The 72,089-nt window shown below is 45.3% G+C and overlaps 1 long non-coding RNA gene and 2 pseudogenes across 1 annotated transcript in view; 2 read left to right on the forward strand and 1 right to left on the reverse strand.

Moving 5' to 3' along the window:
* Positions 1-1,446: 1,446 nt before the first annotated feature.
* LOC129148514 (neugrin-like) lies at positions 1,447-3,225 on the reverse strand (annotated as a pseudogene).
* Positions 3,226-3,619: 394 nt separating this feature from the next.
* Positions 3,620-55,159, forward strand: LOC114229548 (zinc finger protein 577-like; annotated as a pseudogene).
* Positions 55,160-61,704: 6,545 nt separating this feature from the next.
* The window catches only part of LOC129148513 (uncharacterized), a 19,262-nt gene continuing 8,877 nt past the window's right edge, over positions 61,705-72,089 (forward strand). Inside the window, exons 1-2 of the long non-coding RNA XR_008555483.1 lie at positions 61,705-61,963; positions 62,234-62,302. This is a non-coding gene — a long non-coding RNA (uncharacterized LOC129148513). The remainder of the gene's footprint in view (positions 61,964-62,233; positions 62,303-72,089) is intronic.

The raw sequence follows: 72,089 nt of genomic DNA on the forward strand, positions 1-72,089 counted from the left end.
TTATTGATTTCAGTGAGGAAGGATATATATTTAGAGAGAAAGATGAATGATGAGAGAGAATCACTGATAGGCTGCCTTCTGCATGCTCCACAATATGAATCCAGCCCACCACCTGAGCATGTGTCCTGACCAGGAATTGATCAGTGACCTATAGGGTCATAGGTTAACACTCAACCACTGAACCACACTTCCCCGCCTCTCCTAAGATTTTCAGGGATCCCACGCAACCTGCAACCAGGGTAGCAATGAGCAGTGGCAGCTCATCCTGGCCTAACCCCTGAATCTGCGTTCAAGGCCTCATTTACTCTGAATGCCCCGGGAGCTAACAGCAGCCTCACTTTGGCTCATTTATTTCCCACAATGTTTCTAGAGAGTCCAAGGAGCCTGCTGTTTCCTGTTCTATCTCTTTGCTGTTTCCTGTGCTATCTTAAGGCCTACATTTTTTCATTATCCCCAGTTTCAATTAATGTACCCTCAAAATCTTCTGAACTCCTGCAGTGAAATATTTTTTCTTTCTTTCTTTTTTTTTTTGAAATCTTTTCTAACATAAAGTAATGAACTCTAACACTACAGACAAAGGTGAGGTTGACCTGCTCCAGCTGCTTCCTGTTCCTAAACACAGTTATGCCTGGGACATCTTCTACAAAACAGACCAAGGCATGATTTTGCTTAGAGGACCTGGGAGAAAACGTGATGGTCTTCACTCAAATGGGTGTAGTTGAATCAAATCAATTTTAACACTCTTCTTTTTTTATTGATTTTTTTTAGAGAGAGAGGGAGACAGAGAAACATCAATGATGAGAGAGAATCATTGATCAGCTCTCTCCTGCATGCCCCCTACAGGGATGGAGCTCTCCAACCTAGGCATGAGCCCTGACTTGGAATCCAACCAGAGATACCTTGTTTCATGGGTCCATGCCCAACCACTGAGCCATGCCATGTGGGCAAACTATCATTTTATTGTTGACTCTATTACAAATAGACCCAATTTCCCCCATCCTCATCCCCCTTTGCCTCCCTCTCCCCTGCCCCCACCATTTCTAGGCGGACATTATTGTCTATGTCCATGGACTATGCATGTATGTATATACTCTTTTTTTTTTTTGCTGCATTTCACTTTACTTTGCACAAAATGAATACAACCAATTGACTAAGCAGCTCCAGAACTGTTAGTGTTCATTAATCAAGAAGTAACCAATGTCAGAAGGAACACTTTTCAATTCCTCCCACACACATATTGTAAAGACAACAAACTCCTAACATATGTGACACAGGCTGGTTTTGACACATAGAAAGCCTAAGAAAGTAGGGTGAGTACTGAATAGCCACATGGTCAGACCAGGAGCCATGCTCCAGGAGCTAGACTACACCTAGCCTGTTATTCAGGCTGCCCGCATATACATCTCTTCTGTGGAGTTCACTGTCCCTTGTCAGACTGAAATCCAAGCAGCTCCTCCCATTTTCAGGCTCATCATTTCCAAGATGGACAATCCACACACAGAAATCCAGGCAGCTCAAATGTGCTCGCTCAGCTTTGTTTTACATGACACCTCCACCAGCCAGGCTCCAGTTCAAATTCTGTACAGGAAGTTCCCATTGTCATCAAAGAACTCTTGCCTCCTCTGAACACCTTGCTGCTGAAGTTCTGCTCAACCAGTTCTCTTGCCTTCAGTGCTTCCAGCTCCTTTGCACTTGGCAATTCACCGATGTCAGTGCCTCTGGCGCCCTCACCACCACTGGTGGAGTACTTCTGCAGCTCTCTCTGCTGACCTTGGGCTGCAGCAACAGACACAAAGCTTTCCTTCTCCAGGCTCTGGACTCCTTTATTCCTTCCCTTCTGTCTCCTCGGTGTGTTTCTACTCTGAGTATTGGGTTCTGTCACTCTCAAAGCTGTGCTGTGACCGTGGCCTTGGGATGAGGCTTCAGCTCCTGACACAGGGCGGCCTGCAGAAAGCAGCTCCCAGGCATCCCCAGGGCCTGGAAGCTGGTGGAGCGAGTGGGCAGGCCCAGCTTTCTGAAGGACTTTTTGATCCTGCTTCAGTTTCTTCTCCAATGTGGGTACAAACTTGCTTTTTAAAACCCTTCTGGTCACATCGGAGATAACATCCAAGCCTTCAGCCAATCTGGGAACTGAGCAGGACTCTGGAAATTCTTCATGTAAATACCGGATCTGCTCCCTGGCTTCCCTGATCAGAGTCCTGGGCGGGGCCCCTCGCGGCTCCATTTGCCTCTGAATTTTCTGGAACAGGATGACTTTTTTCTATCGTCTTGGGGTGCTGGCGGAGAGAACCAGTGGCAGAAGCTATGCGTGGGAGCAACATGGGTGGTTGAAGCCTCTGGACTAAATCAGGGAGCGCCCAGCCCTCCTCTCTTTGTTCAAGGCCCTGGAAATCTAACACCCACAACAGCAGCCCCTGAGCAAGGTGAGCTGAGCTCTCTAAACGGCGATGACATACGTTCCTTGTGAAGGGACCCTGGTCCCAAAGGAGTGAACACCTGCTCCTGCGCCTCTGATGAGGGAAGAAGCAGGGTACCTGCTTCAGGCCGAGGGCCCGGGAAGGAGCCGGTACCTCTCCACCTCCTGCAGCTCCCGCTCCTCTGGATCCCAGTCGGAATCTGGTCCGGCTCGCGGCCAGTAGGTCCCAGGCCTGCCTCCCCTGTGTCCCGAACCCACTGTGAGTGACCACAGCACAGACTCGCGCCCCGAACAGGAGACTCAGAGCAAGTGCCTAATTGACCCAACTGCTTTCAGCCTGAAACCTATGTATATACTTTAAAAATATTTTTATTGATTTAAGAAAGAGGAAGGAAGGGTGGGAGATAAATGAATCAATGATGAGAGAGAATCACTAATTATCTGCCTGTTACACGTCCCCACCCTCACCCAACTGAGAATTGAACCTAAAACCCATGCATGTTCCCTGACCAGGAATAGAACCAGGACCTCAAGGATCATAGGTCAGTGCTCAACCATTGAGCAACACCAGCCGGGCTATATTATATATTTTTTTAAAAATTTAAATGTATTTTTGATCGTTGATAGTAATACAGATGTCTCCCATTGTCGCCTGTGCATATATTCTTTGGGGGATCTCTCCCAGTTCTCCCCACACCCCTCTCCTGGGAGGTCTGCCCATCTGTTCCAGTTAACCAGGCCTCTGGTCCCATCTTGTCCTTCCCCAGGGCCACTTGCTGAACCACATCACCTTTACTCACCAATGTCATTGGCTGGGATGCTAGCCCTCCCCTTGGCGTTTGAGAAAACTACCTTACCCAGAAAAGAATGCGATCATGTAGGCGGAGCTAAAGGGTACTTTGTGTAGGTACATCCGGTTAGGGCGGGACTTCCGCCTTCCTCTTCCTGGCGGGCATTTTGACCTCTTCAGTTTCTGCCAGGACTCTCAGGCTTCAGCCCACTCGTGGTGAGTAGGAGACCCCAGGAGGCAGCGTCCTTGCTGTGCAGGATGTGTCTGAAGCTTGTTGAGCACCAACAGGCCGGGATTGGGGCCTCCGTGCCTCCCAGACTCCTCTCTGCTTACCGCGTTCTTTCAGCCTGACCCCATTGAACCCCCCAGCCTAGGGGACTGGCGCCTCTTAGTTAGTTACTGCAGCCCAGGAAGCCGCCTCCAGAACAGTGAGTCGCCTCTGAGTGACACAGGGTGTAAAGGGGGGAAGAGGGCCACAGGCTGCAATGCCACTTTGTAAGGACACGGGGTGGGGCTGAGCCTGGAGGCTTAGGAAACCCGGGCCTGTTTGGGATCTAAAGGCAACAGAGAGATGAGGTGTGGATTTTGCACGAGGAGTTTTACTTTCATTCTCAAACGCTGGGAGCATAGATGATTGTGAAAAAAAGAGGGACATTTTCTGAGGTAGGGTTCTAACTTTCCCTAACATTGCTAAGAGGAAGAACAGACTAGAAGACAGAGGACAGTGGTTGTGGACAGGAAGGGGAAGTCCTGTAAATTACAAGGTAACTGGCAAGAGTGAGCACTGAGGACTGAGTCCTGAGATAATACAGGCATCTGGAGGGCACCTGGCCTCTGGGCTGGGCAAGGGTACTCACCAGCCCGAGCCTGGTTGTTGCCAGGCTCTCAACAGACCATTTTATTTCCATGAATTTTTGCAAATACAGAATCGATTAGGTGTATGGGCTTGTGGAGCTTATTTCAGGGTCTCACACACTTGTGGCCTCTGATAGAATGGACTCCTAGGCCTATCCAGCTGCTCTTATAGCTATTGGGCCTGGGCACTTTGAATGAACACTAAACCCAGAATCCTAAGGCCAGGGCTAGGGCTTCTTGAAGTGGACCTTTTTTCTGTCAACCAGTGTAATGAGTGGGAAGTCCTCCAGGACATAGGTTCCAGAATGTGCCAAGGCTTGGAGTGAGGAGTGAGCTGAATCAGGAACCGAGAGGTATGTTTTGGGGGGATATATATATTAGATGTAGAAAGGAAGGGAGAGACAGGGAAACAGTGATGAGCAAAATAGAAGGATCAGTTGCTGCCTGCACAAACCCTACTGTGAGTCCAGCCCACAACCCAGTCATGTGACCTCACTAGTGCATGGACTATGGTCAACCATCTCAGACATCAGCCAGGGATGTAGATCACTTTAATACAGGGAATCATGGTCAGGAAGGTAATGTTAGCAGTAGTTCAGAAGGAACAGTGTGAGCCTGAGTGTTAGCTTTCCTGCTGGGTCCACTGCTGGTGGGAGGTGGGTCACAACACAGCGCAGTGACAGAGTTGTCACGTAGAGTGTCGGGGAGAGATAATGGTTTTGAGGTGACCAAGGCCTTTAAAAGATGAGTGTACCTGAGATTAATTGGAGGCCACAGAGTAATTCAAACAAGATGAGATTGGGTTGGTACATATTTATTTCTCTAAACCCTCACCAGGATATTGTTGTGACTCTCAGTGTGGCCTGAATGGGGGAGTAACAGTCCGTTTTGTGGATTAGCTTAGCGGCTTGAATGGTCATCTGTGAGACTCACAAAGCATGGGCCAGCACAGCTCGACTTGAGTAACATTTAAGTGGAGAGATGTTGGCTGTGACTGGTGAAAGGACATCAAGTGCAGCACCACGGGAGGTGGGCTCTGGGTATGTGAGATCTGACTGTGGTTCTTTATACGTTAAATTTAAGGGAAAAACAGTCATGGACAGAGGTCTACATAGCAGGACTCAAGGCTGCCTCTGTCATTGTGGACTATCAAAGTCTGGGCAGTACTTGATCCTGCTTGAATTTGGCAAGTGTTCTCTTGACCACACATGCTAAATAATAAGTAAGCGGGTGAGGAGATGACTATGGGTGGTGGGACTGTAGCAGTGCAGGTGTGAGAGAATTGTGGTAGAAAGAGTGATGAGCACTTGGAGAGGGAGTGTGACTTCATGGCCAGAGCACCCAGACATTGACATAAGAGTGAAAGAAGGGAAAGTCCATTTCTGGTGGAGTCTGGATGATAAAATAAGGGTACTTTTTGGATAATTGCCTGAAAATGGTGATGTTTTGGTGCTACCTGCCAGGTTCAGGGCTTAGATGACATTTATGTATCCACTTTTCTTTTATTAATGGGGATGACACACTGATGGTTAAGAATGAGATGGTATACATCAGTGTTCCCCAGGCTTGAAAATCTCCATGGGAATGGGTAAGGGAGAAGAGTAGGAGAGAAATGGATTACGGAGATGGTTATCTATAATTTTGGAAAATAAGGAAATTAGGAAACAACCTGTCCTTGCCGTGGCGAATTTGCATTACCTTTGAAGTTGTGCCTCTGGGAATGAAGCTGTGGGAGAGAAGTGTTGTTCAAAGAACTATGTGCAACAGGTAATACAAAGCTATGACCTCAGCACTCTGGGATTGTGGTTGTAAAGGTGAAATTTGACGCAATGTATTTGGTATCTTTGAAGAACAGTTTGAGGGACTACACAGGTATTGCCTGACAAGACCAGTATCAAATAACTCATACTCCCTTTCTGACCAACATCTCTTCCTACTCTATGTTCTTGACACGCACTCTACTGTCAAGAGGAAGTGTGGCGTACATGTGAATCCCAGAGCTCAGTTATCTTCTATCTGCTCAACTGCCTTTATTGTGGGAAGACCAAATAACAGTAGCAATATAAGATGACAGTGACTTTCATGCAATGAAGGCCTGGTGTCTTCTCTAGTGTGTGGTGGAGTGGAGAAAGCAGATTGATGTGGAGGGTGGGAATATGACAGAGTTGGAACCTTAGGAGTGAATCTGACCCTGGGCTGTACTATTCCCATTATGACAGGATATGAACTTTGAGGATGTGGCCATTGCTTTCTCTCAGGAGGCATGGGGGCTCCTTGATGAGTCTCAGAGACTTATCTACTGCAATGTGATGCTATAAGTTGTTGCACTTGTATCTGTAGGTAAGACCTTCACATTCTCCCAATGTCCTGAGATTATGTCCTCTCTGCCTTTATTCCTCTGATGTAGCTTTCGCTCTTCTACAGCCAGATAATGGGCTCTGCTAATTTTCCCCACTGTCATGTCAAATGTGCTGTTGCTGCCATGGGTGAGGTCTGTGGAGAGCCCTGAGTGAAGGACTCCACAAACATTGCCTCAGACAGTGCAGGATGTGTCTAGGAGTCAGGAGTCTTACAGATAGCTTAATGGGTCCCACCTGCTATTCCTCTCCCTGGCAGGGTCACTATGTCCAGATCCATGGCTTCCCTTTCTACCTCCTTCCTGTAGCCAAAGGTTTTTGGTGACTGCCTGTGCCAGGTTATGGTCTTTACTTACATGAACCTTGAAATGTTCTTACAAGATCACACTTCCGTTGTTTGTAATATTATCTTCAATAAATATGATTGCAAGAAAAATTGCTCTAGGCTAGTGTTGGCTGCCCATCTCTGTCGTCTGTCATTAATACTTGGAATATTTCTGTTGTACATATTTGTAGAAAAGAATGTGCAGGGCGTACAGGCAGGATGGACTCAGAAGAGGCCGGCCCTGTTGAGTTGCAACTGTGGGCTAGATATGATATTAGGTTGGTGTTTAGATGATACCAAGCACCTGCTCATTTCCAACAGTGTTTAGGTGCAAGTACCATGGGCAGTAGCACATTTCTACCTTTTCTCTGCCATCCTTGACACTGTGCTAACTTGTCATTTCACTTGTGACTTCCTGGCCGTTGACTACCTTCACCTGTGTGGCCTTTTTGCATCACCTGTTCCTCTGCATAGCTCCATCTTCAGTATTCTCTAACATTGACCTGCACATGTGTTATATGAGATGCACATACAAGCTTAAATAGTTCTTGAACACTAGCCAATAATTTATTGAATACTAGAGGCCCATTCATGAAATTTTTCATGGATAGGGTCCCTAGCCCTGGCTGGTGATCAGGGCCAATCCTATTCCCTGCCTCCCCAACTCCTCCATCCCTCGCCACATGCACACAGCCACTGCATGGTCGTCCCCCCCCGGACCCCCCCTACTTCTTCCTTCGCTCTTTCAGCGCCCTGCTTCTGCTGTTGGTCACCCACCATGTTCCACACTGCCCCCTGGTGGTCAGTGCAGGTCATAATGAGCGATCGCTCTCCTGGTCGAACTCCCGAGGGGACGCTTTGCATATTACCTTTTATATATATACTAGGTGCAATAGGCCCCTGGCTTCACTCCCATCCTGGGAGCCAGCAAGTCCCCGCTCCCTGGGCCACCCCGGAGCCGGCAAGTCCCCTCCCCCCGGCCGCCTGGGAGTAGGCAAGTCCCCACTCCCCGGCCGCCTGGGAGCCGGCAAGTCCCTTCTCCCCGGCCACCCGGGAGCCGGCACGTCCCTGCTCCTGGGCCTCCTGGAGCCGGCAAGTCCTCGCTTCTGTCAGGCACCACTCCAGTAGCTCTCTCCGCCGCCCTCCTTCCCCTAATAGCAGGCTTCACACTGCTCTGCGCGTGAATATGCAAATTAACCTCCATCTTTCTTGGGTTAATTTGCATCCTCTGTTTTGCTGTGGGTATGGTTGAGTGATGGTTAATTTGCATGTTTCTCTTTAATTAGGTAAGATAGATAGATTACTTGGAATGAGACATAACCCTATTTCAGCACAGCTTTCCATGTGACTAGCAGACAAACCATGCTGAACACTGTTCATAGAAGAATGAGCTGCTTCTCTTTCATGTGCTGCTTGCCGTGTGTGTCATATTTTGTTTGAGGTCTTTCTTGTTTTGTGATCTTCAGTAGCCCATACCTTCATGGCAGGATGTGTCTTGTAACCAGTCAACATTCCTGTGGATTCTAATGGTAATAGTCTAAATTGCTTACCAATATTTGTTGTAACTGGGGCAAGGCTGTTCCTCCCAGGATATGAGAACTGACATGCAACAAACTATACTTTTCAAATGTGTACTATTTGGTGAGCTTTGATGTACATATAAAGCTGTGAAGTTGTCACACATGAAACGAACTTATTGGACGCCAATGTACAGGGTGGAGCAAAAGTTGGTTTACAGTAGTGAGTGCCCAAAACACAAAATTCATTATTTTTAAAAAGTATTTTAAACATTACTTTTATTGATTCTTTTAGGAGAATAGGAGGGGGAGAAAGAGAAACATCTATGTGAGAGACATGTGTTAATCTGATACCTCCTGCACACCCTCTACTGGGGTTTGAGGAGGACATGTGTCCTGATCTGATCTAGTGGCCTTTAAGTGTAGGGGATAATGCCCAACTAACTGAGCAACACTATCCAAGGCAGAGTAAATTCTTGTATTATTTTTTAATTGGGTTACTTTCCATACCAACAACTCTAAACCTACTTTTGGCATACCCTATATTTACCTTCTGCCCTGTTACAAACTCTCTCTCTACCTTCCCCTGTCCTACATGCAGGCATTGATTTTTCCCTCCATTAGAACACAGTAGTGCATATTTTTCTTTTTTTAATATTTAATTTATTTTTATTAAAATATTATATGTGTACATATCTTACCATTGCCCCCTCAACCCCACTCCATACGTGCCCTCACCCCTCAGTGTTTTGCATCCATTGGTTATGCTTATATGCATGCATACAAGTCCTTCGGTTGATCTCTTATCTCCCCCAACTCTCCCTAACCTTCCCGCTGTAATTTGACCTTCTGTTTGATGCTTTACTGCCTCTGTATCTATCTTTTTGTTCATCGGTTTATAATGTTCTTTATTATCCACAAATGAATGAGCTCATGTGGTATTTTTCTTTCATTGACTGGCTTATTTCCCTTAGCATAATCTCCAATTCCATCCAGGTTGCTGCAAAAGATGAGAATTCTTTCTTTTTTATGGCAGCATAGTATTCCATTGTATAGATGTACCACGGTTTTCTGATCCAGTCATCTGCTGATGGGCACCTAGGCTGTTTCCAAATCTTAGCTATTGTAAATTGTGCGGCTATGAACATAAGGGTGCATATATCCTTTCTGATTGGTGTTTCTGGTTTCTTCGGATATATTCCCAGGAGTGGGATTACTGGGTCAAATGGGAGTTCCATTTTCAGTTTTTTGAGGAAACTCCATACTGTTGTCCACAGTGGCTGCACCAGTCTGCATTCTCACCAGCAGTGCATGAGGGTTCCTTTTTTTCCGCATCCTCCCCAACACTTGTCGTTTGTTGATTTGTTGATGATAGCCATTCTGACAGGTGTGAGATGGTACCACATTGTCATTTTGATTTGCATCACTTGCATAATTAGTGACTTTGAGCAGGTTTTCATGTGTCTCTTGTCCTTCCTTCTGTCCTCTTTCGAAAAAATTCTAAAGTAAAAAAAATGGTCCGTTGCCCATTTTTTTATTGGATCATTTATCTTTCTTTTATTAAGTTGTATAAGTTGCCTATAGATATTGGAGATTAAACCTTTATCAGTGATAACATTTGCAAATATGTTCTCCCATACCATGGGCTTTCTTGTTGTTGTTTTTTTAATTACTTTATTGATTAAGGTATCACATATTTGTTCTCAACACCCCCCCTTGTTGTTTTGTGGATGGTTTCTTTTGCTGTGAAAAAGCTTTTTATTTTGATGTAGACCCATTTGTTTATTTTGTCTTTAGCTTCCATTGCCCTAGCAGCAGTATCAGTGAAGAAGTTTGTTCGGCATATGTCTGAGATTTTGCTGCCTGTGGATTCCCTAAGTCCTACCTAAGAATAGACAAATATGCAAATTGACCATACCTCTGACACACCCACAAGCCACGCCCACCATCCAATCAGAGCGAGTATGCAAATTAACCCAATCAAGATGACTACAGCCACAGAGAGCAAGGTTTCCTAGATAACAGAGGAATCCAAGCTTTCCACCTGCCCTTGCCAGGCCTAAGCCTCCACTCAAGCTACAAAGTTTCAATTATAGAAGGTAAACAAATTCAAACAGAAATGGCGGCAGAACGGAGCTTGAGAGAATAGGCCAGGGTTGCCGGTGGCAACAGGGAAAGCAAAGCTTAAGGCAACAAAGTTTCAATTATAACCCCAACAGAAATGGCTGCCAGCTGCAGAGGGAGCCACAGGCTTGGCTCCGCTCCAGGCTACAAAGTTTCAATTGTAGAAGGTAAATAAATTCCAGATACCAGGGCCTCAGCTTGGGTTGCCAGGGGGCGTGGCTGCCCTGCAAACCACCACAGGCCCCTCTCTCAGGCCGCCCCATGCCCCAAGGGAACCCCACCCTGATCAGGGACACCCTTCAGGGCAAACCAGCTGGACCCCACCCCTGTACCAGGCCTCTATCCTATCTAATAAAAGAGTAATATGCAGATTGATCATCATGGCAAAACACAATATAGCTGCCCCCATGTGGTCAAAGATCTTGCCCCCATGTAGACACAAGATGGCCTCCACAAGATGGCCAGCAGGAGAGGGCAGTTGGGAGGCACCCGGCCTGCAAGGGAGGGCAGTTGAGAGGGACCAAGCCTGCAAGGGAGGGCAGTTGGAGGTGATCACCCCTGCAGGAGAGGGCAGTTAGGGTAACCAGGCTAGCAGAGGAGGCAGGTTGGGGGCAAACAGGCTGGCAGCAGAGTGGTTAGGGGGTGATCAGGCTGGCAGGCAGAAGCGGTTAGGGGCAATCAGGTAGGCAAGCAGTTGGGAGCCAGCAGTCCTGGATTGTGAGAGGGATGTCCGACTGTCCATTTAGGCCCGATTGGCCTAAATGGGCAGTCGGATATCCCTCGAAGGGTCCCAGATTGGAGAGGGTACAGGTTGGGCTGAGGGACAATCCCCCTCCGTGCATGAATTTTGTGCACCGGGCCTCTAGTATTTTTATTGTTTCCTGTCTTATGTTTAAGTCCTGTATCCATTTTGAATTTATTTTTGTGTATGGTGTAAGTTGGTGGTCTAGTTTCATTTTTTTGCATGTATGTGTCCAATTTTCCATCACCATTTATTAATGAGACTGTCTTGACTCCTCCTTTGTCAAATATTAATTGAGCATAATGGTTTGGTTTGCTATCTGGATTCTCTATTCTATTCCATTGGTCTATTTGTCTGTTCTTGTGCCAGTACCAGGCTTTTTTGAGAACAGTGGCTTTGTAATACAGCTTGAAATCTGGTATTGAGATCCCTCCTACTTTATTCTTCTTTCTCAGGATTGCTGTGGCTATTCAGGGTCTTTTTTTATTCCAGATGAATTTTTGGAGAGTTCTTTCTAGCTCTGTGAAATATGCTATTGGTATTTTAATGGGAAGTGCATTGAATCTATAGATTGCTTTGGTAGTATGGGCATTTTAATGATGTTGAATCTACCAGTCCATGAACATGGTATGTTCTTCCATCTGTTTACGTCTTCCTCTATCTCTTTTTTCAATGTCCTTTAGTTTTCCGCGTATAGGTTTTTTTACCTCTTTAGTTAAGTTTATTCCTAGGTATCATAATTTTTTTGGTGTTGATGGTAAATGGGATTGCTTTTTAAGTCTCTCTTTCTGTAAGTTCACTATTGGTGTATAGAAATGCCACAGATTTCTTGGTGCTAATTTTGTATCCTGCTACATTGCCGAATTCATTTATTAAGTCTATTAGTTTTTTGATGGTGTCTTTTGGGGCTTTTTACGTACAATATCATGTCATCTGCAAATAAGGACAGCTTTACTTCTTCTTTTCCAATTTGGATGCCTTTTATTTCTTCTTCTTGTCTAATTGCAATGGCTAATACTTCCAGTACTATGTCAAACAGGAGTGGTGAGAGTGAGCATCCCTGTCTTGTTCCTGTACTTAAGGGAAACGGTTTTAGTTTTTGCCCATTGAATATGATGTTAGCTGTGGGTTTATCATATATAGATTTTATTATTTTGAAGTTTGATTGTTCTATTCCCACCTTGCTGAGAGTTTTTATCAAGAAAGGATGTTGGATTTTGTCAAATGTTTTTTCTGCATCAATTGATATGACTATGTGATTTTTATCTCTCAATTTATTTATGTGATATATCACATTTATTGATTTTTGGATATTGTACCATCCTTGCATTCTTGGGATAAATCCTACTTGGTCATGGTGTATGTGCTTTCTGATGTACTGCTGGATCCGATTTGCTAGAATTTTGTTGAGGATTTTGGCATCTATGTTCATGAGGGATATTGGCCTGTAATTCTCTTTCATTGTGTTATCTTTATCTAGTTTTGGTATTAGGGTGCTCCTGTCTTCATATAAGGAGCTTGGAAGTGTTCCTTCCTCTTGAAACTTTTGGAATAGTCTGAGGAGGATAGGTTTTAGTTCTTCCTTGAATGTTTGGTAAATCTCCCCTGTGAAGTGGTCTGGACCCGGGCTTTTGTTTTCTGGAAACTTTTTGATGACTGCTTCAATTTCTTCCATAGTTATTGGCCTATTGAGATGTTTAGATTCTTCCTGATTGAGTTTTGGAAGGTTATATTTTTCTAGAAATATGTCCATTTCCTCCAGGTTGTCCAGTTTGTTGGAATAGAGTTGTTCGTAGTATTTTTTTAACAATTCTTTGTATTTCAGTGGGGTCTGTTGTTATTTCACCTGTTTCATTTCTGATTTTGTTTATATGGGTCTTCTCTCTTTGCTTCGAGCCTGGCTAGAGGTTCATCAATCTTGTTTATCCTTTCAAGGAACTAGCTCTTGGTTTTGTTTGTCTTTTGTATTGTTTCTTTGGTGTCTATGTCGTTTATCTCCGCTCTGATCTTTATTATTTCCTTCCTTCTGCTTACACTGGGCTTTTCTTGTTGCTGTCTTTGTATCTCTTTGAGTTGTAGGGTTAGGTAATTTATTACCATTGTTTCTTGTGTTTTGCACTAGGCTTGTAGAGCTGTGATCTTCCCTCAAGACTGTTTTCGCTGTGTCCCATAGATTTTGGATTGTTGTGTTTTCATTGTCATTTGTTGCCATGATGTTATTTATTTCTTCTTTGATCTCTCTGGTAACCCAGTCATTGTTTCATAACATGCTGTTTAGTCTCCATGTGTTTGATTTCTTTGGATTGTTTTTATTATAGTTGATTTCCAGTTTTATGCCACTGTGATCTGAGAAGATGCCTGATATGATTTCTATCTTCTTGAATTTGAAGAGACTTTGCCTATGTCCCAACATATGGTCTGTCTTTAAAAATGACCCATGTGCACTTGAGAAGAATGTATATTCTGTGGCTTTGGGGTGAAATGTTCTGAAGATGTCAATTAATTCCATCTGGTCTAGTGAGTCATTTTGGATTGATGTTTCTTTGCTGATTTTTTTGTTTAGAGGATGTGTCCAATGGTCATAGTGGGGTATTAAGATCTCCCACTGTGATTGTATTGCTGTCGATCTCTCCCTTGATATCCTCCAGTAGGTTTTTTTATTTTATTTTATTTAATGTATTTGGGTGCTCCTGTTTTGGATGGGTATATGTTTACCAGAGTTATTTCTTCTTGTTGGATTGCTCCCTTTCGTATTATGAAGTGGCCTTCATTATCTCTTGTTATGTCCTTCACTTTGAGTTCTAATTTGTCAGATATAAGTATTGCTACGCCAGCTTTTTTTTTTTTTTTAATTTCCATTTTCCTGAAAAATCTTTTTCCATCCCTTTACCCTCAGTCTGTGTGCATCTATTTTTCTGAGGTGGGTTTCTTGTAGAAAGCAGATATATGGGTCTTGTTTTCTTATCCAATCTGTTACCCTGTGTCTTTTGATTGGGGCATTTAATTCATTTACATTTAAAGTTATTATTGGTAGGTACTTATTTTTCACCATTTTTATTCTTTACCTCTGTGTTCCTTCTTCACTTCCTATTTCTTTCTTTTTTTTTTTTTTTTTTTTTTTACAGCAGATCCTGTAGCATTTCTTGCATTGCTGGTATGGTGGTAATAAATTTCCTTAGCCGTTTTTGGTCTGTGAAGCTCCTGATTTCACCTTCAATTTTGATTGATAGTCTTGCTGGGTACAGTATTCTTGGATTCAGACCCTTCCTTTGCATGACTTTGTATTTAGCTGGAGAAGTCAATTGGTAGAAAATGGGACATAAATAATTATTTCAACAATAAAAAATTAAAAATATAAAATGAACCCTAGCTTGTTTGCCTCAGTGGATAGAACATTGGCCTGTGGACTGTAGGGTCCCAGGTTCAATTCCCGTCAAGGGCACATACTCGGTTGTGGGCTCCATCCTTAGTGGGGTGTGTGTAGGAAATCAATTATTCTGTCATTATTGATGTTTCTCTCTCTATCTATCTCTCTCTTCTTCCCCCCCTCCCTCCCTCCTTCCCTTCCTCTTTGAAATCCATAAAAATATATTTTAAATATATACATAATAATAAAAAGGCTAATATGCAAATAGACTGAACAGTGGAACGACTGGTTGCTATGATGCACACTGACCACTAGGAGACAGATGCTCAACCCAGGATCTTCCCCCTGTGGTCAGTGTGTTGCCACAGGGGAGTTCTACACAGCCAGAAGCTGGGCTCACAGCTGGGAAGTACAGTGTAGATGGCAGGAGCCTCTCCCGCATTCACGGCAGTGATAAAGATGTCCAAGTGATGGCTTAGGCCCGCTCCTAAGCCGTCAGTCAAACATCTCCCATGGGCTCCCAGACTGTGAGAGGGCCAGGCCAAGCTGAGGAAAAGGCCCTCCCAAGTGCTAGAATTTATGCACCTGGCCTCTAGTATATATATAAAATGAATTTATTATTTTAACCAATAGGAAGACAGTGCACAATTTAAGAACATTTGAAGTTCACTCATACCTCAGTGACCAAATGACTTCTTTGCTACGTATATGAAACCATAGGATTTGAATATTGGAATGGAAAAATTTTACCCATATTTTTTCTAGATATGATTTAAACCCACTTATATCATACACTCACCGGTTTACTCTGCATTGGTAACATTCTCCACCATTCTTACTTAAGTCTAAGCATTCAAACTTCAAATGAAGTCTAGTTTTATAATCTTTATTAATATCCCTGGTGTAAAAACTCTCATTGTTGTGAGGTTCAAACGACCAAAATGATGGCTCTAAACATGGACATGAGAAAATATTTCAGTAGCACATCATTTTATTTTATTTCCAATATGCTGATACAGTAGCACCAAATATGTTCAAAAATTTTCATAATAAAAAGCAAAATTATTGGGAAGCATCAAGTTTAAACCTTTTTTAAAGATTGACTTAAGTAAAATTGACTTAAAGTGGACATTAGAAAAAAAAACACATACACTTTTGGTGTTTCCCTGCATGCCTGCATTGCTGATACCAAGTTCCTCCCGCCCTTATCAGTGCTTCATTTTCGGTTTATAAAATAATTGATGCAATAATTCAGTCTGACATTGAAATAGATTACCTTAAATATTTCCTTATAAAGAAGGCAATAATGAAATCCCATGAATCCTATTCTAGCCTTCCATCACTATCTGTCATCATGATGGTTTTTGTGTCTATCTATTCTCAGGTACATTATTGGGTTATTTTACTTAAAATGTCATATATGTCTGACCGAGGCCAAACAGCTGAATGGGTCAGTGAATAATTTCAGTAATGGAAGGTTGCAAGTTCCAACCCTGGTCAGATCAATTACAAGAGTTAATCAAAGAATGTATAAAATTAATGGAACAAAAAATAGGTCTCTCTCTATATATATATCGTACTTTCCGGCGTATAAGATGACTTTTTAACCCAGGAAAATCTTCTCAAAAGTTGGGGGTCTTACACGCCAGAAAATACAGTACTCACTCTCAGCTCCAGCATTGGGACAGCGGCTTGCGGGGGTTACAGGTCCGTAGATAGTCCTCTGTTTACATCCACGTACGTCTTTTCGTCGTTTTGTCACCATCTCCCATTTATTTATATATAAAAAGATTCTATTTCAATGTAAGGCGTTTGCACGAAGTTTGCATGGGAACAAGTTGGTGAGTGGAGCCGATGAATATGTCACGTGGCACGATACTAGGAAGATGCTGTCGTTCAGTCGCCATTTATAAGCCATTTTGGATTGTGCTTCATTCGCTCTCTTTCATTTGTAATGTTCTTTTGAGCACTTTTTGCCCTTTCTTATGTCACCTAAGCATAAGGCAGATTCTTCTGATGGCAGTGCTACAAAAAGAAGGAAAGCCATCACAATGGAAGTGAAAGTAGACATAATAAGACACTCGGAAAAGGGCGAAACACTGACGCACTTTGGCCAGTTGCTTGGCTTAAGGCATATGACTGTCTCTGATCATCAGTGATAAAAAGCATATACTTGAACATGTGAAAGGATCTGCTCCTATGAAATCAACTGTGATTACAGAGCAGCGTAGTGGTCTCATTATTGAGATGGAAAGATTATTAGGGCTTTGGCTGGATGAGCAGCATCAATGGCGTATCCCAATTAGCCTGATGTTGATTCAGGAGAAGGCTAAAAGATTGAGTCCTTGAAAAAAGAAAAGGGGAGGAAAAGTGAAGACTGTGGATAGTAAAGGTTGGTTTATGCGTTTTAAGGCTCATCCTAATTTGCATAATGTTAAGGTGCGAGGGGAAGCTGCTAGTGGTGATGCTAAAGCAGCAGGTGATTTTCCTATTGCGTTGGCTAAGATAATTAGGGAGGGGGGTTACTGTGATAAACAAGTGTTTAGTGTGAATGAGACAGGCTTGTTCTAGAAGCATATGCCTACACGTATGTACATTGCCAAGGAGGAGAAGACAGTATCAGGCCCTAAAGCCAGCAAGGAGAGATTGATTTTGCTACTTGGGGCTAATGCTCCTGGTGACTTCAAGCTGAAGCCCTTGTTGGTATGTCTGGCTGAGAATCCAAGGGAACTCAAGGGCATATGGAAGGGTCAACTACCTGTCATCTGGAAATCTAACAAGAAGGCATGGGTGACACTTAGCGTATTTGAGGACGGGTTCACCAACCATTTTGTGCCAGAAGTGAAGGACTACTTACTGTGCTTCAAGGGGGCTGCCCTTTAAGGTGTTGCTAGTGCTAGACAATGCCCCTTGTCACCCTGCCGATTTGAATGACTTTGATCCAATTTACCTTCCACCTAGCACCACCTCCCTTTTCCAGCCTATGGGCCAAGGTGTCATTGCCTCTTTTAAGGCCTACTACCTCTGAAGGACATTTACTATGGCTTTCAGGGCAACTGAGAAGGATAAAGAGTTGACTCTCAATGACTTTTCGAAATTTTACAATGTTCTTGCTACTGCAAAAAACCTTTTTGATTCTTGGGATGAAGTTAAGCAGATGAACTTGAATCTTGTTTGGAAAAAAAATTGTGTCCCCAGTTTGTTAATGATTTCCATGGCTTTGAGGATTCAGTTGAGGTTGTCATCAAGAATTGATGTAAGCAGCTTGATTTGGAGGTGGAGGGTGAGGATATCACAGAACTGCTGGCATCTCATGGAGAAGAGCTATCTATGGAAAAAGCGTTTAATTGAAGAGGAAGACACACCAACCCCACAGCCCAGGAGATTTACAAGCAAGGAATTAGGGGCTTTTGCCGTGATAGAGGATGCCTTGGCAAGGTTTGAGGCTCAGGACCCCAACATTTACAGGTACACTAAGGTTGCCAGAGGGGTCATGGATAGCCTGCGGTGTTACAAGGTGAAGGTATCCTTCCAAACTAGCCTTGGACATTATATTTAGAAGGTAGAGAGGCCTGTAACAGATCCCATACCCTCTACCTCATATGCCTCTCCAGACCCACCTGACCCAGGATCTCTAGCACCTTCTGCAGGTTCTACCTCTCTGGACTCACCTGACCCAGTATCTTACGCACTTTCTGTAGGTTCTGCCTCTCAGACCTCCTCGCCCCAGGAGCCTAGTGTAAGCCTGTCTTTCCCCCCTTTTAAACACCCAGTGTACAAGCCAACAACAGTAGTAAAGATAAGGATAATACAGAATTTACCTTTGTATTTATATACTAGAGGCCCGGTGCACAAAATTCATGCACCGGTAATGTCCCTAGACCTACTGGCGATCAGTGCTGATTGGAGCTAGGTCGATTGAGGCCAGGCCGATCAGGGCCTGCCAGCAGGAGGGGTGAGGGGGGGGGACCATAGGAGGTTGGATGGTGTGTGTCATAGTGACCGGTCATTCTCGTTCCCCTGTTCAGTCTCTTTGCATATTAGGGTTCTATATATATATATACATATATATATATATATATATAGATGTGCTTTATGTTTTTCATTATTTATTTACCACAAGTAAAGGACAGGAAATGTTCTCTTTCTTTTAAATTTTTTTTACTGTTTCACTTCATTACTATTGTGTATGTGTGCCATGTAAGTGATGTAGGTGCTTATGTAGGTGTGTTCTAACGATGAAAATTGTATTGCCTTGCGCCGTAGGAACAGACCTCCGACATAACCCAAGGACCTACTATATCCTATCTAATAAAATAGTAATATGCAAATTGACCATCACTCCAACACACAAGATTGCCACCCCCTTGTGGCCAAAGATGGCCGCCCCCATGTGGACACAAGATGGCCAACAGAGGAAGGTAGTTGTGGGTGATCAGGCCAGCAGGGGAGGGCAGTTGGGAGGGAACAAGCCAGCAGAGGAGGGCAGTTGGGGGCGACCAGGCCTGCAGGGGTGGATAGTTTGGAGGGACCCAGGCCTGCAGGGGAGGGCAGTTGGGGGTTACCAGGATGGCAAGATAGGGCAGTTAGGGGCGACCAGGGGAGGGCAGTTGCCGCCACCGCCTGCCGCCGCCTCCTGACTCCCGCCACCCGCCACCTGCCGCTGCCTCCTGCCGCCTCCCGACTCCTGCTGCCTGCCGCTGCCTCCCGCCAACTCCTGCTGCTGCCTCCTGCCACCTCCTGCCACTGCCTCCTGCCACCACCTCCTGCTTCCTGCCGCCTCCCACCTTCCATCCCACCTCCCACCTCCTGCCACCTGCCGCTGCCTCCCACCTCCTGACTCCCGCTGCCTGCTGCTGCCTCCCGACTCCCACTGCCTGCCGCTGCCTCCTGCCAGCTCCTGCCTCCCGCCTCCTCCTGCCGCTGCCTCCTGCCACCACCTCCCACTTCCTGTCGTCTCTCAGCTTCCACCCCACCTCCCACCTCCTGCCGCCGCCTCCCACCTGCCACTGCAGCCTTCTGTCGCCACCTCCGCCATCTCCCGCCGCTGCGGGACTGCCCTACTTTCCAACCCTCTTCCTTGTACACTCTTCAGTCTTCACTCTGTGCCTGTGTATGCAAATTAACCTCCATCTCTGTTGGGTTAATTGCATACTCGCTCTGATTGTCTGGTGGGTGTAGTGGAATGATGGTTAATTTGCATATTTTCCTTTTATTACTGTAGATAGGTAATTTTACGATAATTTCTAACAAGATGGGTTGCTGTGGTGCTTCATGCCAGGTTCAGAGCTTAGAGCCCATATATGGGCCCACCTGCCATTTCTTGTTGAGGGCTGACCATGTGAACAATAAGAATGAGATAGCAGGGAGAAACCAAGATGGCGGCATAGGTAAACACCTGAACCACTGCTTTGCACAACAACTTCAAAACTACCACTAAAAGACAAAATAGACATCATCCAGAACAACAGGAATGCTGTCTGAGTGGAAATTCTACAACTAAAAGGAAAGAGAAAAGCACACTGAGACTCATAGGAGGTGCGGAAGTAAAGGTAGAGGTACAGAGATGTGCATGCAGAGAGGGCTGGCAACTAAGTACATGGCTGTCTTTTTCGAGTGGGAAGAAGATAAAAGCTCCCGACTGCTCTAAACTCCAGTTTTGGGCGAGACTCAGAGGACCCAGACTCATACAGGGAGAAAATGGACTGTCTGGCATCGGGCAGAACTTGAGGGCGGCTTTCTCTCAGAGGTGCTTGCAGCAATTACCAAGGGACACTGAGAACCAGGGGACTCATAGGGCAGGGCTGATGGGAAGCCATTGCTGTTTGCTACACCTTGAGACTCCGCCCCATCCCAGCTGTGCACAGAGGCTTTTGCATATGAATGGCCTGGTCCTTTGAAATCTAAACTTACCTAACAAACTTCTGCTGAGTCAATGAGACCTAGAACATCCAAAGAAGGCACAAGGCCCCACAGCAGCTTGCATTTCTTCACAGCTGGGCCTCATCTGGGCACCTCGAAAACCAGCCACGGCCAGTTTTGAGCTCCCCCCCAACGTATGTGGCGACCATATGAAAGCAGCAAGGGTGGCGCTGTACAAGTATGTTAGAAGAAAATCTACTCACCAGGATTCATAGAAAGATGTGATTTAATGCGGTCCTGATGACAAGGTGATGGGGTGCCTCACCGGCAAGGTGTAAGTGAAGGGCGGAGCAAGCTGCAGGCATCCAGGATGCCCAGGGTATGGAAAAAAGAGATAGAGCTGTGCCCAGAAAAACATGCCTCTTTCACCCGTCTGGCCTGCCCTTGTATCCTATTACCATACCTCTTTCTCTGCCTCTCCAGGGACTTGTCCGGCACTTACTCTCTATTGTTTGTTTGTTTTTTTATTGATTTTTTACAGAGAGGAAGAGAGAGGGATAGAGAGTCAGAAACATCGATGAGAGAGAAACATCGATCAGCTGCCTCCTGCACACCCCCTACTGGGGATGTGCCTGCAACCAAGGTACATGCCCCTTATTGGAATCGAACCTGGGACCTTATAGTCTGCAGGCCGACACTCTATCCACTGAGCCAAACCAGTGTCGGCTCTCTATTGTTTGTTATCTTCCTCTATCATCATCAGTTCCAGTTTGGTTGACAGCTTAGAAAACAAACAGCATGGCAGCTCCCATGGGTTTATTGTCTTATCCATCCTTTCAGGTTTAGAGTGAATTAGGAAAAGTTTAATCCACTTGCACTGTTTTATGTTTACATATTTGATGACAAACAGCCTTATGTTTATAAGTGACAGTTTTCCTGCTAAGTACCTGCATGTCATAAGCATTTGAATTAAAATGATCATATTGAAATCAAATCTGATGTTTTTTTTAATTTTTTAAATATATTTTATTGATGTTTTCAGAGAGGAAGGAAGAGGGATAGAGAGCTAGAAATATTGATGAGAGAGAAACATCGACCAGCTGCCTCTTGCACATCCCCTACTGGGGATGTGCCTGCAACCAATGTACATGCCCTTGACCGGAATCGAACCTGGGACCCTTCAGTCCTCAGACCGACACTCTATCCACTGAGCCAAACCGGTTTTGGCTGTTTTTTTTTTTTTTTCTTTAATTTTTATTTGGTGTGCGTTGGAAGAGGGGTAGACTTATATGGCAAGTATATCCCAAACTCTATATTTTAACTGAATAAGTTGGGGGTCGTCTTATATGCTGGAAAATACGTCAGTTACCTACAAGGGAGCACCCATACTATTGTCAGCTGATTTCTCAACAGAAACTATGTAGGCCAGATGGGAGTTGCAAGAAATATTCAGAATGATGAATAGCAAGAACCTACAACCAATATTGCACTACCCAGCAAAGCTGTCATTCAGAATTGAAGGTCAAATAAAGAGCTTCACAGATAAGAAAAAGCTAAAGGAGTTCATCACCATCAAGCCAGTATAATATGAAATGCTGAAGGGTATTCTTTAAGAAGAGGACGAAGAAAAAGGTAAAGATTCAAACTCTGACAACAAATGAATATCTATCAACAAGTGAATCTAGGGGAAGAGATCCAAGATGGTGGCGTAGATAAACACCTGGGCTGCAGCCTTCCACAACAATTTCCAAAACTACAACTAAAAGAATGCCTATTACCCAGAACCACGGGAAAGCTGTCTGAGCAGAACTTCTACAACTAGACCAAAAGAGACGGGCGCAATCAGGGCACAAACGCTGAAAAACTGAGGTATAGGGGAGCGCACTCGCGATACGAGCTGGCAGCAGAGTCCAGCTGGAGGCGGGCATTGCTTTCTTCAATCTGAAGACAGACAAGCCCCCAATCTCACTGAAATCCAGATTCTGGGGAGAGACTGGGCTGTGTGCCATTGGGTCGCAGTGAGGGTGGCTTACTAGCAGAGCTGCGTGGAGGTAGAATTGTTGGCTGCAACGGGGCGCGAACGGCAGGGACGCGGTTGTGGGGTCGCGATTGGAGGCGGCTCACTGCCAGCCACTGCTGTTTGCCACGCCCTAGCCTAGTGATGCCCTGAGACTCCGCCCTGCACAATCTACAAACACACCCAAGCCCCTAGCAGCGGGTTTTGCATATGAATGGCCTTCTCTATTGCAGTTTAAAGTAGTAAACTTGCAACCCGATACAGACAGCTCCAATGCCTCCAAGCTCCAAGCAGGGAGGAGAGGATGGCAATTCTTGCTGTAGCTCCTGCAGGGTAGCCTCAGACAGCAGCTGAACTGCATCCCATTGGAGATCCAGAAGCCAATGCACCTAGTGGTCAGTGTGAGACACCAGATTTCAACTCCTCACATCCATAAGTGACACATTCTGGAGGCGGACTCAGTGAGCACCAAAGCCCCACTCAAACAAGCCCTGTACCACAAGCGTATCTCCAGCGCAGCAGTGCTACCATTATAGACACAGCAGGTCCTCACAGCCAATGGGCCTGGAGGTCAATTCCTCCCAGTGTACCAACAGCAATCAAGGCTTTTAACTACACCAAGACTTTCCACTCAGCCCACAAAGGAGTGTACCAAGAGCGACCACCTAGGATGATTGGGGAAGCTGAGCTACCAGCTCCTATAGGTCACTGACCACACAAAGCCACTCCATCAACACAGGGAGACAGCCAAAATGCAGAGACAACAAAGTATGTCATGAGTAGAAGAGATAGAAGAAAGTAAACCACTGGATGACACAGTGTTCAGAACCACATTTATAAGGTTACTCAAGAATCTTCTAAAAACCGCTGAGAAACTTGAAGAGACCTTCAAGGACCTTAATGAGAATACCAAAAAAATGGAAAAGGACCAGTCAGAAATTATGCAAACACTGTCTGAAATAAAGAATATACAGAAACTCAACTGTAGATCACCGTATCAAAGAGTCAAACCAATGATCTTGAATATGAGGAAGCAAAAAACACCCAACTAGAGAAGCAGAAAGAAAGAATAATCCAAAAGTGTGAGGATAGCGTAAGGAGCCTCTGGGACGGCTTTAAGCGTACCAACATCCGAATTTTTGGGGTTCCAGAAGAAGAGAGAGAGCAAGATACTGAAAACCTATTTGAAAAAATAATGACAGAAAACTTCCCCCACCTGGTGAAAGAAATAGACTTACAAGTTCAGGAAGTGAATAGAACCCCAAACAAGAGGAATCCAAAGAGGACCACACCAAGACACATCATAATTAAAATGCCAAGGGCAAAAGACAAAGAGAGAATCTTGAAAGCGGCAAGAGAAAAACAGTTAGTTACCTACAAGGGAGTACCCATATGACTGTCAGCTGATTTCTCGACAGAAACTATGCAGGCCAGACGGGAGTGGCAAGAAATATTCAAAGTGATGAACAGCAAGAACCTACAACCAACATTACTCTACCCAGCAAAGCTCTCATTCGGAATTGAAGGTCAGACGAAGAGATTCACAGACAAGAAAAAGCTAAAGGAGTTCATCACCACGAAACCAGGAGTACATGAAATGCTGAAGGGTATTCTTTAAGAAGAGGAAGAAGAAAAAAAAGTAAAGGTAAAAATTATGAACAACAAAAAGACATCAAATACATACCTACCAACAAGTGAATCTAAAAATCAAGTGAATAAAAAATCCGAAGAACAGAATGGACTGGTTAATATAATAGAATCAGGGACATAGAAAGGGAGGGGACAGACAGTTATCGGAGGAAAGGGGGTATGAGGGGTGCAGGAAGAGATTGGATAAAAATCTTTCACCTATGGTTGAAGACAGTGGCAGGGGGTAAGGGCATAGGGTGGGGTGGGGAATTAGGTGGAGGGGAGCTATGGGGGAAAGAAGAACACCTGTAATAATCCAAACAATAATGATTTATTTAAAAAAAAGCTAAAAAAAAACACACAATAAAACCCAAGTTAATCTAAAAATCAAGTGAATAAAAAATGTGATGAACAGAATAAACTGGTGACTATAATAGAATCAGGAAAATGGAAAAGGAGTGGAATGACAATTCTCAGGGGGAAAGCTGTATGGGGGTGCGGGAAGTCTGGACAAAAATTGTATACCCTATGGATGTGGATAGTGGCGGAAGTAAGGGCAGAGGGTGGGGTGAGAACCGTGTGGAGGGGAGCTATGGGGGGAAAAAAGAGGAAAAATTATAATAATCTGAACAATAAAGATATCTTTAAATAAATGATAATAAATAAATAAAAAATAAAAAGAATGAGATAGCATACATCAGTGTCACCTGCACTTGAAAATCCCCAATGGCATGGGGAAATGAGAAGAGAGAAGGGTGAGAGAGAAATGTATTACAGAGGTGGTAAACTAGAATTTGGGAAAGAAGCTAATTACAAAACACCCTGTCCTCGCCGTGGCTTATTTGTGTTACCAGTGAAGTTGTGCCTTTGGGAATGAAGCTGTGTGAGACAAGTGTGGATCAAACAACTATGGGCTGCAGGTAATGCAAATTGATGGCATCAGCAAACTGGGATTGAAGTCAGAAGTGCCTTGGGCATTACCATGTTGTTTGGTGTCTTGGAGGGACAATTTGGAGGACAACGTGGATATTGCCTGACAAGACCAGTGTCAAATCCATCACATTCCCATTCTGTGCAACATCTTTTCCTACCCTATTGTCCTGACACCCACTGTTATTGAAAGGGGACATTGTGACTCACATTTGAAGATCAGACACATGTATCTTGTATCTGTTCATCTGCCTTTATTGTTGTGGGGAGACACAGCATTAGTAATGATATAAAGAGAGATTGACTTTAATGGGACCAAGGCCTGCTATCTTCTCTGATGTGGAGTGTAGGGGAGCAGATGGATGTGCAGGGTGGGGAGTATGACAAACTTGGAATCTTAAGAGAGAATCTTATCATAGCATGTACTGTCTCCATTATGACAGGATATGAACTTTGAGGACGTGGCCATTGCCTTCTCTCAGGCAGAGTGGGAGGTCCTTGATGAGGCTCAGAAACATCTGTACTGTGATGTGATGCTGGAAGTGTTTGCACTTGTATCATTCGTAGGTAAGACCTTCACATTTCTCCTAGTGTCCTGAAGTGATGACCATTCTTTTTTTTTAATTTCTTTATTGATTAAGGTGTCACATATTTGTCCTCATCCCCCCATTCCCATCCCACACCCCTCCCCACCACGGATGCCTGCACCCCCCTGTTGTCCTTAACCATTGGTTAGGCTCGTATGCATGCACACAAGTCCTTTGGTTGATCTCTCCCCCCTACCCCCACCCTCCCCTACCATCCCTCTGAGGCCCGACAGTCCGATCGATGCCTCCTTGTTTCTGGGTCTGTTCTTGTTCATCAGTCTATGTTGTTCATCATTTCCCCTAGATGAGTGAGATCATGTGTTACTAGAAATATACTTATAAGAACCGAATGTGAGACGAGCAATAATAGTTACTCTGACAGGCAAATGAATCAGTCTGTAGTGAGTTTCTTTCTGGACCAGCAGTTCTTTTGAGACCCAATTTCAATATCCACCAGTTCCTTATGTGTACATGTCAGCACTGACTTTTCAGTTCTGGATGGTGGACAAATGGTGGTAATGCAGGTCCGACTCCCTCTGTTTTGGTCTCGCCCGTACCCAGGGGTTTGTGGCCTCACCTGGACCCAGGGGCGCGCGGCCTCACCCGGACCCGGATCCAGCCTCACCCGGACCCAGGGGCATGGCCTCACCCGGACCCGGGACCCAGCCACACCCGGACCCAGGGGCGCGTGGCCTCACCCGGATCCAGGGGCGCGTGGCCTCGCCCGGACCCAGGGGCACGCGGCCTCACCGGCACCCGGGACCCAGCGGGGCTTAGTGTTCTTGATCCCAATTCCTGTCGCTCAATTCCCTCTCAGCAATTCCTTCGGCCATTTTCTCAAAGTTACAGGGTGGTTGCCGCGGAACTCACTGGGCGGCGGGCTCAGCGAAGCTCCAGTGCACCCGGTGCGCGGTGGCGGGCTGGTCCGAGGTCGTTGCGGCGGCACTCGTGTCTGCAGCGGCGACCAGTCGCCGGGTGAGCGCACCTGGATCTGGGACCCAGCGGGGCCTCGTCTTCTCGATCCCAACTCCCATCGGTCAATTCCTTCTTAGCAATTCCTCCGGCCATTTTCTCAAAGTTCCGGGGCGGCTGCCACGGAACTTGTTGGGCGGCAGGCTCGTCGAGGCTCCGGTGCGCCCGGTGCGTGGTGGCGGGCTGGTCCAAGGTTGCTGCGACAGCACTCGGGTCTGCAGCGGCGGCCGGTCGCCGGGCGTGTGCACCTGGCCGCTTCTGGGGCGCAGAGATTCTCCAATGACTTGGAGGTCAGCAGGCGCAGAGTCTCCCACCCCATGACCCCCAGGGGCTCGTCTGTCCGTGCTCGGCAGCGAGCGGAGCCATCCCCTTAGCCGGAGACCGCTGGGGGAACCGCGCCGAGCACGTTCCAGGCCGCCATTGTGTCACCACAGCCGTAGTTCTTAAAGTGTGATCTTTGGCTCATCGGCATCAGCATCATCCCGCGTCCCCCTCTCTTTTATTCTAGTTGTAGAGTCTCCGCTCAGCCAGCCCTCCGGTGGTTCTGTATGGTGTCTGCTCTGTTTTCCAGTTGTAGTTTCAAAATTGTTATGGTAGGCAACAATCAGGCGTCTGCCCTATGCTGCCATCTTGGTCCTCCAGAAGATTCTTAAGTAACCTTATAAATGTGGTTCTGAACAGTGTGTCATCCATTAGTTTACTTTCCTTCATCCCTTCTATTTGTGACCTGCTTCGGTGTCTCCATCTTTTTGCTGCCTCCCTATGTTGATGGAGTGGCTTTGTGTGGTCGGTGACCTATGGGGTCCCGTAGCTCAGCTTCCCCAATCTCCCTAGGTGATCGCTCTTGGAACCCTCCTTTGTGGGTTGAGTGCAAAGTCTTGGTATTGTTAAGCCTTGATTGCTGTTGGTACACTGGGAGGATTTGACCTCCAGTCCAATTGGCTGTGAGGATCAGCTGTGTCTATGCCGGGAGACAGCCTTATTTAACTAGACTTGCAAAATTGTAAAAGCCTCTGTGCTCAGCTTGGATGGGGTGGAGTTTCAGGGTGGAGCCTACAGCCTTGGCTTCCCATCAGCTCTGCCCTATGAGGTTCCTGGGTCTCAGTGTCCCTCTGTACACCCTGCAAACAACTCTGATTGAAAGGCGCCCTGGAGTTTCCCCTGCTGCCAAACAGTCTAGTCTCTCCCCCAATGAATCTGGATTCCCAGATTCTCGCCTGGAACTGGGTTTCAGTGTAGTTGGAACTGGGGCTCAGCGCAGTCTGGCGCTTTTGTCTCCTTCCCACTAGGGCAATTCAGCGGCACAGTCAACAGACCATCCTCTGTGCGCATTCCCGAGCGCACCTCCGGTGCTCTGCCTTTCGCCACTCCTCTGTGTTTCTGCCTTACAGCCCAGATTCCCCCAGTATGAGCCTGGCTTTCCAGGGTCTCGCCCGGAACTGGGGTTCAGTGCAGTCGGAAATGGGGTTCAGCACGGTCCGGAGGAGCTGTTGTCTCCTTCCCGCTAGGGCAATTCAGCAGCACAGGCAACAGTCCGTCCTCTGCGCGCATTCACGTGTGCGCCTCTGGAGCTCTGCCTTTCGCCGCTCCTCTGTGTTTCCGCCTTACAGCCCAGATTCCCCCAGTATGAGCCTGGCTTCCCAGGATCTCGCCCGGAACGGGTTCAGTGCAGTCAGAGCTGGGGTTCAGCGCAATCTGGAGCTTTAATCTCCTTCCCGCTAGAGAATGCCGGCCAGGCACTCAGCAGCCCCTTCCTCTCCGGCTCCGTCCTCCCCGTACGCGCGCCCACCCGTGTCTCCACCAGTGTCTCCATACCTCAGGCTTTTACGGCTCCTCTGATTTTCCTTGTGGTTTTCTCTTTCCTTCTAGTTGTGGGCATTTCAGTCCGCCAGCTTTCCTGTGGTTCTGGATGATGTCCGTTTTGACTTTTAGTTGTATTTTTGAAATTGTTGTGCCAGGCTGTAGGTTAGGTGTTTAACCTATGCCGCCATCTCGGTTTCCTCCCGATGCCCATTCTTTATATATTCTCCAGACATAGCACTCTCTCTCAAAGCCAGACCATGGGCTCTGCTAATTTCTCCCACTGTCTTGTCAAATGGGCTTTGGCTACCAGTGCTGAGCTCTGTGGAGAGTCCTCAGCAATGGACTCCATAAACCTCCCTAACACCAGTTGTCTCAAAACTGCAAGTGTCTGGGTGTCAACAGACAGCTTAATGGGTCTCTCTTGCTCTTCCACTCCCAGGGAGGGTAACTATATCCAGATCCATGGCTTCTACTTCTGCCACTTTCCTGATAAGGACCTTGGTGAATTCCTGTGCCAGTATCTTCTTTTTTTTTTTTTTTAAATGTCAGAGTTCTCGGTCAGACTTGAAAACACTTTAAAAACAAGTCCTTGGAAACTTCCAAATTATTCTTGGTGACCTTGCTATCCCTCTGGCCATAATCTTGGGGCCAGAAGGTTATATAAAAAGTCACCTTGCCAGTTTCATCTTTACATACATAAACCAAGGGCTGTTCTTATAAGGCCCTCCTTCAACTCTTGTTTGCAATATTACTTTCTCTGAATACTATTGCTGCCGAATGCTATGAACAAGTGATGGCTGATCCCCTCTATTGTCTTTCAATTATACTTGGTATATTTAATTTGTACATATTTCTATAAAAGGAGTTGCAGGGAGAACCCTGGAACTAAGAGGATCCTGGCCCTGCTGAGTGGCAACTGGGAAGTAGGACATTAGAATGATGTTCACATTGTACTAGGAACCTACTACTGTGCGACGGCAATTGGTGTAGTTTCCAATGGCCACCCCTCATTTATAACTTTCCTTTTCCACACTTGACACTTTGCTGACTTGTCATTTCACCAGTAACTTCTTAGTTTTGGCTGTCTTTGCCTTTGTGTCCTTTTTACATCACCTACTCCTCTTCACATTTCTTTCTGCATTATACTACAACATGGACCTATGCAAGTGTTATGAGGATCACATACATGCTTAGACACCCCTCAAACACCAGCTACTTGTTTATTGAATTTTCCTTGGAATGAGATGTAACCAACCTTCTGCACTGCTTGCCCGTGTCACCAGCAGAGAAGATCTACTGAATGCTGTTATTAGCAGAATGAGCTGGACAGTCTGCTTCTCTTCCATGTGGTGCTTGCCATGTTTTTGCTCTATTTCTGTTGAAATCTCCCCTGTTTTATGATCTTCAGTGGTCAAGAACTTCACAGGGGCCTCTTATTAAGCCATCATGCAGGTCTTTATTTTCAGCCAATTGCATGAAACCAACGTAGTATATACAATATAGTTTTATAATAGGACTTCCCCCTGTTACCACTGCCAATATTTATTTCCGCATCATTCTTCTGTTTTCAGGTCCTTGGCATAAAATGGATGATGTGGAGGCCTATTCTGAGCACAATGTATCTGTAGGAGATTCTCATGTTAGGGCTTCCAAGACAGCTCAAGCCACTCAGAAGACCCATCTGTGTAAGCCGTGCTTCTCATTGTTAAAAGATATTTTGCACCTGAGTGAGTTACAAGTCGCATACTTTCAGAAGAATGTGTTCTTAAGTGATGCATGTGTGAGAGACTTGTGTTTCAGTGCAAACCCTCACCAGCAGCAGAAGGATGCCTGTGGAGGGAAGCCCTGGACAGAAGATATGGAGAGTGCCTCGCTTGCGACAAGTTGCTGCTTCTACTTATCTGGGGTGCCTGAAGCTAGTACTGAGGTTGGGGTAGACTCCCCAGCCATCTCAGGGCTTCTCCAGCACCAGGCCACTCTTAACACTGAGGAGCCACACATTAACAATGAGCTTTCACAGGAATTTCTCAGTGGAAAAAGACATCACCAGTGGGTTGAATGTGAAACAGCTGTCAGCCATAAACAGAAAATTGCTTATCAGAAAGGTCTCTGCTCTGGAGATATGATTAATGAGAATAATAAATGTGGGAAAGTGGGTATACAAATCTTCAACCACCTACAACATGGGAGAGTTCACACTACGGAAAAGCCCTACGAGTGTACTGATTGTGGGAAGGTCTTCAGTGAAATCACTGCTCTCATTAAACACAACAGAGTTCACATTAGAGAAAATCAGTATAAGTGCAGTGACTGTGGGAAGTCCTTCAGCGAAAGGTCTGACTTCACTAGACACCACAGAGTTCACACTGGAGAAAAGCCATATAAGTGTAGTGAATGTGGGAATTCCTTCAGTCGAAGGTATGGCCTCACTGTACATCACAGAGTTCACACTGGAGAAAAGGCATATGAGTGTATTGAATGTGGGAAGTCCTTCAATCAAAGATCTCACCTCACTATACACCACAGAGTTCACACTAGAGAAACGCCATATAAGTGTAGTGAATGTGGTAAGCATTTCAGTCAAAGGTCTCACCTCACTAGACACCACAGAGTTCACACTAGAGAAACGCCATATGAGTGTAGTGAATGTGGGAAGCATTTCAGTCGAAGGTATAGCCTCACTATACACCACAGAGTTCACACTGGAGAAAAGCCATATGAGTGTAGTGAATGTGGAAAGTATTTCCGTGTAAGGGCTGCCCTCACTATACACCACAGAGTTCACACTGGAGATAAGCCATATGAGTGTAGTGAATGTGGGAAGTATTTCAGTGAAAGGGCTTCCCTCAATAAACACCACAGAGTTCACACTGGAGAAAAGCCATATGAGTGTAGTGAATGTGGGAAGTCTTATACTCAAAGGTCTGATTTAACTAGACACCACAGAGTTCATACTGGAGAAAACTCATAAATGTGCAGGAATGGTTTATTTTTCTCACTTATAAGAACACTTAAGGGGCTCTATGAGACCCTTTATATGAATGTAAACCCCTTTTGGGAGAACATATACTCTGCTAGATTCCTCATAAATTTGAGGTACAAGTGAGGCTTGAAAGAGCTGCATTGTACTTGCTAACATGCCTAGAACTATGACCCAAATGATGTCACTATGACTGTTTGTCTCTGAAGAGATTTCACCTCTAACACCTGACTCACCTGAGGAGTGTGCATCGGTCACCATCCCTGGGTGCTCAGGGGAATGTATTCTGTGTTCTCACTTCTGCTTGAAGTAATTATGTTTCCTCCAAGCTGTTGGCAGTATCTTCATTCATTTCTCTATGAATAGAAAATGGACCTGACCCAGGCTTCATCCAGAGAACCCCTTCTCAGCTAAGAAGTGCTACCTGTTTCAGGGACATAGTGGTACTCACCTTATGCTTTGATAAATTTTGGGGATTCTTATTCACCAACCTGCAAATCCTTGCTCTCCTGTGCTCTGGCTTATTATCTTTATTTAAGGTGTTTTTACATTTGTACCTTTAGTTTTGGTTTGATTCACTGCCACAGATGATTTGCAAACATAAATGTGATTTTTCAGCATATAGAGATGAATAGGTACTGTGTTTATCTCAAATTTTATGTGGTTTGGAAGGGACAGCATAATGGCAGGAAATCACTTTTTGCCCAATATTGCCTTATTATTTATTGCCGCCCAAGGCCTTGAAAGAAAAACCACCTGATTTTGTGCATTTAATTTGCAGCCTAGTGCCTTGATTATTGGTGAGGGCATAGGTCACTCTAAAAGGAGACCTTTGCTCTGTCTCTGAGACCAATATGAATCATGTTCTCTGTTCACAGTATGAATTACATAAGCCTCAGCAATGTTTAGGGATCCTGCTCTCCATGTACTGCAAAGGAGACATGTGCCAGGAAGTGTGAAATTTCATAGGCTGGTGTCATTTGTTGTAAGTCTCTGAGGTGGAACCACAATTAGGACAGAAACACTGTTTCAAGAGTGAGTGGGGAAGACTGCAGTAAATTAGATAAGTGCCTCTTCTGAACATAAGGCCACAGATGTTCCAGGTCCTGTGGCTTGTTTGGCCTTTATGTACAGACATTCTCTGGACCTTCAAAACTGTTTCGTGTAGCTGAAGTCATTGGCAGGTAGAATAATCTAATGGTATTCTGTATTCCCTGGCTCCTCTGGGGTGTTCACATAAGGTAGTTGCTCAACAGGCAAGAAGGCAAAGGTAGAGGAAGAATGACCCTGTAATCTGTCCCAGGATGGGTCTTTTGTAAGTACTCAGCATTCCTCTTAAATTTGATGGCAATAGTTTTTTTTTTTTAATATATACACTTTTATGATTTCAGAGAGTAAAGGAGAGAGATCAATGATGAGAATCATTTATCAGCTGCCTCCTGCATGCCCTGCTATGGGGCTCTAGCCCACAACCAGGGCATATGCCCTGATAGGGAATCGAACCCTGACCTCATTTTGCATAAGTTAATGCTTAACCACCTTGCCACACCAGCTGGGCTGATGGTAATAGTCTTCACTGCTTGCCAATATTTGCTGCCACTGAGGCTAGGCTGGTCTACCCAAGAAATGAGGAGAGGGATGTTCGTGTCTACATAGGGTTGCCATCTTAATTTTATAACAACAGAGGGATATCTAGGATTTATATGGAACCACATTCCAAGGCTTTACTGATGAAGAAGGAAATCCACTTTTCTAATGTGCACTGTTTGGTGAGGTTGAACATAATGGGTAAAGCTGAGAAACCGTCACAGGTGAAATAGGCTTCTCTGTTACCCACATCCATGTTGGGGAAAAAATAGGCTTATTGTTGTGAGTATGCCAAACACACAGTTAATTATCTTTTTCAAGTAACTATTTTATATATTTTAAGATGTATTTTTATTACATAGTGAAAGCAAAGGAGAGGGAGAGAAACAGCAATCACGTGCCTCCTGCATGATCAATCATTGGGGATTCAAGAAGGCATGTGCCCTGACCTGGAAGCAAATCAGTGGCTTTCAGTGAACATGATCACACCCAACAAAATGAGGCACAAGAAGCCATGAAGAGTTTATATTTTGTTGTTATTTATTAATTATTGCATTATTTTCAGTATCAACAACTCTACATAAATCTACTTTTGCCACACCCTGTATTTTCCTCCAGTCCTTTTGTCAGCTTTCTGCCTCCCAGCCCTCCATGCAGGCATTGATTTACCTTCCTGTACAATAGAGTTGTTCATAGTTTTCATAATTTTATTGGCACTATCAGGTGAATTCTCTTTAACAAACACTGGCTTCCTTCATGCTACACAGATATTTTGAGATTCAACACTGTTGTTTATGTAAATAGTTAATTTTTCATTTCTAGGAAATCTTGTATTCTATGGATAACCACTTTAACTATTGAGCTGTCTATGATTTCAGTTATTTCTACGTTTGGGATTTTATAAATCAAACACCTGGGCCCTAACCGGTTTGGCTCAGTGGATAGAGCATTGGCCTATGTAGGAGGCAGCTAATCAATGTTTCTTTCTCATCAGTGTTTCTAACTCTATCCCTCTACCTTCCTCTCTGTAAAATAATCAATAAAATATATTAAAAACAAAAATAAAAATAATAAAACAGCTGGGAATGTTGTATTCCATTCTTTCTACAGGTGTATGTCTTAGGGATCAAACTGTTCCAATGTCAGTGAGTGTGTCACATTTTAACATATGGGGAACTGTGATCTAAAGTGGTCAATCACTTGGCCTTCCCACCAACCCACAGTTATGAAAATTCCATTTCTCTGCAACCCTGCCAGCACAATGTAAGGTTAATCTTTTTAAATATTAGCCCCGTCAGTGAATATAATGTTAACTTGCTTTTGTTTTAATTCCATTTCCCTAAAAATGTTTGATGGTGATCATTTCTTCATGCATTTCTTTACACTGTTTTTATCTCCTTTGTTAAAATGTCTGCTCAGGATTTTTGTCTACTTTTAAAGTTAATTTCTTATTCTAACCAATAGTAGGAGAGTGCAGCCTTTACAACATGTTTGAATTTCACTCATTCCTCAATGACTCGAGTGACTTCTTTGCCATATGGAATTCTTGGTTTGGAATTCTATATACAAAATAGTTTTTCTCAATTTTTTAAAAATATATTTTATTGATTTTTTTTACAGAGAGGAGGGAAGAGGGATTGAAAGTTAGAAACATTGATGAGAGAGAAACATCTATCAGCTGCCTCCTTCACACTCCCTACTGGGGATGTGCCTGCAACCAAGGTACATGCCCTTGATCAGAATCAAACCTGGGACCCTTCAGTCCGCAGGTTGACCCTCTATACACTGAGTCAAACTGGTTAGGGCAATTTTTCTCAATTTTTACTTTATGTATGTTTTATATCCCACTTGTGCCATACACTTATAAGTTTAATCTGCATTTTTCACATTCTCTACTGGTGGTCTTTAAGTCTAAGCATTTAATAATACATTAAGTGAAGTCTAGGTTGTAGTATTTTACCATATTACTGGTGTAAATACTCTCATCAACACCACAGTTTGGCACGTCAGACTGCCAAAATGATGCACTTGAACATGGACATAAGATATTTCAGTAGTACCTCATATTTTATTTTCTGCATACTGATACAGTAGCAATGAATGTGCTCAAGAGTCTTCATAATTAAACAGCTGAGTTATTGGAAAGTGAAAAGTTTTAAACATTTTTAAAAGTTTGTTATAAGTGTAGTTGACTTTAAAACATAAATTTTACCTAACTACTGACCAATAGATACACTAGCTTCTGGATCTCCAATGGGGTGCAGGTCAGCTACTGTCTGAGGCCACCCAGCAGGAGCTACAGTGAGAACTACAGTTTTTTCCTCTTTGCTTGGGGTTTGGAGGTTTTGGAGCTGTCTGACCAGAGCTGCAGTTTGTTAGGTTAAGCTGCGATAGGGCTGGCAATTTATATGCAAAACCCACTGCTTGGAGCTTGGGTGGGTTTGTAGATTGTGCGGGGCAGGGTCTCAGGGAGTCACAAGGTAGGGCATGGCAAACAGCGATGGCATTTCTGAGTTTCCAAGTCCCCGTGTCCCATGCCCCAGGGCAGTAAACAATGATTGCTGGGCGCACCTCTGCAAGAAAGCTGCCCTCACTTTCTGATTCAATGGCAGTCCAGCTTCTCCCCATAGAAGTTTGGGTCCCCAGCATCTCCCCAGAAACGAGTTCAGAGTAATCAGGAGCTTGTCTCCCTTCGGGTTGAAAAAAGCGCACCCATTCGCCCTCCGCCAGCCTGATTCGCATGCCTCCGTACCTCAGCTTTTTAGCGCTCGTTCACGTCTCAATGCTCTTTTCTCTTTCCTTCTAGTTGTAGAACTTCCACTCAGCCAGCTTTCCCGTGGTTCTGGGTGATAGATGTTTTGTATTTTAGTTGTAGTTTTGAAATTGTGTGAGGCAGCAGTTTAGGTGTTTACCTATGCTGCTATCTTGGTTTCTCCCAAACCACACTTTTCTAATGTGTACTACATGGTGAGCTTTGACATAAGGATAAAACTGAGAAACTCACACATGAAATATGATTATCTGTCACCAACATACCAGGTGGGTTGAAAACTGATTTAACAATTCTAAATATACTAAACACAGAACTTATTCTTGCCCTGACAAGTTTGGCTCAGTGAATAGAGAGTTGGCCTGCAGACTCAAGGGTCCTGGGTTCGATTCCAGTCAAGGGCATGTACCTTGATTGCAGGCACATCCCCAGTGGGGGGTGTACAGGTGGCAGCTGATTGATGTTTCTCTCTCATCGATGTTTCTGGCTCTCCCTCTCCCTTCCTCTCTGTAAGAAATCAATAAAATATATATTTTTTAAAACTTTTTAAAAACATCTTTATTGATTAAGATATCACATATTTGTCCTCATCCCTCATTCCCATCCCAAAACCCTTTCCATGCATGCCCCCACCCCCTGCTGTCTGTGACCACTGGTTAGGCTTATATGCATGCATACAAGTCCTTTGGTTGTTCTCTTTCCCTTACCCCCACCCTCTCCTACCTTCCCTCTGAGGTTTGATAGTCAGAATGATGCGTCCCTGTCACTATAAACAAGTTGTGGCAAAAGTAGACTTTTAGTTCTGAGTATAAAAACCGCACCGCTTGTGCTTTTAAAAACTATTATTAAAAATACCATTATTTTATTTTTATTTTTTTTAGGAAAAGAGGAGGGAAGGGGGAAGAGAGAGAGATAAACATGCATGAGCTGCCTCCTGCACACCCCTTACTGAGGACCCAGGTAAAGCTGTCACTGACCTGGAATTGAACCAGGATGTTTCAGTGCACTGGATGACACCCAGCCATCTGAGGTACATGGTGAAAGCTGAGTTTATTCCTGTATTTTTATGTATCAACTAGTAGCCTTGCACATGACTCTGTGAGCCAGAAGGCCACTGCCCTCCTGTAGCTCTCCACCCGCTGTCCCGCCCTCTTGTAGCTCTTCCCACCCCCCACCCCCTTTCATAGCTTGCCGCCCTGCCCCCTCCTGTAACTCTCTGCAGCCTGCTTGTACCTCGCTGGCCCACTCTTCTGCTGATCTGTGATCTGGTGCTTGGTTGTTACGCCTCAGAGCATAATGGCTTAATACTATATTCCTCTCTTGTTTGTAGGATTATTTTCCATACCAACAACTCTAATCCTACATTTCCCACAGGCTACATTTTCCTCCTGCCCTTTTATAATCTCTCTTACTTTCCCAATCTTCCATGCAATTATTCATTTTTTGTTCTTTACATTAGATTAGTTCATACCTTTTATAATTGTATATGCACTATACGGTGTTTTATTTTTAACAAATACTGGTTTCTTTAATGTGACATATTTTGAGATCCAATATAATTGCTTATGTGAATACTTTGTTTTATTGCTCAATAGTATGATATTCTAAGGACAACTACTTCCTCTATTGATCTTTCTATAAAATTGGTTATTTCCATGTTTTGGGTATACTACCTAATAAAAGAGTAATTTGCAAATTGAGCACACCTTCGCTACACCCACAAGCCATGCCTACCAGCCAATCAGAAGCAAATATGCACATTAACCCAGCAAAGATGGCAAGGGGAGGGGGCAGTGCCCGCTGCTGGTGGGATCCAAGCCATGATGGTGGACTGGGGCAGGCAGCTTGGTTAGCGCTGGCAGCCACCTGACCAGGTCCCAGATAGAGTCTTAGAGTCAGCCGCCGCCAGCCCCTATCACGGATCATGGACCAGGGCAGGCGGCATGGGTTAGCGCCCTCAGCCGCCTGCCCAGGTCCACCATAGGGCCTTGGAGTCAGCTGTGGCTGACTCGAAGTCCCTATCAGGGATCACGGACCAGGGTAGGTGGCATGGGTTAGCGCCCGCAGCCGTTTGCCCAGGTCCGCGATGAGGACTTGGAGTCAGCTACCACTGACTCGAAGTCCCTATCAGGCATCACGGACCAGGGCAGGCGGCATGGGTTAGCGCCTGCAGCCGCCTGCCGAGATCTGCAATCACGGATCGCGGACCTGGGCAGACGGCATGATCACGGATCACAGACTGGGTCAGGTGGCGTGGGTTAGCGTCTGCAGCCACCTACCCAGGTCCGCAATCAAGGATCATGGACCAGGGGAGGCAGCGTGGGTTAGCACCTGACCAGGTCCGCGATCATGGATCAGGGACAGGGGCAGGCAGCATGGGTTAGTGCCAAAGCCGCCTGCCCAGGTCCGTGATGGATGCTTGGAGTTAGCAGCCACCAGCAGCGGCTGACTCGAAGCCCCTATCAGGGATCATGGACCAGGGCAGGTAGCATGGGTTAGTGCCCGCAGCCACCTGACCAGGTCCCCGATCATGGATCACGGACTGGGGCAGGCGGCGTGGGTTAGCACCCGCAGCCGCCTCACCAGGTCCCCGATAGGGACTTGTAGTCTAGCGTAACAAAAAGAAAATTCAGGAAAAGCAGGAGACAAGGTTTTATAAGTTCTCCCCCAGGTCACCACTGTTCTCTTATACATTTTAACTAGAGGCCCAGTGCACGAAATTCGTGCACGGAGGGGGGTTGTCCCTCAGCCCAGCCTGTACCCTATCCAATCTGGGACCACTCAAGGGATGTCCGACTGCTCGTTTAGGCCCGATCCCACCGGTCTCGGGCTTAACCGGGCAGTCGGACATCCCTCTTACAATCCAGGACTGCTGGCTCCCAACTGCTTGCCTGCCTGCCTGCCTTCCTGATTGCCCCTAACCACTTCTGCCTGCCAGCCTGATCACCCCCTAACCACTCTGCTGCCAGCCTGTTTGCCCCCAACTTCCCTCTGCTGGCCTGGTCACCCCTAACTGCCCTCTCCTGCAGGGTTGATCACCTCCAACTGCCCTTCTTTGCAAGCCTGGTCCCTCTCAACTGCCCTCTCCTGCTGGCCATCTTGTTGTGGCCATCTTGTGTCCACATGGGGGCAGGAACTTTGACCACATGGGGGCAGCTATATTGTGTGTTGCAGTGATGATCAATCTGCATATTACTCTTTTATTAGATAGAATAGAGGCCTGGTACAGGGGTGGGGGCCAGCTGGTTTGCCCTGAAGGGTGTCCCTGATAAGGGTGGGGTTCCCTTGGGGCATGGGGTGGCCTGAGCAAGGGGCCTGTGGTGGTTTGCAGGCCAGCCACGCCCCCTGGCAACCCAAGCGGAGGCCCTGGTATCTGGAATTTATTTTCCTTCTACAATTGAAACTTTGTAGCCTGGAGCAGAGCCAAGCCTGGGGCTCCCTCTGAGGCCGGCAGCCATTTGTGTTGGGGTTATAATGGAAACTTTGTTGCCTTAAGTGGGTGGGCCCGGCCAGAGTGTGGGGAAAGCTTTGCTTCCCCTGTTGCCGGGGGCAACCCTGGCCTGCTCTCTCAAGCTCCGTTCTGCCACCATCTCTGTTTGAATATGTTTACCTTCTATAATTGAAACTTTGTAGCTTGAGTGGAGGCTTAGGCCTGGCAAGGGCAGGCGGAAAGCTTGGCTTCCTCTGTTACCTAGGAAACCTTGCTCTCTGTGGCTGTAGCCTTCTTGGTTGGGTTAATTTGCATACTCGCTTTGATTGGATGGTGGGCATGGCTTGTGGGTGTGTCAGAGGTATGGTCAATTTGCATATTTGTCTATTATTAGGTAGGATTATCCCAGACTTTGCCTGATGGGATTTGATTTGAATTATGCCTGATAGACATTACATGGCATGAATTGTAGGCTCATTCTTTTTGTGGTTGTCTGACTGAGAAAGGCCTTGGAATGAGAGAAGGCACTTTTATTTTCCTTTTTCATTCTATAGAGACTGAGGAATTACAGTTATATGAAGAAGTTAGTGAGAGAATGAAAGTCTCATGCTGTATTTTTCTGTAAGTTTTAGCATGTGGACTATCAAAAACTTGGTGGGATCCTTTTCAAGAGATGTTACAAAAATTATGTTGGAATTAACATTTAAGAGTAAAAGGAGAGAAGTGAGTGGTGGATAAAGGAAAGAACTTTGTCCTAGAAACCAAATAGAAGCCACATAAACCTTCAGATTCTTACTCATTGTGCTTTGGAGGTATTAAAGGATAATTTTTTAAAAGGTAAAATCATGACTCATAATCTGTATAGATAAAAGGCTAAGTGACCAACACTTGGCCATCCGTCCAACCAACCGGTACATATGACGCACACTGGAAATATAAAAATAAACTTTCACTCGCACACGTGCCATACATATAAAGCTTTCGCTGGCGCTAATTTGAAAGTTGCATTTGGTGGGGAAGTTCTTTTCAGAGGGGATTTTTGTGCTGCCATACTATAGTACAAATAAGTTTAAAGTACTGTAGTGTTTGGGGATGTTTCAGACAGTTGTCTCTTAAAACAAATATGAGATCAGAGGATTCTGCTTATAGTGAATGATTAGTAAAACTTGGAGATGGCAAACTTGATAGCAGTTTTCATTTAGGAATGGATATTATTGAAATTCCCCATGAAATGATTTTTAATGTATCTATTATTAAAGCCACCTTTGGAAATAGTATATCTATAGATAATATTAAAAATATATCTAAACATGCAATTCTATGTCCAAAAAAGGAGCACATTCAAAAATTAAATGATGAAATTTTGGATATACTTGATGGAGATTTTCATACCTATTTGAGTGATGATTCCATTGACTCAACAGATGATGCTGAAAAGGAAATTTTTTCTATTGAATTTCTTAATAGGATTACTCCTTCTGGAATGCCATGTTAAAAATTAAAGTTGAAAGTGGGTGCAATCATCATGCTATTGAGAAATCTTAATAGTAAATGGGGTCTTTGTAATGGTACCAGATTTATTATCAAAAGATTGCGACCTAACATTATCAAAGCTGAAATGTTAACAGGATCTGCAGAGGGAGAGATTGTTCTGATTCCAAGAATTAATTTGTCCCCATCTGACACTGGCCACCCATTTAAATTAATTTGAAGATAGTTTCCCATTATGCCAGCATTTGTGATGACTATTACTAAATCACAAGGACAAACTCTAGACAGAGTAGGAATATTCCTACCTGAACCCGTTTTGGGACATGGTCAGTTATATGTTGCTTTCTCTCTCTCTCTCTTTTTTTGAATATTTTAAAAAATATTTTATTGATTTTTTTACAGAGAAGAAGGGAGAGGGATAGAGTTAGAAACATCGATGAGAGAGAAACATCGACCAGCTGCCTCCTGCACACCTCCTACGGGGGATTTGCCCACAACCAAGGTACATGCCCTTGACTAGAATCTAACCTGGGACCTTTCAGTTCACAGGGCGACGCTCTATCCACTGAGCCAAACCAGTTACAGCTGTTGCTCTCTCTTGAGTTCAAAGAGCATATTACGTTAAAGTTAAAGTTGTAAATACTTTATCTCAAGGGAAATTAGTCAAGCACTCTGAAAGTGTTTTTACTCTTAATGTGGTATACAGGGAGATATTAGAATAAGTTTAATCACTTTATCAGTCATTATTTGCATCAATGTTGTTTTTATATTACGAGTTTGTTATTGTTATATCATTTTGTTATTGTTTAGTTATTAATAAAATTGTATTATTTTCATATACATTGTATTCATTTCCTTTTATCTCTTACACTTTTATTATAGACACAGGGCAAATAGCTATATTAAAATATTTCATCTAATTAATTCCCTTTCAATGTGCACGAATTTCATGCACCGGGCCACTAGTTATAAATAAATCTGTACCTGGGCTAAGCATTGTGCTACTCCTGCTCATCCTGGCCCCGCTGAGCCTGCAGCTGCTGCCACTAGGTAGAACATTGGCGTGGAGGCGGAAGAGGCTGGCACTGCTGCAGCTGGCCTCAAAAGATGTGATCCTGTCATCTGGCGCCCGTCAGTCAGCTGAGCGGCACTCCTGCTGTGGGGGCGCACTGACCACCAAAAGACAGCTCCTGCGTTGAGCATCTGCCCCCTGGTTGTCAGTGTGCATCATAGCAAATAGTCAAAAGGTCATTTGGTTGTTTGGTCCCTTAGTCATATATATATGGAGAGAGAGAGAGAGAGAGAGAGAGAGAGAGAGAGAGAGAGAGAGAGAGAGAAGAGAGGCCCAGTGCACAAAATTCGTGCACGGTGGCAGGGGTCTCCTCAGCCAAGCCTGCACCCTCTCCAGTCCGCGACCCCTCGGGGTATGTCCGACTGCCAGTTTAGGCTTGGTCCCAGGCCTAAACCACCAATCAGACACCCCTCTCACAATCCTGGACCTTTGGCTCCTACTTGCTCACCTGCCTGCCTGCCTGCCTGGTTGCCCTAACTGCCCCCCCCCCCCACTGACCTGATTGCCCCTCACTGCCTCTGCATGCCGGCCTGGTCACCCCTATCTGCCCCTCGATGCCAGCCAGGTCGCCCTCAACTGCACCCCCACACACACACACACCAGCCTGGTTGCCCCTAACTGCCCCCCCACACCAGCCTATTTGCTTCTTACTGCACCCCCTGCTGGACTGGCTGACCCCAATTGCTTCCCTCTGCAGGCCCCTTCACCATTAACTGTCCCCCCTTGCTGGCCTTGTCACCCTCAAATGCTCCCCACCGCCAGCCTGGTCTCCTCTCACGTCCCCCCTGCAGACCTGGTCACCCCACGCATCCTGCTGTTCAGTCATTTCATCATCCCTCACTAACCCCACTGTTTGCCTGGTCCTGGGCAGCCATCTTTTGAGGGTGTGAGGGTTAATTTGCACATTTCCTCTTTATTATATAGGCTAGTCTGCTGTAGGGGCCCTGTCCAGAGTATGCCGGAGGTTCAAGGCCAACTTGCCATGCCCATGCATATAGGAAAGGACACAGCAGTATTACAATGGCAAAGGCCTTTTATGCCCTATGTATGTGTGGGCACAATCACTCAGAAGTAGCACTATATATACTGCATAAGAGCACACTTACCTAACCAGTTTGTGTTAATTTAGCTCGAGCACCACTAATTGGCATGAGACCTCTTTTGTCTGAGCGGGTAAATAAGGTGCCACTGACCAGCGAGGTTTGGGCTGTTCTGTTTGTAATAAACCATCAACCACTTACCTGTTGTCACCCATGGGTTCTTCCAGTCTCCTGCACCCAGATGGGTCAAGCCCCTGATAGAGTAACTTGCCACAAACACCTGCTTTTCTTTCTTTTTTTTTTCTTATAGATGACTTCGTGTTTATTTATTTATTTTTTTAAATTTCTTTATTGATTAAGGTGTCACATATTTGTTCTCATCCCCCCATTCCCATCCCACACCCCTCCCCACGGATGCCCCAACCCCCTGTTGAACTTAACCATTGGTTAGGCTCATATACATGCACACAAGTATTTTGGTTGATCTCTCCCCCCTCCCCCCACCCCCCATCGATAGTTCGATCGATGCCTCCTTTTTTCTGGTTCTGTTCTTGTTCATTAGTCTATTTTGTTCATCATTTCCCCAGATGAGCGAAATCATGTGTCACTAGAGATATACTTATAAGAACTGAATGTGAGACGAGCAATACTAGTTATGCTGACAGGCAAATGAATCAGTCTGTAGTGAGTTTCTTTCTGGACCAACAGTTCTTTTGAGACCCAATTCCAATGTCCACCAGTTCCTTATGTGTACATGTCGGCACTGACCCCTCAGCTCTGGATGGTGGACAAATGGTGGTAACGGAGGTCCGACTCCCTCTGGTTTGGTCTCGGCCGGACCAAGGGGCACGGCTTCACCTGGACTCAGGGGCACATGGCCTCACCCGGACCCAGGGGTGCGTGGCCTCACCCGGGCCCAGGACCCAGCCTCACCCGGGTCCAGGGGCACACAGCCTCACCCGGACCTGGGATCCAGCTTCACCCGGACCCAGGGACGCGTGGCCTCACCCGGACCCAGGTGCGTGTGGCCTCACCAGGATCCAGGGGCACACAGCCTCATCTGGACCCAGGGGAGCATGGCCTCACCCGGGCCCGGGACCCAGCCTCACCCGGATCCAGGGGCACACGGCCTCACCCGGACCCGGGATCCGGCTTCACCCGGACCCAGAGGCGCGTGGCCTCACCCGGACCCAGGTGCGTGTGGCCTCACCAGGATCCAGGGGCACACAGCCTCATCTGGACCCAGGGGAGCATGGCCTCACCCGGGCCCGGGAACCAGCCTCACCCGGATCCAGGGGCACACGGCCTCACCCGGACCCGGGATCTAGCTTCACCCAGACCCAGGGGCACATGGCCTCCCCCGGACCCAGGGGCGCGTGGCCTCTCCCAGACCCAGGGGTGCGTGGCCTCATCCGGACCCAGGTGCGCGAGGCCTCACCCGGACCCGGGACCCAGCCTTACCTGGATCCAGGGGCACATGGCCTCACTCGGACCCAGGATCCAGCTTCACCCAGACCCAGGGGCGCGTGGCCTCACCTGGGCCCGGGACGCAGCCTCACCCGGATCCAGGGGCACACGGCCTCACCCGGACCCGGGATCCAGCTTCACCCGGACCCAGAGGCGCGTGGCCTCACCCGGACCCAGGGGCGTGTGGCCTCACCCGGACCCAGGGGCGCGTGGCCTCACCCGGGCACGGGACCCAGCCTCACCCAGATCCAGGGGCACACGGCCTTACCCGGACCCGGGCTCTGGCTTCACCCAAACCCAGAGGTGCGTGGCCTCACCCGGACCCAGGAGCGTGTGGCCTCACCCGGACCCAGGAGTATGTGGCCTCACCCGGATCCAGGGGCACACGGCCTCACCCGGACCCAGGGGCACGTGGCCTCACCCGGGCACGGGACCCAGCTTCACCCAGGTCCAGGGGCACATGGCCTCACCCGGACCCGGAATCCGGCTTCACTCAGACCCAGGGGCGCGTGGCCTCACCCAGACCCAGGGACGTGAGGCCTCACCTAGACCCAGGGGCGTGTGACCACACCTGAGCCCAACGGCGCGCAACCTCGCCCGCACCCATGTCCCAGCGGGGTTTCGTCTTCTTGATCCCAATTCCTGTTGGTCAGTTCCCTCTCAGCAATTCCTGCGGCCATTTTCTCAGAGCTCCAGGATGGCTGCTGCAGAACTCGTTGGGCGGCCGGCTCGGCTAAGCTTCAGTGTGCCCGGTTCGCGGCGGCAGGCTGGTCCGGTGTCGCTGCGTCGGCCCTTGGGTCTGCAGCGGTGGCCGGTCGCCGAGCGTGCGCACCTGGCCGCTTCCGGGGCGTTGAGATTCTTGAAGGACTCGGAGGTCAGCAAGCGCGGAGTCTCCCACCCCATGTCTCTCAGGGGCTCGTCTGTCTGTGCTCGGCAGCGAGTGGAGCCGTCCCTTCAGCCGGAGACTGCTGGGGGAACTGCGCCGAGCACGTTCCAGGCCGCCATTGTGTCTCCTGAGCCGTAGTTCTTAAAGTGTGGTCTTTGGGTCACCGGCATCAGCATCATCCCGCATACCCCACTCTTTTATTCTAGTTGTAGAGCATCTGCTCAGCCAGCCCTCCGGTGGTTCTGGATGGTGTCTGCTCTGCTCTCCTGTCATAGTCTCAAAATTGTTGTGGTAGACAACAATCAGGCTTCCGCCCTATGCCTCCATTTTGGTCCTCCTTTGTATAGTTAAGTCTTGATTGTTGTTGGTGTCACTGGGAGGAATTTTCCTCCAGGCCAATTGGCCATGAGGGCCCTCTTTGTCTATAAAGGAAGAGTTGCTGTGCAGGAGACACGTTTATGGGCTGGGTCTTGGTGCAGCAAGGCTTTGGCGCTCACTGAGTCTGCCTCTTGAATGTGTCCCTTATGCATGTGGTTGAAATCTGGTGTCATCTCACACAGACCACTAGATGCCCTCGTTTCTGGGTCTCCAATGGAGTGTAGGTCAGCTACTGCCTAAGGCCACTCAGCAGGGATTACAGCAAAATCTGTAGTTTCCTCCTCCTGTCTGAGAGGCCCTGAAGCAGTCCAACTAGAACCGAAGTTCATCTGGTCAAGCTGCCACAGGGCAGGCCACCTACATGCAAAAGCCGCTGCTTGGAGCGCAGGTGCGCCTGCAAGAGTTGCGGGGCGGGTCTTCAAAACGTGCGGGGCAGGTCCCAGGGCGGGGCGGGTCTCAGGGTGGGGCGGGGTCTCAGGGTGCCAACAGGCCATGGAGTGGCGAACAGCCATGGCTGCAAGTCTGCTTTTTCTGCTTTCCACGTTTCTAAGCCCCCTCATTCCGCACTCCAGCGCAGCAAACACTGATTGCTGGGCGCACCTCCGCAAAAGTCCAGCCTCTCCCCGCAGGCGTCTGGGTCTCCTGCGCATCCCCAGAAGCTGGATTTCAGGGTGATTGGGAGCTAATCTCCCCTAGGGTTGGAACAAAAGCCGCGCGTCCCCTCCCCCGCCACCAGCCCGACCCATGCGCCTCCGCACCTCATCCCCTCCGATTTCGCTCGTTTCCTCTTCCCTCTTAGCTGTAAATCCACCATTCAGCCAGCTCTCCTGTGGTTCTGGGTTGCAGACGCTCTGTCCTCCAGTTGTGTTTTTGAAATTGCTGTATGCGGCGCAGTTCATTTGTTTAATTTTGCCGCCTTCTTGGTTCTCCTCTGTCAAAATGGCTAAAGGACTTGAATGTAAGATGGGAAATCCTAAGAATCCTCCAAATCAGTGTTGGCGGCCTCCGGGGCCCCGAGGATCTCTCTGGGCAGCTCGGCCAGGTTGGTGACGCGGATGAGCCCCTCCTGCAGAAAGATGGTCTCTTCCTTCACCGAGAGCCACTGCGCCGAGTCCGCGGCCTCCGCCACAGCAGCTGCCATGGTGCCCACGAGCCCATGGCCTCGGCTGCGGTGCTGACTGAGAGGAGCAGCCGCCAGGCCTGGGGAGACACGAGGAGCAGTCGCCGCCCTCACCAGTCCATCTTTTAGTTGTATTTCCGAAACTGCCATGCGAGGCAACAAATCAGCCTTTCACCTCTGCCGCCATCTTGGCTCCTCTGCTTTTCTTTTAATATTGTGATATTTTCATAGGGAAAACAAGAAATAAACCTCCAGGAGTGGTTCAATTGGATGAACATGCTCCCCTGCACAGAAAGGTTTCCAGTTCCAATCCCAGTGAGGACACACAGTAGGGGCATGCCAGCTCGGTCCTCAGTGTGGGTCTTTGCAGAAGCCAGCCAATGAACGTTTCTCTCTCTGTCTCTCTCTTTAAAAATCAATTTAAATAGTATGTATATAAATCTGTTAATATTTGTGATCTTCAGGAATAATTGAAATAATAATTTTCACCTCAAGGAGCATTCTGAGCATCAAAAAACCTGAAATAATATCTATTTTAAAAATATATTTTATTGATTTTTTACAGAGAGAAGGGAGAGGGAGAGAGAGTTAGAAACATCGATGAGAGATGAACATTGATTAGCTGCCTCCTGCACACCCCCTACTGGGATGTGCCCACAACCAAGGTACATGCCCCTGACTGGAATCGAACCTGGGGCCTTTCAGTCCACAGGCCGACGCTCTATTCACTAAGCCAAACTGGTTAGGGCTGAAATAATATCATAAAACAAGAGATCAATTGAAGACAACACTTCCAAAATCTGAGAGATGTCATTTTCCAGTGCAACTGGGGTGCCCCAACTCCTATATTTGTAATGACCAGTCAGTGACCTGGGTTGTAATGGCACTTGTTGGTTCTGAAAATGTCAGTTACTGAAAGGGCAATGCATTGTTAACATTCTCCACCATTCCTATTTAAATCCAAGCATTCAGTAATGCATTAAGTGAAGTATATATTGGTAATCATAAATATTGCAATGGAAATTTTTTTCTCAATTTTTAACTCATGTAGAATTTAAATGCCCTTGTACCATACACTTACAGATTTCATCTGCATTGTTAACATTCACCACCAAAAGTCTGAGCATTAAGTAAAATATACATTGGTAATCTTTGTTAACATTGCTGGTGTAAATACTCTCATCGTTGTGAGGTTCAAACTGCCAAAATGATAGAACTAAACATGGATATAATAACATATTTCAGTAACACATCATTATATTTTATTTCCAATATGCTGATATAGCAATACCAAATATGCTCAAAACCTTTAATAATAAAAGAGTAAAATTATTGGGAAACATTAAGTTTAAACATTTTTTTAAAATTTGATTTAAGTAGAATTAATTTAAAATGCACATTAAAGAAGGAAAAAAAAGAAACATGCTCTTTTGGTATCTCTCTGCAAGCCTGCATCGCTGAAACCAAGCTCCTCAGGCCCTTATCAGTGGCATAAAAAATATCTTTTGGCACAAAAAATAACTGCAGCAAAAATATAGTCTGCCTTTGAAGCAGCTTACATGAAATATATCCATGTGAAAAAGATACTTACGGAACCCCATGAACCCTATTCCAGTCTTACACCACTATCTGTCATCATGATGGTTTTTTTGTATCTATCTATTCTCAGGTACATTATTGGATTATTTTACTTAAAATTCCACATATGTTTGACCGTACAGTGGGTCAGAAAATCATCTCAATAATGCCAAGGTTGCAAGTTCCAACCCCAGTTGGGGTGGTGATTACAAGTACCAAACCAAATGTATAAAAAATGGAAAACAAAATGGATGCCCCTCTCTCTATATATATTTCTCTCTCTCTCTCTCTCTCTCTCTCTCTCTCTCTCTATATATATATATATATATATATATATATATATATATGTATATATATATATATATATATATATGTATATACATATATATATACACTAGCGTTCCCATTGCAGGAAAAATCCTGCAATAGGGTTTCCTGGTGCACTCTACCCTGCCCTGCCTGCTCTCCTCCCTTGTCCCCCGCCCCGCCTTCTCCGTCAGCCCCCTGCTTTTCTCCCTTCTCCACCAGTCCGCCCGCTCTTCTTCCTTCTCCCCCGGCCCCGCCTGCGCTCCTCCCTTCTCCCCCGCCCCGCCTTCTCCGCCAGCCTGCCTGCTCTCCTCCCTTCTCTCCCGCCCCGCCTCCACTCCTCTCTCCGGCTTGCTTGCTTCTCCGCAGCTTTGCTCCCTTCTGCAGCTCTTGGCTTCTTTCTATGCTGTCTTGATATGCAAATTAGCCACCATCTTTGTTGGGGTAATTTGCATACTCGTCCTGATTGGTTGGTGGGCGTGGCTTGGCTGGTGGGCATGGCTTGGGCGTAGCGAAGGTGTGGTCAATCTGCATATTTGTCTATTATTAGGTAGGATATATATACTTTTTAATCACCCAATTAGTCCACACACTTGTGAACACCAGCACAACCCAGGGTTGTGGTGACCAGCAGCCAGCGTTCTCATGAGGGCAGAGCGGGCAATGACCCAGAGAACAGTATGGAACCTACCATTGCTGTCAGTGCAGCAGGTGGGGAATCAATGCTGAGCTGCACACTCACCCCCAGGGGATGATGACATCAGTGTGATCTCTGTGACTAAAAGCACCAGGAGAATTATCCTCCAGGACATGCCCTTGTGGTCTCTGCACCTTCCAGCTGATGTTGAGACTGACCTATTTCAGATTCAGTGGGATGAAGTGTCCCAATTCCTCTCAGGTGTCAAGGCTGCGAGCAGAAAACGGCCCAGGGAAGCTGCCAGAAAGAATTGGTGCTGGGCCATGTGTGTGGTTCTGAGGCCCTGCCTAGTCCTAGTCCAGGCCGGTGGTCTCTCTGCTCTTTGGGGCCATGGTGAGTGGGAAATGGAGCAAGCTATGCTGCAGGAGTTCCTGGGGGCTCATGACCTGGGAATCAGCATGTGCTCCAAGAAAACTTGTGACCCAGGCAGGGCGAACCTAGTCCACTGTAATGAAGTGCTCCAGCCATTGCCATGCCCAGGGAGGGAGAGGAGCTGTCTCTGCAGAGGCTGATTCCCTATTGCCCAGCAGTGGGATTTCAGGCTGCTGAGCCAGGTGGTGCTGTCCTGGGTTACAAGTGTCTTGAAATTTAGGCACCAAAGAGGGTTCTGATATTTATCAATCTAGAGAGAGAATGTGTCCCTGGTGTTTTCTTCATGGGTAAAAATCCACCCTCCTGCACTGAGACTGGTCTACTGCCTGCACAGCCCACTCCTGTACACTCTTTCCTGGCTGTGCCTGGGATGTTCCACTAAAGATGAGGCATGCTTCTCAAGTGAGATGATGAACCCTGAACTCTGGGCATAGTGTGCTGCTGGGGTTTGTGGGTGAAGGAGCAGAGAGGTTGGGGTCAGGGACAGAGCTGGAGAGGGGCAGAGTCCTTGAGAGGGTGGGCTGAGGGAAGGCTCTAGGAATGAGACTTGGGATCAGACTGGATGTAGAGGCAGCAGCCAAGGGCGGGTACATCTGAGACCTGTAAGGACCGAGGGCATGGACAGTGTTCACCCAACTGTTCCAGACAACGGAGTTACAGAGTCCCCTCCCCTTAGGTGCTGATGTCCCAGTGGAGGACAGCCCACAGACAATGAACAGGACAGCTGTGACAGATGACAGGTGCTCAAGCATAAGGTGAAGCCAGTGGTGCTCAGTGGGGGCCTCCCTGAGAAAAAATCTGGGAAGGGGTGGCAGAGTCCAGTGGAAGGCCTGCTGGGAGTGTACCTGCTCTCCCCCAATTTGGGAGATAGAGATCTCTGTGGCTGCTTTGGACAACTGAAATTAGAAAGGGGGGTCCTGGGTGCATGTGGGGGCCGTGGCAGGATTTGACCTTCTCAGGAGGCCTCACAGTTTGCCTCCAGGACCAGGCTGCCTTCAGAAGGACTGATGGGCAGCCCCTTCAGAAAAATCATTGCCAGAGGGAAATTTACAATCCTGAATGCACATAAAGAATCCAGGGGCTTAACCATGTTTGCTTATTTATGAGTACAAGTGCATCTGTAAGGTGCTTTAGTTTACTCACCACAAGGATAGTTCTCCAGAGGAAAATGACAAACCCCGAAATGTACAAGGAGACAGTGATGATGGTAAGCTTCCACAGAATTTCAAAAAAACTGGCTGGAGGACACAGTAATGGGGCAGGATATGCAATAGATGAAATACTATGTGTGATCCTGAGGAGCCTTAGACATTTACAATACATCTGTCTCAGGAAATCATCTTTTGAATCCCAACACCAGCCTCCATGTGATCTCCAGAGGATTCTCTGCTTTAAGAAAGACTACAAGTTGGCTGCCTCCTGCCTCCTGTGTCACTGACAGTATCTATAAACATTAAAACATGGGTTTCACTACGGAAAGCACAGTTTCTAGTTCCCCATGGGCTCTGCTCACTCCAGGGTCTAACGTTATGTTGGAATCCCTCAGAAACAGCTTCTCCCATGGGAAAGTTAATTTTTTTCACTCAGACTAACCCAAAAGCTAAAAGCTGAAAGAGATTACTTTAATTAGAAATCATCAGATTTAATGGCTTAAATAAAAACTAGGAGGGGATCATGACTATGACACTAATAGTGTGGGGTTTTTCTGAAATCCGTGATATTGATTCGTTTAGCCTCTTACATGACAGTAGATAGACTTCCACTTAGTTCAGATGATTCTGATAACCGTTCTAGAGAGATAGCTTTAGATTTAACCATATGTACTTAAAATATCAACACCTTAATTTCTTTAATTCTGTCCCACGGAATCGTTTATTAATTTTAGAGAGAGAAGAGGAGAGAGAGAGAGAGAGAGAGAGAGAGAGAGAGAGAGAGAGAGAGAGAGGAAAGAAAAAGCCTTGATAAAAAAGGAAAAATGGGTCAATTGCTTCCTCTTTAATTTCTGAACAAGGATCAAATTTGCAACCTAGTTAGTTAAGTGCCCTTACCATGAATCAAGCAGGCTATCAGTTTTTGGGTGTGTACTTTATGAGAGGATGTTCCAACCCACTGAGCCCCCTGAGCAGGGCAGCACCTTAATTCTTAATGTTTCCTTTAAGAGAGTAAATTAGTATGACTAAGCATTTGTGGGTTCCAAAACTTTCTGTGATTTAGAAGGCACATAATAATGGCAGAAAATCACTCTTTGTGCAATATTGGCTTATTTTGCATTGCTGACCAAGGCCTTGAAAGAAAGTCTGCATGACTTTGTGCTTCTAATTTGTAGCCTGGTGCCTCTGTGATTGGAGCTCAATGGTGATAAAGAATAGGGGTTCTTTATTGTTTTTGTGTGAATGATATGAATTATACTAGATGCCCAGTGCATGAATTCGTGCACAGGTGGGGTATCTCGACCTAGCCGGAGATTGGGGCAAATTTGGGCCATCTTGTCCAGTCCAGATCAGCCAGACCCCAGCAACAATCTAACCTACTGGTTTGAGTGTCTATTCCCTGGTGGACAGTGTGCGTCATAGCAGTCGGTTGTTCCGGGTTGTTCCACAGTTAGGGTCAATTTGTATATTACCCTTTTATTATATACGATAGATTCTTTGTTCACAGTAAGCATACATAATTCTCAGCAATGTTTCAAGAAACTCCTCCCCACAGACTTCAAAACAGCCATGTGCCATTTAGTATGAAATTTCATAGGCTGGTGTCATTTGTTGTAAGACTCTGAGGTTTAAATGGAACCACCATTAGGACAGAAACACCATATTCACAATGAGTGGGAAAGACTGTAGTAAACTGGAGGAAAAGTGCCCTTCTGAACAGTTTCCAAAAATGATCAAAGGTCTGTTGCTTGTGTGATGTTTGCTAACAGACATTCTCAGGGCCTCCATATCTGTTTTCTGTGGCTGAAGTCATTGGCAGAAAAAATCAAGAGTTCGTAGGAGTCCCTGGCCTCACCTCAAGGTTTCCTTAACTGGTAAGACATTAGAGCTGAGGAAGGATGATCCTATAATCAGTCCCAGGATGTATTTTTTGTAACAGTCAGCATTCCTATGGATTTTGATGGCAAAAGTCTTCACTGCTTGCCGATATTTGCAAGGCTGGTCCTCCCGGGAGATTAGGAGAGAGATGGTAGAGCCTATATATGTTTGCGATTTTAATTTCCTAACAAGACAGGGATATCCAGGACTTTATTTGGAAGTACTGTTTAAGGCTTTATTAAATCTATATATAAATGACATGCAACAAAATGCACTCTTCTAATGTCTACTATGTGGTAAGCTTGGACATATGGATAAATCTGTAAAAATGTCACATGTGATATGAAAACCTGCTCAAAGTCACTAATCATCCAAGAGATGCAAATCAAAACGACAATGCGGTACCATCTCACACCTGTCAGAATGGCTATCATTCAACAAATCAACAAATTACAAGTGCTGGAGAGGAAGTAGAGGAAAAGGAACCCTCCTGCACTGCTGGTGGGAATGCAGACTGATGCAGCCACTGTGGAGAACAGTATGGAATTTCCTCAAAAAACTAAAAATGGAACTCCCGTTTGACCCAGTGATCCCACTTCTAGGAATATATCCCAAGAAACTAGAAACACGAATCAGAAAGGATATATGCACCCCTATGTTCATGGCAGTACAATTCACCATAGCTAAGATTTGGAAACAGTTTAAGGGTCCCATCAGCAGATGATTGGATTAAAATCTGTGGCACATCTACACAATGGAATACTATGCTGCAGTAAAAAGGAAGGAGTTCTTACCATTTGCAGCAACATGGATGGAGCTGGAGAGCATTATGCTAAGTGAAATAAGCCAGGCAGAGAAAGATAAATATCACATGATCTCACTCATTTATGTAATATAATGAACGACATAAACTCATGAACAAAAACAGGTCCAGAGACAGAGAAACATTGATCAGAATGTCAAACCTCAGGGAAGGTAGGGGAGGGTGGGGGTAAGGGGAAGAGATCAACCAAAGGACTTATATGCATGGATATAAGCCTGGTCAATGGATACAGACAACAAGGAGGTAAGGTCATGAATGGGGGTATTGGGGGTTAATGGGGGAATAAGGACACATATGTAATATCTTAATCAATCAATCAATTTTTTTAAATGTCACGTGTGAAATAATCATATATCTCACCCATCTATAGATTGTAGCAAAAGTAGTCTTACAGATGTGGGTTTGCAAATCCCAGAGTTTATTCTCTTATCTACACTAATAAAAGAGAAAGATGCTAATTGACCATACCTCCGCTATGACAACCAGCCAATCAGGGCTGATATGCAAATTAATCCAACAAAGATGGCGTGTAAATTTGCATATGCAGGCGGGGCGGGCAGTGCCAGATGTCACCTGTGGGTCTGGGCCGAGATGGGGCTGGCAGCGCCAGAAGCTGCCCAAGAGTTCCGGTCCTCAATTGAGGACCAGGCAGGCTGGGCGGGCAGTATCTCCGGGATCACTTTCTACCCCCCAGCCGCCTGCAGACACTGGTGGAGCAGGCCCAGGTTGAACATTTTAATGAAAATGGGATGCCTGTGCCCCAGCTCACCACGCCCTGTCCCTGGCGAGGAGAGGGCAGTGGGCAGTTAGGAGGCACCGAGGTTCGAAAAGGATTGGGAGAAATCTGTAGGCGCGCTACCAGGAAGAGGTGCTGAACCATGAGGACATGGAGTGCTGGCTGATGGAGATGCGCAAATGTGCAGAGGAGGCGGCTCTCGCCAGCGCTGAGCTCAAAAAGCGCATCGACAGCCTGATGGACGAAATCACCTTTCTAAAGAAGGTGCATGAAGAGGAGATTGCCAAGCTTCAGGCGCAGATCCAGTACACTCGCTCAGATCTCCGTGGAGATGGACGTGTTCTCCAAGTCCGACCTCTCCACCACTCTCAAGGACATCCGCTCCCACTACGAGAAGCTGGCTGCCAAGAACATGTAGAGTGCCAAAGAATGGTACAAGAGCCGCTTCACCATGCTGACAGAGAATGATGCCAAGAACACCTACGCTGTGCGCGCCGCCAAGGACGAGGTGTCCGAGAGCCATGGTCTGCTCAAGGCCAAGACCCTGGAGACTGAACAAGCCTGGGCATGAATGAAGTGCTGGGAAAGCAGCTGCAAGAGCTGGAGGATAAGCAAAACGCCGACATTAGTACTATGCAGGACACAATCAACAAATCAGAGAATTAGAACTACAAAGAGTGAAATGGCATGACATTTAAAAGAATACCAGGACCTCCTCAATGTGAAGATGGCTTTGGACATTGACATTGCAGCTTACAGGAAACTCTTAGAAGGTGAGGAGACTTGGCTTAGTTTCACCAGCCTGGGAAGCATAACAAGTGGCTACTTCCAGAGTTCTCAGGTCTTTTAATGATCTGCCTACAGTGGTTTACAGACTAGCTCCTACTTGATGTCCACTCACTCCTTCTCTTCTTAATACATCAGCCACGTCCAGTAGGAGCAGATAGAGGTGGAGGAGACCAATGAGGCTGCAAAAGCTGAGAAGCTAAAGATGAGCCCCCCTCTGAAGGAGAAGCTGAAGAGGAGGAGAAGGAAAAGGCTGAGGAAGAGGAAGAAGGTGCTAAGGAAGAATTTGAGGATGAAAAGGAGGAAGAAGGAGGTGAAGGTGAAGGAGAAGATGCCCAAGAAGCTGAGGATAAGAATAAAGATGAAGGTACGGGGGAGGAGCAATCAACCAAGAAGAAAGATTGAGCCCTCATTTCCTTAATTATTTAAGGAATAATCCTCCTGAAACCAGGTCAACCCTGTCACCAACCTAGCAAGTGAGTTCCCAATACTATATGAAATAAGAAGTCAATATATATAACATTCTTAGGTGACTCAGGCTGGACATTAAATGTTGTGCTGTCTTTTCTCCTCATGCAGAGTATCTGTTTGCTTGCAGAGTGGCTGCTTGGCTTGCTGCCAGCCTATGCATGGTCCACGCTTATGAGTTCAGGATCTATGACAATGTGAATAATTCAGATGTATACAATAAAAACACATGAATACATGAATTCACTAATATTAATGTTAAACTTCTTGGAAAAAGTAGTCCTTTGAATCTTTGGTGGTTAGAAATTAAAGACCTCAAATCATGTGCAATAAACAGTAAATAAAGTTACACCAAATGACAAAAACAATAACAACAACAAACAAACCACAAAACATTAGTGGCCAGGAAACGTTCAAAGAGCTGGGGAACCATTCCCAAATCAGGAAGGGAAGTCACAAGGTGTATATTATTGCTACGAATACAGTATTTCCTACTAATTACAACATATACAATGTAATGTATTGGATGCCTTCCTATGGCATGAAGTACGTATTATCATAGAGTAATACTGGTAGATATGTTATAGTTATGGCAGTATGCCATATCGTATCTATATTAATAAAAGGGTAATATGCTAAATAGACCATGAGACCTTCCAGACGACCTTCCGGACAAAGCCATGGTAATGGGGCCAAGGCAGAGGGTAGGGGTGATCTGGCCAGGAAGGGAGGGCAGTTGGAGATTATCAGGCTAGAAGAGGGGGGCAGTTGAGGGAGAGCAGATCAGCAGAGGGGACCAGTTGGAGGTGAGCAGGCCAGCATGGGGGTGCAGTTGGGGGCAAGCAGGCCAGCAGGCAGAGTGGTAAGGAGCGATCAAGCAGGCAGGCAGGTGATCAGTTAGGAGCCAGCAGTCCCGGATTGTGAGGGGGTTGTCCGACTGCCGGTTTAGACCTGATTCCACAGGGGTCCCAGATTGGAGAGGATGCAGTCCAGACTGAGGGCCCCCCTGCCCCTATGCACAAATTTCGTGCAACGGGCCACTAGTTTTATATAAGTCATTTTCCTTTTTAAAAATAATGTATTTGACCTTTTAGAAAGAGAGGAAGGGAGAGAGTGAGACATGGAGATATGTGAAACATTGAACTGCTGCCTCCTATCTGCCACCTACAGGGCATCCAGGTAGGCATGTGCCCTGTCCTGGACTGGAACCACTGAGCTTTCAGGGCAAGGGATGGTGCCCAACCAACTGAAGTACAATGGCCCTGGAAGAGATTATTCTTGTGTTATTATTAACTAACTATTGTATTAATTTCCTTACCAACAACTCTACACCTACTTTACCACAACCTACATTTACCTCCTGCCCTTTTATAATTTCTCTTTCTGCCTTCCCCAGCTCTAAATGCAGTCACTCATTTTCCTTCCTTTACAAGATTAGTTCACATTTTTCATAATGTTATAAACAGTATATTGTGTGTATTCTTTAACAAGTATGGGACTCTTTCATGCTACACAGTTAATTTGAGGTTCAACACTAATGCTTATGTGAAATGTTAATTGTTTTGTTTTTCTATTTAGTATTGTGTTCTGTAAATAACCTCTTTATTGATCTATGTTTTTTTTTGTTGTTGTTGTTTTGTTGCTATTTCCAGGTTTGAGGTATTATAAATAAATTTTCTGTTAATATTGGGTTCAGTTCTTTGTACAAATGTATGTTTTCCTTATCTAACTATTGCAGTATAGGTAAGTGTTTTACTTTTTAAAATATGTAGAACTGTGATCTAAAATGGTCCTTTCTGCCGAAACCGGTTTGGCTTGGTGGATAGAGCGTTGGCTTGTGGACTGAAGGGTTCCGGGTTCGATTCCAGTAGGGGGCATGTACCTTGGTTATGGGCATGTCACCTGTGGAGGGGTGTGAAAGAGGCAGCTGAATGATGTTTCTCTCTCATTGATGTTTCTAACTCTCTATCCCTCTCCCTTCCTCTCTGTAAAAAATCAATAAAAATAAAAAAATAAAAAATAAAATGGTCCTTTCTTTGCCTTCCCAGACACCCACAATAATGAAAATTCTAGTTTTTATTATCCCTGGGAGCACATGCGATGTTTAATATTAACTGTAGGCCTGGATATATATTGTTAACTTGTTTTGTTTTAATTCCATATCCCTAAGAAATTTTTATTGAGGGCATTTCTTTATGCATTTATTTACACTGTCTTTTTTTAAAAAAATATATTTTTATTGATTTTTTACAGAGAGGAAGGGAGAGGGATAGAGAGCTAGAAACATTGATGAGAGAGAAACATCGACCAGCTGCCTCCTGCACACCCCCTACTGGGGATGTGCCCACAACCTATGTACATGCCCTTGACCGGAATCGAACCTGGAACTTTCAGTCCACAGGATGACGCTCTATCCACTGAGCCAAACCGGTTTTGGCAATTTACACTGTCTTTATTTCCTTTGTTGAAAAGTCTGGTCAGAAACTTTTGCCAATTTGTAAAATGAATTCATGATTTAATCAATAGGAAGTCATTCATTTCACCACTTAACACATCTGTTTTCATCTCACTCATTCCTCAAGGACTCAACTTCTCTTTGCCCTTTGGAACTTTATGTTTTGAATACTGTTAGGAAAATTGTTTCTGTAAAATTGTATCCTATGTACAATTTAAAGCCCATTTGCATGATACACTTATAAGATTAGCCTACGTTGCTAACATTCTCCACCATTCAGTTTAAGTTGAAGCATTCAACAGTATGTTAAGTGAAGTCAAGGTTTGTAGTATTTGTCAATTTTCTGGTGTAAATACTTTCATCAATTTTCTGGTGTAAATACTCACTTTCAAACTTCCAAAGTGATAGCACTGAATATGGGCTGATGAGATATTTCAGTAGTAAATCATTATATTATATTTCCAAGTTATTGATACAGGAGATATAAGTATGCTCAAGAATTTTCATAATAAAATCTATATAATAAAAGCCTTAAGTGATGGTTATGGTGGAACGATCAGAACGACCAGTTGCTATGATGTGCACTCAATGCAGGAGCTGCCCCTGGTGGTCAGTGCGCTTCCATAGAGGGAGCGCCACTCAGCCAGAAGCTGGCCTCACAGCTGGCGAGTGCAGTGGCAGTGACAGGAGCCCCTCCTGCCTCTGTGGCAGCGCTAAAGAGCAACAAGCTGAGCAGTAGGGAGCAGCAAGCAGGTGGACGGCAAGGAGCGAGGGGTCGCAGACTGCAAGAGGGATGTGTAACTGCCGGCTTAGGCCCGCTCCCCGTGCTGGCAGGCAGACATCCCCCAAGGGGTGCCAGACTGCAAGAGGGTGCAGGCCAGGCTGAGGGACCTTCCCCCCATGCATGAATTTTGTGTACCAGTCCTCTAGTAGTACAATAATTGGGAAGTGGCAAGTTTTAATCATTTTTTAAACTTTGATGTAAGTATAATTGATGTAAAACATACATTCAAAATATTTTTATTGATTTCAGAGAGGAAGGGAGGAGTGAGGGATAGAAACATCAATGATGAGAGAGAATCACTGATAGGATGCCTCCTGCATGCCTCAAAATGGGGATCCAGCCCACCACCTGAACATGTGTCCTGACTGGGAATGCAACCATGACCTCCAGTTTCATAGGTCAATGCTCAACCATTGAACCACAACAGCCTGGCTCCTAAGCTTCTAAGGAATCCCGCTCAACCTGCAACCAAGGCAGCAATGAGCAACGACAGCTCATCCTGGCTAACTCCCTGGACCTGTGCTCAAGGCCTTCTTTTCTCTGATTCTCCAGTGATCTCACAGGAGTGTTTCTAGAGGACCAAAAGAGCCCCACCTAGTCTTTCTGCTTTTCCTTGTTCTATCATAAGCCCTAGATTTTTTTCATTATCCCCATCTTTTATAAATGTTCCCTCAAAATCTCTGAACTCCTGTTGTGAAATCTTTTCTGAATGAAGTCAAGAACTCAAACACTATAGGCCAATCTGAGAGAGACCAGCTCCAGGCTGGTTCCTGTTCCCTAAAAGTTATGACTGCGACATCCTGTATAAAGACAGAACAAGGCATGATTTTGCTTACAAGACTTGGAAGAAAACGTGATGGCCCACAATTGCTTTGTTGTTGTTGAGTCAAATCAATCTTAACACTGTTCATTTTTCAAATGTCTTTATTGATTTTTGAGAGAGAAAGGGAGAGGAAGGAACATCAATGATGAGAGATAATCATTGATAGGCTGCCTCCAGCATTCCCTTTACTGGGATGGAGCCCACAACCTGAGTATATGCCTTGACCTGGAATGGAACCAGTGATACGTTGGTTGATGTGTACACGACTAACCACTGAGTCCCACCGGCTGTGCACACTATTATTTTTTTCTAGAGGCCCAGTGCACGAATTCGTGCATGGGTGGAGTCCGCCCCCTCTCCAATCAGGGTGGATCAGGGCTGGGCCTGTCAGGAGGAGAAGATGGCAGGAGGTTGGCTGGCATGAGGCCAGATCCGGGCCTGATCAGGGCCGGGCTGGCTGGGGAAAGGAGCCATGGGTAATTTGCTGATGGACCCTACCCCTGATTGGGGTTGGGGTGCTGATTGAGGGTGGGGCAGGCCTGGGCAAGGGCTGTGGGTTGTGGGCAGGCAGGCCCCGCCCTGATTGGGGTGGGTTGGGGGGGGCAGATCTGGGATGGGGCCAGATGGGATAGGGCTTGCAGGAGATTGGATGGCCAGCCAGAGTCAAGTGTCCTCCCACCTGGGTGCACCTCAAAATTGCAGGAGACCAAGACCCAGCTGGCCCAACACCCATTAAGCACTGTAGTGCAGGGGGTATGGCCTCAGGTCCCCCAGCCCCAGCACTGAGGTGTGGGACTTGGCATCAGGTCCCCTGGCCAGGCCCCATGTCATACGGCCCCAGTGCCTGTGTGGAGGGCGCAGCCTCAGGTCCTCCCACTTGGCCTCAGGTCCCAGGGTCCCAGTGATGACGCGGGGAGCACAGCCTCAGGTCACTCAGCCCTGGCGCCTGGGAGGGGTGTGTGGCCTCAGGTTCCCCAGCCCTGTCTCATGTCTCCTGACACCAGCACCGAGGAGGGGGGCACTGCCTTAAGTCCCCCGGGTTCCGCACTGGGGTGGCGAGTGCATCCTCAAGTAGTCCAGCCCGACCTCATGTCCCTGAGCCCTGGCTCTGGGGCGTGGGGCATGGCCTCAGGTCCCTGGGCCCAGGGCCAGGGACGAGTGTCATGGCCTCAGATCCCCTGGCTCAGCCTCAGGTCCCCCTACACCACATGAGGGCATGAGGGTGTGAGGGCAGGAGGGTGCAGGGCACTAGGGTGCGACAACCAGTTGCATAGTAGCTCTTTATTATATAGGATTGCTGACTCTATTACAGATTTTCCCAATTTCTGTCATCCTCCTCTACCCTTTTCTCCCTCTACCCTGCCTCCCCTGCTCCTAGTCTCTCACCACATTATTGTCTCTGTCCATGGCCTATGCATATATGTATATACTTTGTTTAAAATAGTTTTGTTCATTTTTAGATAGTGGAAGGGAGAGAAAGAGAAAAAAACATCAATGATAAGAGAGAATTGCTGATTAGTTGCCTCATGCATGACTCGACCCCCACACTGGGAATAGAGCCTGCAACCCAAGTCTGTGCCCTGACCAGGAAAAGAACCAGAATCATATGACCTCATCATTTGTGGAATATAATAAATAGCATAAATTGGTGAACAAAAATAAATTCAGAGACATAGAAGCATTGAACAGATTGTCAAACTTCAGAGGGAAGTCAGGGAAGGGAAGTGTTAAGGGATCAACCAAAGGACTTATATGCATTCATATAAGCATAATCAATGGACACAGACACTATGGGGGACAAGGGCATGTGCTGAGTCTTGGGGGTGGCTAGGCAGATCTCAAAGGGGGAAAAAGGTGTTATATGTAATACTATATGTAATGCTTTAAACAATAAATAATTAAAAAATAAAAATAAAATTAAAAGAACCATGATCTCCTGGTTCATAGGTCGAGGCTCAACCACTGAGCTACATCAGCTGGAATACATTATTTTAAAATTTACAAAAATACATATATATTTTATTGTTGATAGTATTATCCATGTCTCCCATTTCCCCCTCTGTGTATATGCTTTGGTGGATCTCTTGCATTCCTCCCCACCTCCTTCCCCTTGGAGATCTGTTAGTCTGCTCCAGTTAGCCAGGCCTCTGGTTCCATCTAGTCCCTCTCCAGGATTCACTCTCTCTGCCACCTAGTCATAGTATTGGCCTGGGCGGTTGAGAAAACTACATTACCCAGAAGGTACTGCACTCATGTGGGCGGAGCTAAATGGCATTTTGGTGCCAATGCATCCGGTTAGGGCGGGACTTCCGCCTTCCTCTTCCCAGTGGACTTGAAACTTTTTTGCTGTTAGTTCACAGAGTCACAGGCTTCAGGGCACTGGACTGAGTAGAATGAGGCCTGGGAGGCAGCTGCCTGCTGTGCAGGGTGTGTCTGAGGCTCCTTGAGCCCCAACAGATCGAAATTGGCGTCTCTGTGCCTCCTGGATCCTCTCTGCTCACAGCGTTCCCGCAGCCTGACCCCACTGAACCCTCCAGTCTTGGGGAGCAGTGCCTCTCAGGTCCTGCCGCCCAGGTCCCAGCGTTCAGAATGGTAAGTCCCTCGTGGGTGACAAATGGTTTTGGTGGGGAAGAGGGTGGAAGGCTGCAGTGCCACCTTGTAATGACGTGATGATGGTGCGACTGAGCAGGGAGGATTGGGAAACCTGGGCCTGTTGTGGGTGTAAAGGCAACAAAGAGATGAGGTGTGGTTTTGCACAAGGAGTTTTACTTTCATTCTCAGAACGCTGGGGCCATAGATGGTTGTGAAAAAAAGAGGGACATTTTCTGAGGTAGGGTTCTAACTTTTCCTAACATTGCTCAGAGGAAGAACAGACTAGAAGGCAGAGGACAGCAGCTGTGGACAGGAAGGGGAAGTCCTGGAAATGACAAGGTAACTGGCAAGAGTGAGCACTGAGGATTGAGCCCTGAGATAATACAGGCATCTGAAGGGCACCTGGCCTCTGGGCTGGGCCAGGGTACTGAGCAGCCTGAGCCCATAGAACCTGGTGGTTTCCAGGCTCTTAACAGACCATTTTCTTTTCTCAAATTCCTGCAAATGCAGAATCAATTAGGTGTATGGATTTTTGGAGCTTATTTGAAGGCCTCAAACACTTGTGGCCTCTGAGATAGTGATGCGCTGGGACTGTCAGCCACTCTTGTAGCCCCCTTGGACCTGGGTACCTTGAACAGACACTAATCCCAGAATCCTAAGGTCACCACTAGGTCTTCATGTTGTGCACCTTGTTTTCGGCCACCAGTGTAATGAGTGAGAGTTCTTCCAGGACATAGGTTCTAGAATGTGCAAAGGCTTGAAGTAAACAGTGAGCTGAATTAGTAACCTGCAGGTATGTTTTTTAAAGTACATATATATTTTTATTGATTTTATATGTACAAATGAAGTGAGAAAGAGAGAGAGATGGAGAAACTGGGATGAGCAAGAAACAAGGGCCAGTTGCCTCCTGCACAACACCTACAGTGGATCCAGCTCACAACCCAAGCATGTGACTTTACCAGTGAATGGGTCTATGCTCAACCAAATGAGACACATCAGCCTGGACTGTAGATCACTTTAATACAGGGAATCATAGTCAGGTTGGTAATGGTAGTAGTATCTTAGAAGGGACAGTGTGAGCCTGAGGACTGGCTTTCTTGCTGGGGCCACTGTTGGTTGGAGGTGGGTATCACAACACAGCATAGGGACAGAGGTTGTTATGTAGAGTGTGGAGAGAGAGAATGGTTTTTCAGTGGCCAAGGTCGGAAACTAATTAAAACAAGGTGAGACTAGGGGTGGTACATACCAACTTTTTGAAACTCTCATCAGGATTTTGTTGTGATCCTTGGTGTATCCTGGCTGTGGGAAGTTGCAGTCATTCTTGTGGATTATCTATGAGGCTTGAGTGGTCATCTGTGAGACTCACTGGGCATGATGCAGAGGGCCATTGGGGCTAGGACTTCAGTGAAGGTTAAGTGAGAGATGTTGGCTGTGACTAGTGAAGGTACATCAAGTGCAACCTCACAGGAGGTGGCCTATGGATGTCTGAGATCTGATTATTGTTCTTAGTAGTTGAGGTTGAAGGAAAAAAAATCAGTCATGGAGAGAGGCCTACATAGCAGGACTCAAGGCTGCCTCTATGAGTGTGGACTATCAGAGTCTGAGCAGTACTTAATCCTAATTCAATTTGGCAACCATCCTCTGGACCATACATGATGAGTAATAAGTAAAATCCAGCAGATGAGTATGGGGGCTGGGGCTATGGAAGTGCAAGTTTGAGAGAGTTGTGGTAGAAAGAATGATGTGTACTTGGAGAGCAAATCTGAATTCTTGCCACAGGACCATGACATTGACATAAGAGTGAACGAAGGAAGAGTCTATTTCTGGTGGTGCCTGGATGTAACAATAAGGTGAATTTTAGGTAATTGCCTGTAAAGAGTGACATTTAACTAAACACCTGACTTTTGTTGTTGGGAGGAAACACTGGTTGATGGGAATGAGATAGCATACATAGTACACATTAGAAAAGTACATTTCATTGTTTGCCAGTGTTACCAGGATTGTAAATCTCCACTGGCATGGGTAAGGAAGAAGGGTAAGAGAGAAATAGATTATGGAGGTGGTGAACTATAATTTTGGAAAAGAAGGTGATTAGGAAATAATTTACCCACACCATGGCAAATTTGCATTACCTTTGAAGTTGTGCCTCTGGGAATGAAGCTGTGTGAGAGAAGTGTTTTTCAAAGAACTATGTGCAGCAGATTGTGAAAAGTGATGGCCTCAGCACCTTGGGGATGGGGTCAAGAAGGTGAAGTGTGATGCCATGTTTTTGGTGTCTTAGAGGAACAACTGGAGGGTCTACAGGCTATTTCCTGAGAAGAACAGTATCAGATCACTCACACTCTCTTTATGGCCAACATCCCCCTCTAACCCATGTTTTTGACACGCACTCCATTGATAAGAGGCACTGTTGTGTACATGGGGCGTCCAGAGCTCAGGTATCTTCTATCTACTCAACTTAATTTTCTAACAACAGAGGGATACCTAGGTTTTTATTTGGATCTGCTTTTTTAAACCTTTACTTAGGTATATGTATCACTGGCAAACAATGAAATGTACTTTTCTAATGTGTACTACTTGGTGAGTTTGAACAAACAGATAATGCTCTGAAATGTTCACAGGTGAAATAAGCTCTGTTACACATATCCATGGTGAGGCAAAAGTAGGCTTACAGTTGTGAGTATGCAAAATACAGTTTATTCTCTGTTCTTAAATAACTATATTATATATATACTAGAGGCCCGGTGCACGAAATTCGTGCACGGAGGGGGGTTGTCCCTCAGCCCAGCCTGTACCCTCTCCAATATGGGACCCCTTGAGGGATGTCCTGACTGCCCGTTTAGGCCCAATCCCACTGGGATCGGGCCTAAACGGGCAGTCGGACATCCCTCTCACAATCCAGGACTGCTGGCTCCCAACTGCTTGCCTGCCTGCCTTCCTGATTGCCCCTAACCACTTCTGCCTGCCAGCCTGATCACCCCCTAACCACTTTGCTGCCAGCCTGTTTGCCCCCAACTTCCCTCTCTGCCGGCCTGGTCACCCCTAACTGCCCTCTCCTGCAGGGTTGATCACCTCCAACTGCCCTCCCTTGTAGGCTTGGTCCCTCTCAACTGCCCTCCCTTGCAGGCCAGGTGCCTCCCAACTGCCCTCTCCTGCTGGCCATCTTGTGGTGGCCATCTTGTGTCCACATGGGGGCAGGATCTTTGACCACATGGGGGCAGCTATATTGTGTGTTGCAGTGATGATCAATCTGCATATTACTCTTTTATTAGATAGGATAGAGGCCTGGTACAGGGGTGGGGGCCAGCTGGTTTGCCCTGAAGGGCATCCCGGATCAGGTGGGGTTTCCCTTGGGGTGTGGGGCAACCTGAGCGAGGGGCCTGTGGTGGTTTGCAGGCTGGCCACGCCCCCTGGCAACCCAAGAAGAGGCCCTGGTATCTGGAATTTATTTACCTTCTACAATTGAAACTTTGTAGCCTGGAGCGGAGCCAAGCCTGGGGCTCCCTCCGAGGCCGGCCGGCAGCCATTTGTGTTGGGTTTATAATTGAAACTTTGTTGCCTTAAGCAGGTGGGCCCAGCCATGGGGTGTGAAAAGTTTTGCTTCCCCTGTTGCCGGCAGCAACCCTGGCCTGCTCTCTCAAGCTCCATTCTGCCGCCATTTGTTTGAATTTGTTTACTTTCTATAATTGAAACTTTGTAGCTTGAGTGGAGGCTTAGTCCTGGCCAGGGCAGGCAGAAAGCTTGGCTTGCTCTGTTACCTAGGAAACCTTGCTGTCTGTGGCTGTAGCCATCTTGGTTTGGGTTAATTTGCATACTCGCTCTGATTGGATGGTGGGCGTGGCTTGTGGGTGTGTTGGAGGTATGGTCAATTTGCATATTTGTCTATTATTAGAGAGGATATATATATATATATATTTTATTTAAATTTAATAAATCTTTATTATTCAGATTATTATAATTGTTCCTCTTTTTCCCCCCATAGCTCCCCTCCACCAGGTTCCTACCCCACCCTCTGCCCTTACCCTCCCCTACTGTCCTCATCCATAGGTGTACGCTTTTTGTTCAGTCTCTTCCCGCACCCCCACTCCCCTTTCCCCCCGAGAATTGTCATTCTACTCCCTTTCTATGCCCCTGATTCTATTATATTCACCAGTTATTACTGTTCATCAGATTTTTTATTCCCTTGGTTTTTAGATTCACTTGTTGATAGATACGTATTTGTTGTTCATAATTTTTATATTTATCTTTTTCTTCTTCCTCTTCTTAAAGAATACTTTCAGCATTTCATATAATTCTGGTTTGGCGGTGATGAACTCCTTTAGCTTTTTCTTATCTGTGAAGCTCTTTATCTGACCTTCAATTCTGAATAATATCTTTGTTGGGTAGAGTAATCTTGGTTGTAGTTTCTTGCTGTTCATCACTTTGAATATTTCTTGCCACTCCTGTGTGGCCTGCATAGTTTCTGTTGAGAAGTCAGCTGACAATCGTATGGGTGCTCCCTTGTAGGTAACTAACTGTTTTTCTCTTGCTGCTTTTAATATTCTCCCTTTGTCTTTTGCTCTTGGCATTTTAATTATGATGTGTCTTGTGGTCCTCTTTGGATTCCTTTTGTTTGGGGTTCTGTGTGCTTCCTGGACTTTCAGCAGGTGGGGAAAGTTTTCTGTCACTATTTTTTTCAAATAGGTTTTCAGTATCTTGCTCTCTCTCTTTTATGAGTCTGGTACCCAAAGTCTCACCTGGAACTGGATTTCAGTACAGTGGGGAGGTTTTTGTTCCCTTCCAAAGGAGAAAGCTAGCCACTGGGAGGGCTTCTGTGTTGAGCATGGATGGGGCAGAGTCTCAGGGTGGAGCACTCAGCCTTGGTTTCCCATCAGCCCTGCCCTAAGAGGGCCCTGTGTCTCAGTGTCCCGTGGCAATTGCTGCACACCCCTCTGAGAGAAGTCTGCTCTCGAGTTTCGCCCATTGCCAGACAGTCCAGTTTCTCCCCGAATGAGTCTGGTACCCAAAGACTCACCCAGAGCTGGATTGCAGTGCAGTTGGGAGGTTTTGTTTTCCTTCCAAACGAGAAAGCTAGCCGCGTATTCAGCTGCCTGCCCTTTCCACGAGCACAGGTCTCCGTACCTCCACAGCTCCTCTGAGTCTCAGTGTTCTTTTCTCTTTCCTTCTAGTTGTAGAATTTCCACTCTGGACGATGTCCGCTCTGTCTTCCAGTTGCAGTTTTAAAATTGTTGTGCGAGGCAGCAGTACAGGTGTTTACCTTATGCCGCCATCTTGGTTTCTCCTATATTACATATTTTAAATGTTGTTTTTATTAACTTTTAGAGAGGAAGGGAGGAGGACAGAAACATCAATCTTTCGGCTCCTGTAAGCCCACTACAGGGGATCCAGGAATGTATGTGCCCTGACCTGAAATTGAACCAGAGACATTTTAGTGAATGGAAAGATGGTCAATTAACTGAACCACCCTGGATATGGTCGCATTTATACTTGTATTATAATTTATTAATTATTTTCAATACCAACAACTCTAAATCTACTTTTGCCACACCCTGTATTTACCTCATGCCCTTTTATTTTAATGTATTTTTTATTGATTTCAGATATGAAGGGAGAGGGATAGAGAGATAGAATCAATGATGAGAGAGAATCATTGATTGGTTTCCTCCTGAATCCTATTTAGATCTATTGTCCCCACTGCGGATCGAGCCCACAACCTTGGCATGTGCCCTTGACTGGAATTGAACCTGGGACCTTTCCATCCGCAGGCCAACAATCTATCCACTGAGCCAAACCAGCTAGGGCCCTCCTACACTTTTATACTCTTTTCTGCTTCCCAAACCCTCCATGCTTTACTGTTATGACTTCTTTTGAAATAGATTAATTCATATTTTTATTATTTGTAGGCATTATAAGGTGTATAATCTTTAAGAAACACTGGCATCCTTCATGCTACACAGTTATTTTGAGATTTACCAATGATATTTATGTAAATAGTTAATTTTTTGTTTCTAAGAAATATTGTATTATTTAGATAATCCCCTTATGATTTGATCGTATATGCTTTTGTTTATTTTCACGTTTGGGGTTTTATAAATAAAACTGTTGGCAGTATTGTGCTGTTTTTTTCTACATATACAGTTTTTTTGTATTTTTAAACTTCTTTATTGATTAAGATATTACATATTTGTCCTCATCCCCTAATTACCTTCCCAAACCCCAACCACTCATGCCCCCGCCCACCCTGTTGTCTGTGACCACTGGTTAAGCTTATATGCATGCATATAAGTCCTTTGGTTGATCTCTCCCTCTTACCCCCACCATCCCTTACCTTCCCTCTGAGGTTTGACAGTCTGATCGATGCTTCCCTGTCACTGGATCTGTTTTTGTTCATCAGTTTATGTTGTTCCTTATTTCCCATAGATGAGTGAGATCATTTGATATCTGTCTTTCTCTGACTGGTTTATTTCACTTAGCATAATGCTTTCCAGTTCCATCCATGTTGTTGCAAATGGTAGGAATCCCTTCTTTTTTAGTGCAGCATAGTATTCCATTGTGTAGATGTACCACAGTTTTTTAATCCACTCATCTGCTGATAGGCACTTAGGCTGTTTCCAGATCTTAGCTATGGTAAATTGTGCTGCTGTGAACATAGGGGTGCATATATATTTTTTTGATTGATGTTTCTAGCTTCTTGGATATATTCCTAGAAGTGAGATGGATCACTGGGTCAAATGGGAGTTCCATTTTTAGTTTTTTGAGGAAACTCCATACTGTTCTCCACAGTGGCTGTACCAATCAACAGTTCACCAGTGTTCCTTTTTTCTCCACATCCTCTCCAGCAACTGTCATTTGTTGATGATAGCCATTCTGACAGGTGTGAGATGGTACCACATTGTCATTTTGATTTGCATCTCTTGGATAATTAGTGACTTTGAGCATGTTTTCATATGTTTCTTAGTCTCCCTTCTGTATTTTTTTTTAAGTTTCTATTTAGGTCCTTGCCCATTTTTTGATTGGGTTATCTTCCTTCTGTTAAGCTGTATGAGTTCCCTGTAAATGTTGGAGATTAAACTCTTATCAGTGATAACATTAGCAAATGTTCTCCCATGTAGTGGACTTTCTTGTTGTTTTGTTGGTGGTTTCTTTTGCTGTGCAAAAAAGCTTTTTATTTTGATGTAATCTCATTTGTTTATTTTCTCTTTATTGTCCATTGCCTAAGGAGCAGTATCAGTAAAGAAGTTCCTTCGACATATGTCTGAGATTACTTTGCCTGTGGATTCCTCTAGTATTTTTATGGTTTCCTGTCTTATGTATAAGTCCTTTATCCATTTTGAGTTTATTTTTGTGTATGGTGTAAGTTGGTGGTGTAGTTTCATTTTTTTCTATGTATCTGTCCAATTTTCACAACACCATTTATTGAAGAGACTGTCTTGACTCCATTGTCTGTTCATGCCTCCTTTGTCGAATATTAATTGGGCATAGTGGTTTGAGTCTATTTCTGGGTTCTCTATTCTATTCCATTGATCTATATGTTTGTTCTTGTGCCAGTACCAGGCTGTTTTGAGAACAGTTGCTTCGTAATACAGCTTGAAATCTGCTATTGAGATCCCACCTACTTTGTTCGTATTTCTCAGGATTGCGGCAACTATTCGAGTTTTTTTGTTTTGTTTGTTTTATTCCTGATGAATTTTTAGAAAGTTCGTTCTAGGTCTGTGAAATGTGTCATTGGTATTTTAATGGGGATTGCATTGAATCTATAGATTGTTTTGGGTAGTGTGGACATTATAATGATGTTGATTCTACGAATCCATGAACACGGTATGTTCTTCCATTTGTTTATGTCTTCCTCTATCTCTTTTTAGTTTCCTGTAGTTTTTTGCATATAGGCCTTTTACCTCCTTAGTTAAGTATATTCCTAGGTATCTTAATTTTTTCGTGCGATGGCAAATGGAATTGCTTTTTTAGTCTCTCTTTCTATAAATTCACTATTGGTGTATAGAAATGCCATAGGTTTCTTGGCGTTAATTTTGTATCCTGCTACCCTACTGAATTCATTTATTAAGTCTAATAATTTTTTTATGGAGTCTTTAGGGTTTTCTATGTACATTATCATGTCATCTGTGAATCAGAACAGTTTTACTTCTTCTTTTCCAATTTGGATGCCTTTTATTTCTTCTTCTTGTCTGATAGCAATGGCTAGTACTTCCAGTACTAGGTTTAACAGGAGTGGTAAGAATGGGCATCCCTGTCTTGTTCCTGTTCTTATGGGAAATGGTTTTAGTGTTTGCCAATGATAGTGATGTTAGCTGTGGGTTTGTCATATATGGCTTTTATGATGTTGAGGTATGATCCTTCTATTCCCACCTTGCTGAGAGTTTTTATCAAAAATGGGTCTTGGATTTTGTCAAATGCATTTTCTTTGTCAATTGATACGACCATGTGATTTTTCTCCCTCAATTTGTTTATGTGATGTATCACGTGTATTGATTTGCAGATATTGTACCATCCTTGCATGCCTGAGATAAATCCTGCTGGGTCAAGGTGTATGATCTTTCTGATTTACTGCTGGATATGATTTGCTAGAATTTTGTTGAGGATTTTGGCATCTATGTTCATGAGTGATATTGGCCTGTAATTCTCTTTTATTGTTTTGTCTTTATCTGGTTTTGGTATTAGGGTGCTGCTGGCTTCATATAATGAGCTTGGAAGTGTTCCTTCCTCTTGAAATTTTGGAACAGTCTGAGGAGGTAAGGTTTTTGTTCTTCCTTGAATGTTTGGTATAACTCTCCTGTTAAGCCGTCTGGCCCTGGGCTTTTGTTTGCTGGAAACTTTTTGATGACTGCTTCCATTTCTTCCCTAGTTATTGACCTATTGGGATTTTTAGATTCTTCCTGATTGAGTTTTGGAAGGTTATATTTTTCTAGGAATATGTTCATTTCCTCAAGGTTGTCTAGTTTGTTAGTATAGAGTTGTTCATAGTACTTTTAAACAATCCTTTGTATTTCTGTGGGGCCTGTTGTTATTTGAAATCTATCATTTCTGATTTTGTTTATTTGAGTCCTCTCTTTGCTTCTTGGTGAGCCTGGCTAGAGGTTCATCAATCTTGTTTATCCTTTCAAAGAACCAGCTCTTGGTTTCATTGATCTTTTGTATTTTTTTGGTCTCTATGTCATTTATTTCTGCTCCAATCTTTATTATCCTCTTCCTTCTGCTCACTCTGGGATTTTCTTGTTGCTCTCTTTCTAATTCTTTGAGTTGTAGAGTTAGATGATTTACTACCATTTTTTTCTTGTTTTTTGAGGTAAGCCCGTTGAGCTATAATCTTCCCTCACAGGGCTGCTTTCTTTGTGTTCCATAGGTTTTTAATTGTTGTGTTTTTATTGTCATTAGTTTCCAGGATGTTTTTTATTTCTTCTTTGATCTCATTGGTAACCCAATCAATATTTAATAACATATTTTTCAGCTTTCAAGAGTTTGAGTGTTTTGGATTGTTTTTATTGTACTTTATTTCTAATATTATGCCATTGTGGTCTGAGAAGATGCTTGGTATGATTTAATTCTTCTTGAATTTGGGGAGACTTTGTTGTGACCCAATATGTAGTCTATTTTTGAAAATGTCCCTTGTGTACTTAAGAAGAATGTATATTCCATGAGTTTGGGGTGAAATGTTCTGAAGATATCACTTAAGTCCATTTGATCTAGTGAGTCATTTAGGATTGCTGTATCTTTGCTGATTTTTTGTCTAGAGCAGTAATCGGCAAACTCATTAATCAACAGAGCCAAATATCAACAGTACAACAATTGAAATTTCTTTTGATAGCCAAATTTTTAAAATATAAACTTCTTCTAATGCCACTTATTCAAAATAGACTCACCCAGGCCATGGTATTTTGTGGAAGATCCACACTCAAGGGGCCAAAGAGCTGCATGTGGCTTGCGAGCTGCAGTTTGCCGACCACTGTTCTACAGGATTTCTCCAGTGAAGTCAGTGGTGTATTAAAGTCCCCTACAATGTTGTATTATTGTTGATCTCTCCCTTGATATCTTCCAGGAGTATTTTTTTAAGGTATTTGGTTGGATCTGCATTGGGAGCATATATGTTTACCAGGGTTATATGCTCTTGTTG

The sequence above is a fragment of the Eptesicus fuscus genome, unplaced genomic scaffold, assembly GCF_027574615.1.
Source record: "Eptesicus fuscus isolate TK198812 unplaced genomic scaffold, DD_ASM_mEF_20220401 scaffold_73, whole genome shotgun sequence".
Taxonomy (NCBI): domain Eukaryota; kingdom Metazoa; phylum Chordata; class Mammalia; order Chiroptera; family Vespertilionidae; genus Eptesicus; species Eptesicus fuscus.